Source organism: Miscanthus floridulus, chromosome 1, assembly GCF_019320115.1.
Source record: "Miscanthus floridulus cultivar M001 chromosome 1, ASM1932011v1, whole genome shotgun sequence".
NCBI lineage: Eukaryota > Viridiplantae > Streptophyta > Magnoliopsida > Poales > Poaceae > Miscanthus > Miscanthus floridulus.
Window position 1 is genome coordinate 62147596 of NC_089580.1, and position 71448 is coordinate 62219043.

Genomic DNA, 71448 nt, shown 5'->3' on the forward strand with positions numbered 1-71448 from the left:
GTTAATAGTTAGCAAAAGGTTCACCCCTTTGAAAACTAAATTGCTAAATGTAAGTAAAACTTGTTTTGTAGAGATATCCACCTACTCAGTAAAAAGGAAATAAAAGATAACAATACTTTACCACCATGTTTTGCGTGATTTGTGTAGCAGTGTTGTTGTAGGTGACTACTTGTTAGGTGTGATCTTTGTGCTTAGTAATAGTCGCTTAAGCTAATTAGATTGAGTATTTCGAAATGCTTGCTTAAGACCATGATGTAGGTGTGGATGCTCGTAATCTAGGTAGTGCTGTAGCTGTCACTCCTTTGGTCCTCGGAAAGCATATGAGTGTTGAAGAGCGCTATCCTGGAACAACGTCCAAGTTTTGGTAGTCTCATGGTTGTCGTCTCCAATTAAGTTCTCTTTTAGGAGCCTGAGCCGGTACACGTGATTGCTAGCCATTGAACGTTGCGCTACGAAGATCTTTATCCATGCCTTTGCTTGACCTTAGGCCCAAGTTTAGTTCCCTTGAACGCTTGCATGTGTCGTGGTTGTCCCGCTCCTGTGTGGGAGGACTTTGCTCTAAAATCCTTGTCGAACCTCATTGCTCCTTCTTCTACAGATGATCTGGTGCAATGCTAATCGCTATCTATCCTAGCTTTGGAACCTTTTCCTCGTAGGTCATGTCGTTGCTTTATCAACTGAATCCCTAGTCAGTGCATTGGCTTTGTCCCTTGCATCCCATTGTTTTGTCTCCAACTTTTTCAAGTATATGTATGTTCATCAGTCTTGATCTCATGTTGCTGCTCGGCAAGACCAAATCTCATGTTCATCATTTTATGGTAATCACTTTGGTGGACACAAGGCGTATTTGGAAATTTTGCAAGAGTCCCCGGCTCAGTTGTCTTCGGCAATTAGACTATGTTTTCTTGCGCTGTGTTTTGATCTTCAGATCGCCTCCTTGTTGACTCCTAACCTTGTGACTACCTTTGTTGCTATCCCTGCTTCTCATTGTGCTTGCTCTTATGCAACCAAATTTGTGCTACGTGAGAATGCTTGTGGGTTGTATGTTCAGTAATGGTGCCACGATTTGCGATCTACGGTGCCGCGACGAAACCGAGGGCATCCTGTGGACTGCAGCCACAAGGTTGTGCTGCTCGGCACGTGCAGGTATCGAAGTTTCTAGTCATGATCCATTATAGAACTGCTCCGATGTGTTATTTTCACGTGAGCTCCTCCTTGGTTATCTCTCCTTATCGTATCAAAAGATCTGTATGTCGAACCAGATACAATAGGACTTCCTTCTGGAGTCATCCAAAGGATAACCTTTGAAGAACAGGTCACTGATAAGAACATTAATAGACTACAAGAGATGGTAGACAAGTGACTCTACTGGACTATCCCTATAATGACGTCGATCATCTAGTGAGCAACTTATGTCATTCTCGTTGGATTAGAAAGGAAGCTTCAATGTCCAATGTAGTTCAACAAAGCTAGTTTTGCTATAGTGTTAGTCAAATCAACTTACTACGCCACTGCACCATGAAGTACGTAGGACCGTGCTATCTTGGATTCCTCCCAAAGTAACAATGCTTTATGGATGCCAACGAAAGAAATTCTTCAGACAACAACTTACGACGAAGAGCAAGTATCAGAAAGTGTTGTGACCAAATTAGTCTCTCTGATACTCCAAAGTTAAGTAGCCTAATGCTATCACTGATGTTGGAAACTAGATGACATGTTTCTCTTCCCTTAAAAGTTTTTCGCATCGAATCTCGGGACGCGATTCCTTTAAGGGGGGAGGGCTGTAACACCCTAGGTGTTTGTCACCAGTTAAACAATGAGTTTGAGCTCAACATGGCAAGTTAGGTGGCAATGAATATGTGAAAGCCGAATCTATTAACAGGAGCCCAACCTAAGCTTGGATTGCACCTTTGCTCACCTATAGACCCTTTTCAAGATATATGCTTGGGTGGTGTGTTTGGGATATATTCATGTGTCGCACATCAATACCCATCTATATTGGGCACTGGAAAAGTTTCATGAAGTTTGGAATTAAAAAGTCACATGAAATGATAAGTTATATCCTTGTTGGAATGGTTTTACTAAGTGCTTGAATTGCACTATTAAGCGAATGGAAATATAGGTCATCAACCAAACCTTGCAACCTTGCCATAATGACTCTAGATGAACTCTACAACAAAAGTCATGAAAGGTTCATGTTGAGCAAATGCCAAGAAAATGTCTCAATTGGACTAAAACCCTAGTTTAAAGCTTTATCATGATGCCACTCTAATCATAGTGGAACCTGGTCTTATTTACCAAATATGATGTTGCGCCTTAAATAAAAGTTGTAGACCATATCACGGGGAACAAACTTTGTTTAATGTCCCAGAGCTAATTCTGAACCTAGCTTGGTCAAATCAAGCTCACGAAATTGAATCCAGTGCTGTTTTGAAGCTTCAAAAATTGGCTAAGTCTGGAATGACTGAAATTCGTGATTTCCGTTTCCATGTACCTGCCTTTGGTGATTTTTAGTTTGCAAACCGTGTCGAACTTGGCCAAACTTATTTAAGAAAAGTTGTCGTCCTCATATAGCTCTACACCACTGTGCAATTGGTTTGGTTTTTAATCACTACGTTTATGAGTTATGAAGGGAGGAAGATCGGTGTTTTAGTGTATTTTTGTGGTGGTATTGTCAGCTCCTGAGTTGATTTCGAACTGGTACTCGTCATGGCCGACCGAGCACAGCAAGCCGCTGCCGCGTGGCCTCGCGCTCGCCCGCATGCGCGCCACGGCACCGTGCTCGCTCGCCTTGAAAGCCCGAGCCCTGCCCCCTGCTCTCTCCATTCTCCTCCTCCCTCTCGTTGTCTCCTTGCTCCGCTCCGCGCCGAGGCGCACGTCCGCCATGGACGCGAGCAGAGCAGAGCCGCTCCCTGCTCCTTCCTCCTCCACCCACTGGCCGCACCACCGCCGCCGCCGCTATGGCCTTCAACCGCAGTCGGCACACCCCTCCTCTTCCGTCGTTCGCCGCCAGGGCGACCTCGCTGTCGAGGCCACGCCGAGCACCACCATGGCCGGCGAGCCGAGCTCCGATCCGCTGCCGCCGTTCCCTGCCTCCGGTCCCTCTCCTCCCTAGCTGAAGGTACCACCGCCTCCGCCTCTTGCTCCTCTCCGACCGGCGATCCTCGGCCGAGCGGGAGACCGCTGCAGCAGCCCAGCCATCGGAGCCGCCGCTGTGTGGGCCGCCGCGCACGTGGCTGGGGCTCCACGCTCCACCTCGGGCCGAGCCGAGGCCACCGGCGAGTGCGCGCGGGCCTCCCGGTGCTCCGCCGCCGCTCCACCATCGCCGAAGAGCCCCCTACGACCGTCACCGATGAGCCACAGTGCCTCCTCTGCTTCCTAATCCCGTCAGGGACTGTTTACTAGAATTCGACGTAAGTCAGGGGCCTAGCTGCAATGTCATTGACTCAAGTGAATAGTGCTTCCGAGGACTTATTTGTTGTAAATCGGGTAAAACTTTGAAACTTCATAGTAAATCATAGGAAATTCGTAAATTAGCAAATGAGGACTTTTTGGAATCCTTGTGAAATTCTCTATGCACTAGATCTATAATATGTCAGGTTTTAGTTTAAAGTTTTAGCTGTAAAAATGGATTTGTGCAGTCAGGGTTTGAATGCTAGTCTTACTTGTTTTTTTTATAACTGCAGTTGATGTGCTCAAATAAATGTGAAATTTTTGTGGAGTGCTACTAAGGTGATTGTTGTTGTCTGGTAAAAATTTCATGAGTTTAGGATTTACAATTTAGAGATATGAAAAATAACAAATGACATATGCTGCTTTGCTTCTATTCTGGACAGTTCTGCATGTATGCGTTGTTTGGCTCAGTTAAGTTATGAATCATGCCTTGTTGATAATAAATGAGTTGTAGTAATTTTCATAAGCTTTTCAAAAAGCTAAAGAGCACAATTTTTGGTTAAGTATGTGTTTAGCTATAGTTGTTTAAAGTACTGTGGCAGTTTCTGCCCAAACCCAGATAGGGTTGCTTTGTGTGCCATGTGTGACCTTGTTAGTAGCAGAATTAGTTCTAGATGTTTGTAGCAAAGTTGTTCACAATTTGTTAAGCTTTCCAAAAATTCTAGAACCATATTTATTGGACATGTGGAACTCAACTTATAGCTGTTTAAAGTAGCATATCAGTTTCTGTTCATGTTTTGGATAGAGACGTCTTCCTTGGTTTAATTGACCTTGTTAACTATGAAATCATCTTAAGATGATAATAAGAAAGTTGTAGGTAACTTTATAAGCTTTCCATAAAGTTAAGAATCCTGTTTGTCAGAGGTCTAGAACTCCATTTATGCTTCTCTAAAGTTCCTATAAGTTTTCTGTCCATAGCTGTGCCTCTGCCGTTTAGGCTGCTGGTGCAAGTGTTACTTGTGCAACTAGTTTCATGGTGTAAATGATGTTTACTATAGTTTTGGTAAATACAAAAGTCGTAGATGATTATCTTATCTTGCTTGTGTTAAATTTTCATGATCCTAGGTCTGATAGTTTAGGAGTTGCGTGCTTAACAAGTCTACTGTCAGATTTTGATTACATTCTGCGCAGACTTAAAAGATTAGCATGTTTGGTCATGATAACTTGGGAATCATGCTGAGATGATTGAAGATGAAATGTAGATAATTTCCTAAGCTTTCCAGAATGTCTTGTCTCATATCTTTGGATTTATAAAACTCCAGATATGATTGATTTATGAAGCTGTTGTTTGCAAGTCCAGAAATTGGCATATTCCGGTTATAGTTGTTGCTTCACCTTGACTTGCTTTGCATGTTGCTAGGTGTGGTTCACGTCCTTGGTAATTAAGTTAGATACACCTGAGCTCTTGTGAGACTTATGTGCCATGTATAATATTCTTTGTTATCTTAGCATGATAGATTGTGTGATGTTAAGTTAAGCATCGCAAAGTACTTAAGTGTGTTTAGTGTAAATGATGCTTGTCTTGCTTGCTATTTGTGATGCGTCTCATGGTACTATTCTTCATATTCATGCACTTGCATCTTGCATCTCATCTAGGTACACTAGATGCACCACGTGAAGGATGAGATGTTGGAGCCAAACCCAAAGATGGCGTTGGTGGATCCATCCCGAGGATGGAAGGACCCTGGAGTGCATGCCTAGAGTGGAGACGTCATCAAGACGGAGCAAGCTAACTTGACTGATTCATGTCGGATCCCAGGCAAGCCCCGGAGCATTATAAGTCTCCTAGTAATTTACAAATGTTTACTTACGTACTTATGATTGATGCATTAGGTTATAAGAGTTGAATGAAACCACTTGATGCATGTAAATTCCTTGTCCAGATATTAACCCTTTAACCGGTATAGGTCCAGGATCGAATATATGCTTAGCCATGCTTAGACCGGTAGAAGTCGGGTGATGTCCTGTCACCTGCGAGATGTAGGTGGATACCGGAGCACGGTTGGCTATATCTGCTATCGTGGAATAGAACCATGAAGTAAAAGTAAATCGAGACCGGACGGGAAGTCAATAGAGAAGCAACAAGACATGGAGGTCTTGGGTGTGGATTTATCCCCGTCTGTGTCGATTAAGGACCGTACCGTTGTTGGCGCTTCTGACAAGATTGAACGCATGCCTCTCACTTAGCTGGCCGGATAACTCGTTCCGACCGCGAAGCCGAGTAATTCAACTCAGGCCGGGAACCGTTCTGTTGTGCGCTCCTTCCGGGGAACGATCAGACTGAGCCCAAGGGCAGGCTTGGCCTGAGCATCCTGGCATCTGGTGTTCCAGATTGTGCGGCACGGTACGGACCCGCGAAATGTGTACCTGAGTTGTACTAAAGGTGACCTAAGGTGACCGTTGATCGGGTCTACCTAGGTTTGTGTTAGGAATAAATTCCCAGCTGGTTGAAATCGATTCGAATCGCCGTCTCTCCCGGATAGTGAGAAACTTGGCTAGTCCCAACATCGTAGTAATTGTATTATGGAAGATGATGGTTCGGATAAATATGGAATTACTACACCTGCTATGGTTACTATTGTATGCTCTTATAATGATATACCACATGTTTGGCATAGGATAGTTGCTAATCTAGAGATGGATAGTTATAATTAACTTGATGATAGAATTATAATTGTATAATTGAGTTAATCGCTTTTTATGCCAAATGTTGTCAAGCTACCTCCACTTAAAAAGCCTTGCATACTCCTTGGAGTCAATTTATTTCTAGTTTATAACGGGTAAGTCTAGCTGAGTATATTCGAGTACTCAGGGTTTATCCCACCATGTTGCAGGTGCAGGTTTTGACCTACTGAGGATGGTGGCTAACCACCGGTGGGCTCGGTGACTCTATATTCACTTCTCATCTACATGCTTTTGTCTAAGGATGTCACTTATGCTAGCAATGTATTTGGAACTCATATTAATGAAATCCTTCGAAAGAAATGTTGTTTTCACTAATCGGTTTTGAAATCCAAACTTGTATTATTATTTATGAATCTATATGTAATATTATTTCCGCTGCAACTCTGCGTATGTGATGTGTATTTGCTTAATCACACGATCTTGGTTGTGATGTTGATTTACCGAGGTCCTGCGTGACACTCGGCGGACTACCGGGTTTATATAAGTGAGAGTTTGCGCGTGTCAACGTGTTAAGCGAGGACAGCCGTATTTGATCTTGTATAAATTGGGCGGTTCTGTCACATATGTGTAAGCTACAATCTAAACTCTTAGCACATATGTAGGGGGAGCAATTTCTACCCTTTGGAGTTCATGAAACTTGTCCATATCCTTTACACATGGTAAATATGCTTGGATAAGCAACATGGATTCAATTGAATTTCAATTCATATCTTTGTGAAAGGGTTGTCATCAATTACCAAAAAGGGGGAGATTGAAAGCTCTAGTTTGGTTTTGGTGACTTGATGAAACCCTAAGTGCTAACCTAGTTTATCAAGTGATCATGACATAGGTAGCACATTCCAAGTGGCGAAGCAAATGAAGATCATGACATGATGATGGTGATGCCATGGTGATGATCAAGCGCTTGGACTTGAAAAGAAGAAAGAGAAAAATAAAAGGCTCCAGGCAAAGGTATAAATGGTAGGAGCTATTTTGTTTTGGTGACCGAGACACTTAGTGAGTGTGATCACATTTAGGATCGATAGCCATACTATTAAGAGGGGTGAAACTCGTATCAAAATGCGGTTATCAAAGTGCCACTGGATGCTCTAACTCATTGCATATGCATTTAGGATCTAGTGGAGTGCTAACACCCTTGAAAATGTTTGTAAAAATATGCTAACACACATGTGCACAAGGTGATACACTTGGTGGTTGGCACATTTGAGCAAGGGTTAGGAACTTCACCAGTGGAGTGTCCGCCCGTAGAGTGCGGACAGTCCGATAGTGCCACCGACGCTCTATACAGAAAAGACAGACGCTGAAGGGGTGCGTTCGGTCCTGCTAACGTGGCAGCACATAGAGGAGATGTCGAGTAATCGAACGCTGGGTGAGTCCGATCGAGCATGATAGGACACGTCCGGTCGTGATTTCTCACTTCTAGATGCTTACTGGAAATGACCGGACGCTGAGGTCCAATGTCTAGTCACTTCACAGCAGCTCGTCCGGTCATCACCTGATCATTGGGATTGGGTGCTCAGTATTTAAAGAAAGGGGACACGTGACGTGCATCGCACGACCGGACGCTGGGGTTCTACGTTTGGTCAATATGACCATAGTGTCCGATCACCTCGTGTTGTGCCTAGTGAAGAGGTACAATGGCTCTATTTCGTGGGAGCTTCTATTTAAGCCCCATGGCTAGCTCAAGCTCACTCTCTTGGCCATTTGCATTGACATAACAACCTTGTGAGTTTAGCCAAAGCCCTCCCACTCATCTCCATCATTGATTCATCATCTTTGTGAGATTGGGAAAGAACCCAAGTGCATTGCTTGAGTGTTTGCATCTAGAGGCACTTGGTGTTCCTGTTTCGCTGTGGGATTTGCTTGTTACTCTTGGTGGTTGCCGCCACCTAGATTGCTTGGAGCAGTGAGGATCATCAAGCGGATGTTTGTGATTGTCTCCGGCTCTGATCATGGTGATTGTGAGGGGTTCTTGACCTTTCCCCGGCAGAGAGCCAAAATGCACTCTAGTGGATTGCTCGTGGCTTGTGTGATCCTCATCTTATGTTGGTTGTGTGGTACCCTATTGAGGGTTTGGTGTGTGATGCCAATTAGCACGTGAACCTCCAAGTGAGTGAATCTCCACAACAAGGACTAGCTTGCCAGCAAGCAAGTGAACCTTGGTAAAAAATCATTGTATCATCATTTGATTCTGAGGTGATTGATCTTCATTGTTATTCATTCTTGTGATTGATTGGCTCCTTCCTCGACACAGCGGTATAACCTTCTTCCTCACTCTCTTTACATTACCGCAAACTAGTTGTCAAGCTCTTTAGTGTAGCTAGTTGTGAGAGCTTGTTAGTTTGGTTAGTGTGGCTCTTTAGTTAGCTTTTGAGAGCACACTAACTTAGTGTAGTGTCATAGCTATTGTGTGGATAGAAACTATATAAACTAGAATTGTGGTAGGTGGCTTGCAATTTTAGTAGGCTAGTGCAACACTTGATTCACCTCATTATTGTCTAACTGGTTTGTTAAGTATTGTTGTAGAAATTTTTAATAGGCTATTCACCCCCCTCTAGCCATTAGGGCCTTTCAAATGCTCGCAACATCATCAACAATCGACGTCAAGCCCAGCATGATGATGACATCCATCAAGGGGCGGTGAGAGCAGGCGGCACGGGCCCTGGTCAGACCATTTAGGGGAGCAGGGACATGCACCCAAGGCATGGTCACCGACTAGACAACCGAAGTCCCAGCCCAGATGGCCTGAGACCATGGGCCTTTGGCCATCGCATCCAAAAAGTGCCATTCCCACAGCGCTTCCGACCACCCACCAACATCGCAAAATACACCAGGGAAATGAATCCCGGTATATGGCTCGAAGACTTTTGTCTCACCTACCAAGCCAAAGGAGTGGATGATGACCACTTCATCATTCAATACCTCCCCATCTGTGTGGGGGAGCATGTTCGAGCATGGCTCGAATTCCTCCTACCTAACAGCATCTGTGACTGGGCGGATCTCAAAAGGATCTTCATTGGGAATTTCTAGGGGGATGTATGTCTGCCATAGGAATTTATTGGACCTCAAGAGCTACCTACAGGAGCCCAATGAGTCCCTATGGGATTATATCCATAGGTTCTCAAAACGAGTCCCTACGTCATCAGCGCGTTTCTCTCCGAGACAACTTGTGAGTCCTTGATCCACAAGCTTGGCTATCTAAAGCCCCATACCACCCGCGACCTGCTCGACATTGCCATGAACCACGCCTCTGGCGAGGAGGTAGTTGGAGTGGTCTTTAGCGAAGGCCAGGACAAGGGCAAGGCCAAGCGTGAGGACCAAGACAAGGGCCCCTCCACGCAAAGGGGCAAAAAGAACAAGAACGATCGGCGCCGATCAACCAACTCTGATTTGGTCGCCGTGGCCGATCATGCCTGCAAGCGGCCCTAGTAGGGTCAGCCCGATGACTTTGACAAGCTCATGGAGAGCCCATGCACCAACCATGCCTACCCCATCAAGCACCTCTACAAGGACTACGAACTCCTTAAGCACTTTCTATGATAGGCCGGCGAGCCAAAGGAAGGAAATGGCAAGGAGGCAACGCCCAAGAAAGGAGGCGAGACAGGCAAGGATGATGACGGCTTTCCCGACCCAAGGAATGCCCCGTGATCAGAGGGACCATCCTTCCCATGTTGCTAGACCGGGTCGCTACCCACTCATCGTCGACCCCATTGTTCGCAAGAAGCGCCTAAGAAAGGTGCTGATGGACGGAGGCAGGGGCCTCAACATTCTCTACATCGACACCCTCGATGCCGTGCACATCCCTGGTCGGAGCTCTGTCCAATGAGCTCTCCCTTCCATGACGTGATCCCAAGGACACAGGCACACCCGCTCGGGTAGATCGACCTACCTATCACGTTTGGTGACCGAGCCAACTTCCACTCGGAGGTCCTCACCTTCGAGGTGGTGGACTTCCTAGGGTCCTACCATGCCATATTGGGGCAGCCATGCTACGCCAAGTTCATGGCGATCCCCAACTACACCTACCTCAAGTTGAAGATGCTAGGACCAAATAGCGTCATCACTGTGGGTACCACCTTTTCACACACCTACACATGAGACCGCAAGCATTTTGAGCTCGCCACTTCTGTCATCAACTCAGCTGAGCTCCCTCAACTCAGAAATTCAGTCGACTCCAGCAGTCCCAGACTGCAACAAGCCAACCTCCTTGACTGCCTTCCACCCAATCGAGGAAACTAAGGTGGTGGGGATCAACCCCACTGACCCAACCAAGATGGTGTGGATCGGGGCCAAGCTCTCGGTCAAATAGAAATGCGAGCTCGCTGACTTTTTATGTGCTAATCACGATGTCTTCGTATGGAAACCTTCTGACATACCGGGCATACCACGGGAGGTCGCCGAGCACTCATTACGCCTCATCATAGGCTCACAACCCACCAAGCAACACCTGTGTCGCTTTGACGACGAGAGGCGTAGGGCCATAGGCAAGGAGATCGCCAAACTCCTGGCAGCTGGATTCATCAAGGAGGTATACCACTCTGACTGGCTAGCTAATCATATTCTTATTAAAAATAAAACCAAGGAAATGGAGAATGTGCGTTGATTATACTAGCCTCAACAAAGCGTGTCCAAAGGACCATTTTCCTTTGCCACGAATAGACCAGATAGTCGACTCCACCTCAGGATGTGAACTCCTCTCCTTTCTAGATGCCTATTCAGGCTACCACCAGATTGCGATGAAAGAGTCTAACCAGCTCGTGACTTCATTTATCACCCCGTATGGTTCATACTACTACGTAACCATGCCTTTTGGTCTGAAGAACATTGGCACCACCTATCAATGGTGCATGCAGCAATGCTTCACCGACCAAATCAACCCACTCAACCAACCTAACCAAGTGGCTAAAACCAACAATCGTCATTTATGTAGATGACATAGTGGTCAAAACGGCTCAAGCTTGTGACCTGATCGCAAACTTGGCTGCAACGCTCGCAAACCTCTGAAGGTTCAGCATCAAATTGAATCCCGAAAAATATGTTTTCAGGTTTCCAAAGGAAAAGCCGCTTGGATACATCATGTCCGAACACGGCATCGAGGCCAATCCTAAAAAATTATAGCCATCTCCAACATGGGCCCTATACGCAATGTCAAGGGAGTACAAAGACTCACCGGTTGTTTGGCTGCCTTGAGCCAGTTCATCTCTTGGCTTGGCAAGTGGGGGATGCCCCTCTATAAACTTCTCAAAAAGACAGACGCATTCATCTGGACTGAGGAAGCACAGTAGGCTTTGGAAAGCCTCAAAGCATCACTGACGTCGGCTCCAATCCTTGTCGCTCCCAAACAGGGACAACCCTCCTCCTCTATGTATAGTTGGCCATGCAGCCCAAGCCCGTCGGCCTAGCCCAAGGCCTGTTTTTTGGCCCGACCCAAGCTCGACCTAGCCCGACGGCTAGCGGGCCTAGGCTGGCATGGCCCAAAGGAGTAAGCCATGCCTAGGCCTTACCCCAGGCATGTGGGCCGACATAGCATGGCCTGCTATAGAACTGGAGGCCCGCTGGTGGCCCGGCCTACCGCCTCCCCACGCCCTCCATCATATAAACAAAAACAGAAAACCCTAAACACTCCCCTCTCCCTCTCTATGACGCGCCCTCTACGGCGCGCTCGATGCTCGGCACCATGCCTCACCCTTCTTCGCTCTGCTCTGCGCCCTCACGACCTCCCTCTCCGCTCCACTCGGCCACTGCACCACGCCCCTCCTCCCTCCTCATGACCTCCCTCTCCAACTCCCTCCTCCATCTCTCCAAATAGTGGTGGTGGCGGCACCACCCTCCCCCACCCTCTTCCTCCCCTCACCCTTAGATCTAGCGAGCAGCCAGTAATGGTGGGACCCTCTTCCTTAGATCCGGCATGCTAGCGATGGTGGCGCCCTCCCCAACCCTCTCCCTTAGATCCAGCGAGCCCAAGGCAGCCTAGGCGTGGCATCTGTTGCGGGAGCAATTAGGAGCAACGGTCATGCCCTCTCCCACCCTCTCCTAGATCTAGCCCCCTCCTCCCAGATCTGGTCTCCTCCACGTGTAGTGGTGGCTCCACGAGTGGCGGCGTGACCCCGAGCGACGGCGTCTTCGCATGGATCTGGCGGGGGCCAGATGGGCCTCTCCGATGGCACGCCATGGCCTCACTCCTTGGCGATGGATTTGGTCTAGGAGCACAGCATGGGGATAGGGCCTCCTCCCCTAGTCAGATCCGGTGGTGGCATGGTATGGGGATGTCGGATCCATGAGGGGATGTAGCGGCGGGGGTGGAGCCACGCAGAGCAGTCGAGCTCGCGCAGTGGGCTTTGGGATTTTTTTTGTTTTTTAATTTATTAACTGTGGGCTAGCACGACCCATGATTCTAGTCGTGCTTCGCGGGTCGGGCCAGCATGAAAATCAACCCATAGGGCCATGCCTGGGCCAAAGGCTAGGCCCGTGCCCTATGAGGCATGGCTTGAGAGGCACGCCCGTGCCGGGCTGGGCTAGGCCGGCTCGTTGGCCATCTATACCTCTATGTCCTGGCAAGCAACCACGTGGTGAGTGCCACCCTAGTCATCGAAAGGGAGGAGCCGGGACACCATCTAAAGGTCCAGTGACCTGTATACTTTGTCGGTGAGGTAATCACCAATGCCAAGGTTCAGTACCCCTAGGTGTAGAAACTTCTATACGCCGTGCTAATGGCGACTCAGAAGCTCCTGCAATACTTCACCAAACACAAAGTCATGGTCATCACTTCATTCCCGCTGGGAGACATCGTACGCAACCACAATGCCACAAGACGGATCTCCAAATGGGCACTCGAACTAATGGGCCACGATATCAGGTATATCCCCTACACCGCTATTAAGTCTCAAGCTCTCATGGACTTTGTTGTTGAATGGACAGAGGTCTAGCTCCTGACCCTAGACATCACCCACGAGTACTGGACGATGTACTTTGATGGGTCCATAACGGCACCCGACTCAGGGGCTAGAGTGGTTCTGATCTCCCCGGATGGGAGCAGGCTCCGCTACGGGATCCACCTCCATTTTTCGGCCTCAAACAACACCGTGGAATATGAGGCCCTCATCAATGGACCTGCGCATCACCATCGAGCTTGGCGCTACATGGTTGTACATCCACGGTGACTCAAAGTTGGTCGTCGACTAAGTCATGAAGGAGTCATCTTATAAAAGCCCCCTCATGGCACCATACTGCCAGGAGGTGCGCAAGCTCGAGAACAAATTCTAGGGGATCGAACTACATTATATCCCCCAAAAGGACAACGATGCCATCGATTTTTTTCACAAAATTGGCTATTAGGCGGGTTCCGTCTCTAGATGGGGTCTTCATCAATGACCTTCATGAGCCGTCTACCCGCATCCTGGAAGGTATGATCCAGACACACTCTAATGCTAATCTAGCACTTGGGGGCTCTGACCTTGGTGCCCCTATGATGACATCGCCCACCGACGTCACCGTGGTAGCACTCGATCAAGTTGGCTGGAGAGCACCGCTACTCACCTATATCCTCGAGGAGATTCTCCCACCAGAAAGGACTAAAGCATGATGGATCGCTCAATGCTGCCAAGACGTTTGTCACATTTAGGTAACAAACTTTACAAGCGAAGTCCATCAGGAGTACTCATGAAATGCATCCCTACTAACCAAGGGAAACAGCTCCTCCTTGAGGTCCATGTCGAAATCTATGGACACCATGTGGCCCCAAGGTCATTGGTTAGAAAAGCCTTTCACCGAGGTTTTTACTGGCCCACTGCGCTATGAGATGTAGGGGAGGTCATCCACAGGTGTGGGGGATGCTAGTTCTATGCTCGGCAAACTCATTTGCCAGCGCAAGAGCTTCAAACCATCCCCATCACCTGGCCATTCGTGGTCTGGGCCTCAACATGGCCAGACCCCTCAAAAAGGGCCCGGGTGGCTTCACTCACCTACTCGTAGCGGTGGACAAATTCACTAAGTGGATAGAAGCGAAGCCCATCATCAACATTCGCTCGAAAGAGGCAGTCAAGTTCTTTCTTGACATCATCTATCATTTTGGTGTTCCTAACTGTATCATCACTGACCATGGAACTAACTTCACCAGCGAAGAAGTTCCTAGACTTCTGTGATGGATATGGCATTAGGATCGACTGGGCCTCAGGTCAGACATCCATGTACTAACGGTCAAGTCGAACGGGCCAATAGCATGGTCCTCCAATGACTTAAGCCACGCATCTTCGACTGACTCGATAAGTATGTCGGGCGATGGGTTGCAGAGGTCTCAGCGACCCCTAGAGCCTGAGAACAACCCCGAACTGATCCACAAGGTTCACACCTTTCTTCCTGGCCTATGAAGCTGAAGCAGTGTTGCCCTCCGACCTCGACCATGGCGCCCCAAGAGTGAAGGCCTTCGACCGAGACTGAGCCGTGGAGGCTCAGCAGGATGCGATTGACCTGCTCAAGGAGGCTCGTGAGACCACCAACATCTACTCCGCTTGCTACCAGCAAACTCTCTACAGGTACCATGAAAGAAAAATAAGAGGAAAGATCCTCGAGGTCAGAGACCTTGTGCTCCAAAGAACCCAATCAACCAAGGAGAAACATAAACTCTCTCGACCATGGGAAGGACCCTATATGGTGACCGAGGTGATCCAACAGGGCACCTACCGACTGAAGGACGACAACGGCAACGTTCTCACCAAAACATGGAACATTGAATGGTTATGTCGTTTCTTCCCCTAAAACTCGGTCTTACCATTTTCTTTCATTCAACGTTTGCTCCTACAAAGCACCCCAGCCCGAGCACTCTTGGCCTAGGTCGCTCGGGGGCTCCACGAGTGTGCGATACCACCCCTCTTTTTTACTATCATATAGTAATACTTTTCACCTAAACAAAAGGGTGGTCTGTTCATTTAATTACCCTATGTAACTGATGTTTTAAACTTCCAACCGATCACACCCTGCCACGATCTACGGTTACGAGCAGCTGAGCCTTGCGGGCCATACCCGGGTTCTTAAGGTTGTAGCTTATGGGTCAAACAGGTAGGTGTGAAAAAGAAAGGATAAAAAACAAAGTTATGCTAGGGTAAAAACAAGGACGAATGGGACAAGCTTCCCCTTACGAGTGATTCCATCACAAAATGAAATTGAAGTATTCATGAATACAAAAAAAACTGTTCACATGGGGGCTCCCCCATAAACTTATCTTTTACATAAATTGACTGCTTCTACTCTAAATTCTATTGTGGCCGCCCGACGACATCAGCTGACGGCACGATCGACGAGGATAAGGGCTACTCGCTTTCCGACGAGATGATGATTGGCTTGGTTAGAGGAGGGAGGATGCTCGCTCCGACCTGGTCTCCACTCCGTCCGTAGGCTGGATGACATCTTCCTGGCGCATGCCTTTAGCCATGCTCAAACGGCAAGCCTGCATCACCCACTGCGCAGAGACTTGCTCGGCAACCATCTGTGCATATGGCACCAAGCTCTCCTCAAGCGCATGGATTGCATTCGTGCTCTAGCCATCAGCGTACCCTTTGTAGATGGCGACAAAGTCCAAATCTAGGTGGTGCATTGCCACTAAGGTCAGCACCCCAATGTCCCATAAAACATGTCGTCAGATATGAGCGCCCGAACTTCATTCGGGACCTCCGCCAGCTGGACGATGGGCATACTGGTGCTCGGTCTAGACCCGAACACCTCGAAAACGACCACCTAGGTGACGTTATGAATCTAGTCGAGCTCCCCCTCAATAGCATGTCACTCTTCAAGGAACTTGGCTAGTGCCTCCGTGCTTTGACCGATCGCCGCCTTGGCTATCTCCAACTCTCGCTCTAGAGAACCAATTTTCCACCTAGTTCTAGAAAAAGGACTACAAGTTCAGAAGCAAAGGAAATGAAAAACTAAGGCATCAACCGAAGGCGAAATAGATACATACCAAGGTGGGTGCTTTCGAAGATGGAGAGTCCTTCCTCTTGCTGGGTCACCTTTTCGAGCAGTCGAGCATTCGACTCCTCTGCCCCATGCACCTGCCCCTGAAGTGTGACCACTTCTTGTTGAGCCTTCGACCAGGCCTTCCGCTCTATCTCTAGAGCCTCCAAGGACTTCTAAAGCACCGCCTTGGTCTCTGCCAAGTGGACCTTCGCTACATCAAGTCCCCGCTCGGTAGCAGTCGCGTGTTCCACCATGAGCAGTTCTACCGCCCACGCTCCCATCGCCTCGGCCGCCCGGTCTTTGGACTTGCGGTAACCCGCCATGACATCATGGCTTCCCGCCCCATCTGACCATGCTCCTCCCGAAGGAAATAGGACTTGCAGATCGACATCACCTCTAAATCCTATAAAGCGAAAAGCAAACATACTGAAACAACCAGTAAAAGACAAAGGAGTTAAGGACAAACGCTAAAAACGTAGAAAGCTTACCTCTATGATGCATGGCTGGTCAGTTGTAACCACCTAATGGATGAGCTCAACCCGCTCCAAGGCCTTCTTGAGCCTCACCTTGGTTTGGGCAAGATCAGACTTTATCGACAGTCCTCTCTCCTCAAGCAAGTGCCAGAGCCCCACCTCCTCATTGCGAAGGATGAACCAAGCCTTCCTTGGGTCATCAAGGCAGGGCCACACCAGCTCATGGGTCGCCCCTGACCTGCTAAAAGATCTAGCCATCACAATATCGTGCGATGACCGGATCATCACCAACTCCTACCATGGCGGGATGGCTGGCGGCTCCACCCTAGTGCCTACCTCGCCAGAGCAGGGGATCTCCACTATCTAGACTCCGTGGCTCACCAATGGATGTTCAACCTCTGGCCTGGCTATGTCTCCTCCCGACCCTTCCAGCTCTGACTAGGAGGGCGAGCCGTGTGTTCCTTCGCCGGGCGAGGCAGGGAGTCGGTTTCCCTCCTCTCTTCTGCTGTAGCTATTGGGGAGGGATCGCAAGGGTCACCTCTGACCCAACCTCCATTGTCACCATGGGGATCACTACCATCACCGCCGCTACTGCTGCCACCGCCGCCTTGTGCTCACGATCGGCCAGGAGGGCGCAACCCCTAGGAGGGAAGATCGCACCGCCACCTAATCTGCTTTCCCTACCGCTCATCGCAACTCACTACAGGCTAGGTCTCCACTCCTCCCACATGGGAGGTGGGGCAATGCCTAGTTCTGCTAGTCCCTGGACGCTTGTCAGATAAGTGCTAGGTCAGTCGCGCTCAAAAAACTTAGTTGTGAGATCAAAAAAGAATATAAATACATACCTAGACAAAAGCGGTAGAGCCCTAAAGCCCCTGACCCGCTGGTGACAAGCCCACTAGATGAGGACTGCTCATGGGTCATGACTCGTGCCCCCTCATATTGACCAGAGGAGGAGCCAACCCGGCTGGTTCCTTGATTGGCCCATGAATGGCCATGACCGCTGGCTCATGGCACACCTGCTGAAGCAACTAACGGAGGCACCTCCCCGTTGTGGGTCATGCACATGTGTTGACCTAGAAGATGCAAGGGTACAGAGCCACCATGCTCGGAGCAGGAGGGTGCAGAGCCAACGACGCCTCCAAAGGGAACGACGACCGTGCCCGCTTCACCTCTCGCTCGACGGTGGTGTCTTCGCTCGTGGTGTACTTCCTTGACTCGGGAATGTCACCGCACTTCTTTGTATCCCGTCCACCACTGACGGACGTGGTCGTAGGCTCATGACGCTCCACCGAGGTCGCGATGACAACCTTGTCTCCTTCATCCTCGGAGGTACTCGTGTCGCCACCCACCTCCGTGGGCTCCTCTGACTCGAGCTCTACCTCCACGTCGCTCCTACTTTCACCCGCCCGGACCCACTGGCCAATCTGCTTCTCCTTCTCGAACCTCCTCCAGGCCTTCTCGGCTCTTCTCTTCTTTTTGGCAAGAGCTACCTCCTTTAGAGTAGCTTGTCGAGCTAGCCCTCCGGCCCCCTCGGAAGATACAGCCAGGATCTATAACATGTGAGTCCCTACGAAACGGACAACTCAAAATCAAAACAAGGGAAAGCAAGTGGGAAAAGGTCACGAGATAAGAAGAGGTCCGGGCGTTCCTTCAAGGGAGTCTTTATCCCTCAGTTGCAGCACCCAGTCGAGCCGACTCTAGACTTTGTCCTTTGGCAACTCCGACAACGACGCGCGGTCAGGATCCGTTGGGCCAGAGTACGCCCACATCGGCCACCTCCTCTCCACCAGCGGGGCGACTCGACGGTGGAAGAAGGTGTGGAAGACCCACAGCCTGTCGAGGCCATGCTGCACCAGCTTCTAAAGCTCCTCCTTGATGACCTCTAGCTTGTGCTGCCGATTGGAGGGACCCCATGACCAGCTTTCTCGCCTCTCTGGCCTCTTCCGGTGAACGGCGGGAATGGCGCCTACACTGGGTTCCTAATGTAGAACCACTCACCATGCCAACCCTGATTGGAGTCATAGGGAGAGTAAGCAGGGTAGGAGCCCGATGGTCTTGTCTTCTTCTGCAAGGTGAAGCCCCTAACCGACACGGTTCTGGGTGGCATCCCCTCAGACAAGGCTCGCCCGGTGAAGATCCGCCGGAAGAGGTCCACATGTGGCTCCATCCCGAGGAAGGCCTTGTAGATAGTGATGAAACCGGTGATGTGCAGTACCCCAGTCAGATTGAGGTGCTGCAGCTCTAGGCCCCACTCGTTGAGGAGCCCACGCAAGAACCAATGCGCGAGATATCCAAGCCTGCGCTCGTGGAAGGCGAGGAAGGAGACAACCTCGTCAGCCCATGGTCATGGAATAGCTTCCCCTGGCACAGGAGCTCTCCAACACGCCACCTCCTTCAACAGGAGCAGCCCCTTCTTGGCGAAGATGGCTAGCACCTCCTCGTCTATGTTGGATGGCCTCCAGTTCGACATCGCGCTCTAGATTCACGAACGAATTTGTGAGTTCTCCTCTCCCTCGCCTTACCCTCTCTCCTAGAAACCACCATGGCACATGAACGGACTTGGCGAAAAGGTAGAAGGAGGAGAGGCAATAGTTGGAGAAAGGCGAAGGAATTGGAAGAAAACCCTCTCCCTTCCACCTATTTAATGCGGATAGGCATGCGGTGGGACGCGTCCTAACTGATGGGATGCGCCCTGCCCAACGAAATGTTGTCTGGTTAAAATGGGACATGGCCTGGGTAGGGCCCACCACTACCATAGCCTAGGCATAGGAAACAAGGCGCAACCACATGCAAACAACCCTCCGCCTTCCTAGGCAGGGTTTGGAAGGGCCTACCAACGGGATCTCCATTAAGAAAAGACTAATGGGCTACCTGAGTCGATCAGACAACTCAGGCGATTACCGAGAGACAGTTAAGGAGCAGTGGGATGCCCCATGCAGGCTATGACCAACTCCATCATGAATGACGGACATGGGTCCCATTCGGACATATCTGATAAAGAGCTCCTCAAACCTGTCACTCGAGTCATCAAGGTAACTTTACCAAACCTTCTTACTTTATTTTATTTTCTAATGCATAATCATTCCTTTATCCTTTCTCATACACGCATTCACACATTCATCCATACAATCATTCATTCATCCCATACATTCAAAGCATTGCATATGCAATTGATGCATCACAACGCTTCATGTTGCGTCATAAAGTGGTAGTCGCCTAATTCGACACGAGTGACGACCGACCGGGGTTCGAAGACCAGCCCGCGAAGGGCTTGAGGCCGCCTTGCATCAAATAGGGCCAGGGGAGAAAACACAGATGAGCCCTAGCGGCCCTCGCCCGCTCTGCTCAGAAGCAGACATGGTCATCTCGACCTTCTCGTTCGATCCTAACCTCGAGCCATGCCCACAGAATCTCCATTGAAGGGAGGCCAGCGGGACACCTGAGTCGGTCTCTGGAATGACTCAGGCATCTACCAGGAGGCAGGTTAAGGAGCAATGAAATGCCACATGAGGGCTATGCCGACCCCATTACTCATGAAAATGCCACATTAGTTTGTGAGCATGAAAGAAATGGATATCGGAGATTTCTTCGTGTCAATATAAAACATTATCTTAGCCGCATCATGAAAAGATCTATAAAGTAGAGTTTATGAGCCTACGACGCCACGCACTCCGTAACTGTGTTAAATTCATAAACTTTGCTTTTTGGATCAAATATCACTTTAACGTTGGTATTTAATTTTTACAGTATTATTATTTTATCGTGCGATCCATGTGTTTTTAGTACAAAATATTAGCTATCCCGTAGCAACGCACAGGCATGCTAGCTAGTCTAGTAATAATTAAGGGCCTTTTAGATCACCGGACAGTTTGGTTCATCATTAAATAATAGACTAAACATGGACTAATTAATTTTTTAAATAAGTTGTCCTCATCGATTAGCACTATTAGTTTTTGTTAGACTATAATTAGTTTATATTTAGATCTTCTGTAATGGTATCCAAAACGTTGAAATAAAGTTTAGTTTAGTTCGTCCAAACACCCTAGGAACACGAGCAATGTCTGTGCGTCTGTGCCCAAGCGTTATGTGGCCCCGGCGTTTCCGTGGCCGCAAGCAACACACAAGAAAAAGAGAAGGGCTGTAAGACTGTCTCCAACAGAGCATGCAAACCGTGACCCAAACGTAAAATAGGTCATTCACACTGTTTTGTTTACAAAAAACAACGTTCCAATAGAAGACCCAAACACCTCACCCATTTTGCATACGAGGCTTGCCGAAATGCAAATCTGCGTCGTCGAGAGAGACCGACGCAAATCTCTGGCGTCGTAGTGGTGGGCCCGTAGGAGTGGGGCGCGGTGAGGCACGGCCAGGCGGACCGCTGCGGCGAGGTCCGCCTCGAGGCGCGGCCGACAGGTACCGCGTCGAGGCGGGGAGCGGAGCGCGGGCGTCGGGGAGCGGGGATCCGGGGTCCTCCTCGCCCGTGATCGCTGGATCCGGGAAGGAGGGGAGGGAGGGGTGCCGCTGTCGGCCGGATCTGGGAGGGAGGGGTGCCGTGCTCAACGAGGGACGGGCGGCGCCGGGGTAGAGAGGGAGAGAAGGGCAGGAACGGGCGGCGAGGAGCCGGCGCGGCGAGGTCCGCCTCAAGGCGCGGCCGGTGAGTACCGGGGCGCGGCCATCGGGGAGTGGGGATCATGGGTCCTCATCGCCCGCGACCGCCGGATCCGGGCGGGAGGGGAGGGAGGGGTGCCACCGCCGGCTAGATCCGAGAGGGAGGGGCGCCGTGCTCAATGAGGGAGGGAAGAGAGGGATGGGAGGCGTCGGAGTAGAGAGGGAGAGAGGGACGGGAACGGGTGGCGCGGGGGAGAGAGATTGCGGAGAGAGGGACGGGCTTTTGGATAGGCTGTTGGAGAATGCGAGTTTTGATTACGTAACTATTTTTTTTTCTGTACGTGACCCAAACTCAACTGTCCCCTTCCGAGGTCCACCTGTCTGTCACAGTCTCTCACGGAGGTTGTCTGCTCTCGGCGAGTCTTATCACCGCCCCTGGCCTCGTTCTAATCCACACAAGGGACGAGGTCGAGCCGTCGAGCACGACTCCAATCTCCAACCGCAACGCGCGAGCGGCGAGCCTCATCAATCGAACACACGCGAGTACGAGTATACCGACGACGAGCAGACGAGCTCCTCCGCCACCAGTGTCATCGCGTCGCCGTCGCGTCCGCCTGCCTCGCGCTCGTCCATTCCATGGCGTCCGTGTCCACGGCACCGCGCGCCCCGCTCCCGGCGGTAGCGTCGTCCTCGTCATCCGCGCGGCAGGTGGATCCGAACCCTAGCGGCAGCCGCTTCCTCGCCGGGCGGCGCCTCCGCGTCGTCCGCCGCCTCGCCGGCGCGGCCCCGTCGCGGCGCGCTCCGTTGGTCTGCTGCTCCGCGCGTAGCCCCGACGCGGACGCCGGCGATGAGCGGCGCCGGCGGGGCTGGGACGCGATGCTCCACGACGCCTTCCAGGGTGTCGTGCGACGGTGGAGCGAGTACGTCAGAAATTACTGGCCCCCACCGACCTCTGTCAAGGAGGCGGGTACGGGGAAGAGGGCTGGGAGTTCTCACGAGGAGGAGGTTATGAATGGGGATGAAGAGAGGAAGGTTGGGGACGAAGAGGGGAAATGGGGCTGGGAGAGGTGGAAGCGGCACTTTGCTCTCATCGAGGAGAGCGAGCGTCTCGTTGATGAGCTCCAGGTTAATTTTATCCCTATACTTACTACATGGTAGTAATGCTTTAAATGTGGACGGAACTTGCTTGTGACTCAACACTGGAGTTTTTACACCACTTCACTAAGGTACAATTGAACACAATGCAGGTGCACCATTGTATGAATAGGATGGACACATCATTTTCCATTTTTTTATTTAGCTTCTGCATCAGGATTTGTTACTTGAGTGGCGTGAGTCTAAAGAAAATTGCCTAACACGGATACTTTACAGACTAGATTCATGCCAATTAACTTTTATGGGAGCTTTACTCAGGAAAAAGCTATTAAACTCACTCAAATTTGAACAGGCTGCTTTGAAGTAAATGTCTTTTTTTTAATCAAATAGCACTGGTTGTTTGATATGTTATTTGAACTGACTTTGTAGGATGATGAAAGGGTTCTTTTATCAAAATCATTGACATTACTCCATTTGCTGCCATGATATTCACTTATTTGCCACCACACTGTTGACATGTTATCAACAATGCATGCCTTAACATTGCAACTCTCAGTAGCAAACATTGAAATATCCATTTCATGATAAGCCCAGTCACCTGATATAGGTTCACAAACCATGCATCATACTATTGGCTGAAGTTTGTTACTCTGTTTGTACGGAAAAAGTCTATATAACCCCCTAATGTATGGCATGTCGTCTACTTCACCCCAACCTAAAAAACCAGGTATTGTGCACCTCAAACTATGTAATATGGTTCAAATAACCCCCTGAGGTGTTTTTTCACCATGGCATTTGGGCCTGCTTGTCAGGGATGACACGTGGCGTTTTGTCCCATTTGTCTATCACCCGTTGCCCTCTCCCTCCCTCAGTCAATCTCCCTATCTCCTCCTGTTCTTCATTGGGGTGTAGAAAATCCAAGGGCTGTAGTGTCACCGACGCTCTTGTATTTGCAACCGGCTTGCTAGTGCTCTTGGTGATCCATTGGGTTGTGCGTGGGAGGGAGAGGGATAATGGGGATCTTTCAGATGTGCGCACCCTAGGCAGATGCAACAGCGATGGTGATGGCCAAGGACTGCGACCGAATGCAAAGAGGGCGGCGCATCGGTTCTTGCCGTTGACATGCATCTCTGGTGGCAGTGGTGCAAATCCAAGGGCACCAGCCCCCATTCTCCCCTTTACCCTTCTCTCTATCGACACCTCACCGAGCACCCCTTGCCTTCACTTCAAACCTCCTGTGAGCTCCGGCCATGAGGAGCCCTCGATGGGCTCCATGACGATGATAGGATGGTGGAAAGTGGGCGGCAGAGAGGAGGACAGCTGATGGAGATGTTCCTCCTTCACGACGCATCTGAGGTTGGCCAATGGCAACGTTGCTCCCTTGTTGCGCTGGCGCCACCCTCCCGTTCCTCGGTCGTCATGCCAGGCCGGGCGGAGGAGCTCCGCCTACCACTGCAACAGGTTTGACGGCCAAGAGTGGATGAGGGAGACCATGCCGCCTCGCAGCTCAGTCAGACAGAGGGGCAGAGGAGTGTGAGGGAATGGCCGAATGGGACGGTTGGAGGTTGAAGGAGATCCTGACGGGACGGCCCTGATGCCATCAGATGCCAGCAAGGATCCAGATGCCACATGTCATCTCTGGCAAGCGAGCCCAAATGTCATGGTGGCAAAGCCACCTCCGGGGTTTATTTGAATGGTATTACATAGTCTAAGACAATACCTTTTTTTTTGGGGTGGGGGGGGGGGGGGGGGGGGTTATATATAGACCTTTCCCTGTTTGTACATAGAACCCCTATGCTTGAATAGTCAAATGTAGTGCTGGAATTGCAGCTGTTTCAATGGAACACATGACTAAACGTGCCTGGCTCTATTGTGGTTGCTACCAAACTGCATAATTTAGTGTCGAATAAATGTTTTGAGACTGTCCTTGGTTCATGCCAGTGTTGCAGAGTTTCAGGAGCTTATGTGCGATTTGAGTGATGTGCGATGTGGTTTTTAAGTACATGTTGATAGAACTTCTCTTAGAGTGAATTGCTGCTTGCATGGTCGGCCTATGTGTGTGTGTGTGTGTTGTATTTTGTGCAGATCTCACTTCAAATACCATTAGCACTATAATCTATATTGAGAAATAGCAAATATCTTGATACATGTATATTGCATTTCAGCTGCAACTCCAGGCTGCTGTTTATAGAGAAGACTACAGGAGTGCTCATAAACTGAGGCTGGCTATTGCTGCTACAGCAAAAAATGACACTGTGGGCAGAGCTATCTCTGACTTAAATGTAAGAAATATCTATTTTCTTACGTAGTTAGTGGTAAATAGCATTCCTTACCTTTTTCGTTTTCTTGGAATTTTGAATTTCCCCCCTCTACATTACACCCTTCTTGCACTGTAATGTTGGTCCTACTCTACCAAAAGGATGAATGTCTGGCATGGTTAATAGTTTAGCTGTCCCTCTAGTAAAACTAGTGACATTTTAGGATGCCTGCCTCCAGATGATTTAATCTCTGGTATCCATATCTCTGAATATTTAGATTGGATGTTGTACTTTCTTATAAAAAGCACACCACTAGATATTTAGTAAATTATGGTCAAAGTGGTCTTTTGGAGGTCTTATAAGTAAAAAACACCACTTAGTTGACTGAAAGAAGTAATAAACAATAGCTAAGTTTGCAGCTATCTGAAATGACTCAATGTATGGGGATGTTGTTCTTTTTTCCACAACGGTCGAAACTAAAATTGTTATTTATAAGATAGTTGTCTGCTGTTTTGGGTTTTGCAGATGGCCATAGACGAGGAGCGCTACAAGGACGCAGCATATATCAGAGATCATGCTGGCACAGGACTGGTTAGTACCATGGAGTTCCTCTATATTGTTTGTCCCTTACTATCTAAGTTTCTTTGACGTCTTCGCATCCAAGTTAATAGATTTTTACTATTCTTTCTCAAACAATAAATCTTTGATTATGCTTTGTAAAGTCATAATTGCCTATTACATCATATTTCTTTCCATCCGAACAAAATATGCCATTACCTGATCCATTAGAGCACATGCAGCTGGGGTGGTGGTCTGGAATTTCCGGAAATTTGTCCGATCCATATGGTCTTATAATTCGTATAAGTGCTGACCATGGTCGATATGTGGCAAGAAGTTACGATACAAGGTATTAATTTTGTTGAATATTATTATGTGCAATTGTGCATAATAACATTATTGTTGATTGTTTATAGTTTAATTGTCATTTTGTGAGCGGACTTGCTCTTCATGTTTGCTGTCTTTGTTTTAAAGGATGGAATGCTCGAATACATTTCATTATTAATATTTCATTGTGGATGGGAAAAAATGCCTAGGATAATGGGGTTCTCTACTGCGGTATAGCACTTGAGCTAAACATTATTGGTGATTGTTTTTATAGTTTAATTGATCATTCTGTGAGTGGACTTGCTCTTCATGTTTGCGTCTTTGTTTTAATGGATGGAATGCTCGAATACATTTCAATATTAGTATTTCGCTGTGGATGGTAAAAAATGCCTAGGATAATTGGGTTCTCTACTGCAGTATGCTCTAGGTCCTAGAGCACTTAAGGGGCTATTGGCATTTGTCAATGCTATTTTGGTTATGGGGGTGCGTATCAGTAGTGGTTTGAGCATCAGGAGGTCACTCGTAGAGAAATTGGGGCACAGCAGGAGAGAAGTGTGTCTGTTTGTGGTTGAGTTAGCCTACTTAGTTGAATCAGTCACTGGAGCTTATCGGTGAAGAATTGTGTGGACAAAATGGGTTGCGAATTCATAAAAGTGAACATCTTGTTTTCAAAATATCTCAAAGCAAGTCTCAGCATGCCAATCATAAATCATTAAAATGTTCTATGAAGAACTGCAAGAAGAAACTTTCTTTTATCATTCCTAGTTGGTGATATGGTGCAGCGGGCTGCTTGAACAGTACATACATGTTTCATAAATTAATATAATCAACACTATAATTTGAAACTTTCTTAAATATATACGCTGGTGATCCATATGCTTGTTAATGTTATAGTAACTATTAGCTGATTTCATTTTACTGGTGTAAAATGCGTTTACTTTATTGTATGAAATATTTGTTTGCATGCTAAATGACTTTTTAGATCTCCTCATTTTCAGACAGCTGGCTTCTGACAGCCCTGGTCTCCCTATATTTGAAATATACTATGCAGAGGAAAATGGTGGATACAACCTGCAGGTACAATGTTTTACACTTAATAAAAGTAAAGTCAATGTGCAAATATTAAAATAATCTTGGCAATGAGATTCTGGGTTGGGAAACATGAAAATCATCTTCGATATCATGGAATTTTACCACTTGTTACCAGTTTCATAAACAGAATACTAAGTTATCGCATGTGCTCTAGAAATTCTGGATGTCTCCCTTTATTTCTTTTTGCTGTTGAGGACTGAGTTATAACTCAGTTGATGGAGCCTCCATTTGTGAAGACATCTCCTGGCTTTGTACCTGGCTCACATGTTATGTGGGTACCTTTCTGAGAAGTGAGAACTGGTTTCAGTGTGTTTCATGGTCAGGGTTTGGTAGAAAAGCTAGGGAGATGTCTTCTTCCCATGGTTGAGATTTTTTACATTAACATTATAGAATATGATAATGACATGGTTGAGATTTTTGACATTAACAGTATAGAATATGATAATGACAAGCGTCATATTGGACAGTGTTGCATACTCTTTTTTTTTAAAAAAAATATTAACTCTCTGTCTGGACTATATGTTGCTGGTCTGTACTTGCACATATCTGTCAGACTTGAGTATTAACACTTAACATTTCTTGTTCCCATAGTAGTTGCCCGTTAGTTCCCTCAGGGCCATAAATCCATGCACAATGAACTTGAGCGTTTGCAACTTTGCATTATATTGGGAAAATGTATTTGGCATGCACTGTGAATAAATTTCCTGTCTCAGTTTTGAGCAGCTTCCCATTTCAAGAGCTGATATTGTTAACTGCAAGATTTCAGTAGCTATGAGTAAGGTCACAATAACAGTTACTCCTATATGAAAAATGAACTGTTATCTTGTTAACTAATGTGTTATAGTTCTGTGCATCTTCTGAAAAATTGGGATGTTATTTTCAGGCAGTGCATCTGAAACCAGATGATAGCGATTCTGACCGAGTGCCAAACATGTTAAGGGAGAAACTTGGTATTGATAGTATAAACATATCTAGCAGTTCAGTAGGGTCTAAGCATGAAGAATTCGATGGAAGTGTAAACATGGATGATAAAGATAGTGATGATAGCAACATTGCTGCTGGCCCTGGTTCGAAAAATTTGTCAAGCGATCCAACTGCAGTTCCCAGGATTAAAATCTTGAAAGTGGTACCCATGCAGAATGTTGACCAAGACTACATAATCAATATCTTTGATCAGATTTCAGAGGAAGATGATGACAATGATGATCCTGAAGTTGAAAATGAATCTTCAGAAGATGTTGGTGATGAAGATAACAGTGGAGTAGCAGAAACAGTTTCTGCAGAAGAGAACGGTGATGAATCTGGTGACGAAAGTGATATTGAAGCCTTGGTTTCAATTGATTTTGTCAGTGAGAATAACGACGACTATGATTCTCGTCCATCTGCTGAAGCTTTTGAACGAATGCCGGCTAGATTAGAAAAAAGAGACCGCTTCTCGTTTTCCTTCTATACTGAAGAATACAGTAAAAAGCTAGATGCTGGAAAGGCCCAGCAGACTTCAAAGAAAACAGTTGGTTTGCATACCGATCAGCAGGATTATGATGGTTTTGTCCAGCTTGATCGTGTAAAGTTGAGTGGCAGCAACAAAAAACTATCGGTAAATACTTTATTTGTATAATGTGCTGCATTAGCCTTTGATGCCGTTCATTGTGCTTGTAAATTGGACCACTTTGACCTTGTGATAAATAGCAAGGACCTGTCAACCATTTCTCCGCAGAATGTGTACCATACCTGCTTTTCTAGTTTGCTGTTGATGGTCAGATTCTTACATCTGTATCAAATACCTTAGATTATTATGATAATGTTGCCCCATGATCCTTCATGTACCTTTGATTATCTAGTTTGCTGTTGATTGTCAGATTCCAACATTGACATGAATATATAAATGAATTCCGTGGTTTTTGAACATAAATGTGCTTGGTGCAAAAAATAGGATGAATTTCTGTATGGTGCTGTCGACTTACAATATGAAATACTTTTAAACAGCTTCTTGATATCTTGCTATAATGTTTCCGTACTGAACGCTGTAATTTTGTTACAAGCGTAATGAAATTCGGTTGCGGCCGGTGTGGAAAAGCTTCTTGATATCATTTCAACTTATCTAATGCAGATACTACAACTTGGCATCAAACAAAATAACAACAAGGTGCAGCAAACACTGCATGGTGTTACCCACTTTAGTCGTATTCAGACGTCTATATCTTCAGATCCTCTTACCGGTATGTTCCAAATTGTGTACCTACCACTTGAACTTTTCATGATATGCATCTTGTCTTCTCTTTTGTTTCTGGTATTGAGTATTGACTGAAGTATTTCTTTGGGCAGGCTTATATGTGACCGCATCAGGATTTGACTCAGAAATTCTTAGTTTGCAACGAAAATTTGGTCAATGGCGGGAGGATGGTTCATCTGAGGAGCATAATGACCTATTGTTCTATGAGTATGTTGAAGCTGTAAAATTAACAGGGGACAACCTCGTGCCAGCTGGTCAGGTGTGATAACTTTCGCTGGGTTCTTATTACCATACAGGAATAGTGTTTGTAAGTAGCTAAGTAATATGTGCCTTCTGGTTTATGCTCTTCCTGGTTAGAAGGTTTACTTCCTCCAATCACAAATATAAGTAAGTCCATCTAAGTTTAAACTAAATCAAGCTTTTCTAACTTTGACCAGCAATGTCAATAGAAGTATATTATCTTAAATGACAATAGTTATATATGATTGAAAGCGGTTGTCATAATGAATGTAGTAATGCCAATCTATATAATAATGGTCAGAGTTAAAAAGGTTTGATTTAGGACAAACCCAAGTGACTTATATTTGTGATCTGAGGAAGTAGTTAATACATAATTTTTTATATTCCCATGTTAATTTTCACTCACCAACTTCAAGCTAAGAAGTGTGTTCATGTCATACACATTTGTGGACAGCCTTCTCTATCGATTTCGTTCAGTTGTTGCATAAAATTTTCAAGGAGTGCTGACACAGCCTAACTTTATGCTATATCATCGATAAGTATAATTGTCATTGATAAGCATAGACTGACCTCCTATGGTTCCTTTGCTAAGGTTGTCTTCCGTGCAAAAGTTGGTGAACGCTATCAGCTCCCTCATAAGGGAATTATCCCTAGAGAACTTGGAGTGGTATTTTCTATAATCCAAATAGTATTTTGTCTTTTCACCAGCAAACATCAAACCTTACAGCCTATGTGATATAGATTGCTAGGTACAAGGGGCAAAGGAAAATTGCAGATCCTGGTTTCCAAAACCCTCGATGGGTTGACGGGGAGCTTTTGATACTAGATGGAAAGGTGAATTTAATAAACAAATTACATTTTTGGTCCTATACTTATTGTCTTTCTAATGTACTTTCTGTTTTGCAACTTGCAGTTCATCAGAGATGGTCCTGTGATAGCTTTCTTTTACTGGACATCTAATTTTCATCTGTTCGAATTCTTTAGACGGCTGAGGCTTACTGACTAGTTCCCTTCTAAAAGTAGTTAAAGGTAAACTGCATTTCGTCTAGTACTGGTTTACTATTTGGCATTATTATTGTACTAAAGTAGTATTATATTTTAATTTTACTGTTGTGTGTTCTTGTGCTTGCCAAATTCCATTTTTTGTCTAACTATTTATGCAGAGGTAGTGCTTGTTGGTTGTTGCAGGCCATTATTGATCAAATTTGGCCTAGTTTCTCTCTGGGAATGCTACATTCATCCTAAATGGTCATCCTCTTTGGCCTCCTAATAAGCATTAAAACGGACAAAATGGATCCAACTGGCTGAATTTTACACAGCAGTTGGTGCTCTCTCATAGGGTAAAGCCAGAAGTAAACAAAGTATGCAAAATTCTTACATTTGTTTATTTAGGATAAATATCATTGCTATTATTTTGTGGGATATGCTGTTGAAGCTTACTACTTGTATCCACTGTTTCTCCTGCAATCTGTCTGTTTTCGGCCAAAGTTGGTATTTGATTTTTGTAGTGACAACATGGTGAATTCAATTCTAACTTCGCCTAAGGTTAGGAGACATGGTTTGGACTTCGTATCAAGTTTGGCTTAATATTTATGCATGTCTTTGGTGAATTCGAGAACAGTCTCTTCGTTTGTTGCCTGAAGATGTCATTATGTTGGATCTTTCTGGGTCTGGAAGAGCATCTTAAATAGCTAGAAATGTTCTTCCAGACTGATATTTATTACTCCCTCTATTCCAAATTGTAAGGCGTTTTGGCTTCTCTAGATACATTGATTTCACTATGTATCTAGACAAACTGTATATCTAAGCAGAAACTCAATTATGCGACTGCTCGTGCATCTGCGCTATCGTGCGACGCGTGCAGTATGGTAGTCAGCCCCTCTCTTCTCCTCCATCTCCGGCGGGCTTAGAAAGGAGGTCGAGGGAGGTAGGCAGGCCAGGCGGTGGGGACGGGAGATACGACGGTGAGGCGGAGGCGGCAATGACGCCGCCGGAGTGGTCGGGCCAGGTTGAGGTGGGGGCGACCATAGCCATGGTGGCGGGGGGCAATGATTTCAAGTCGTCCGATTAATCGCGATTAATCGCGATTAATCGTCCTAATCGGTCCTGGGTGCTCGATTAGGGACCTCGACCCGATTAGCTCGATTAGGGGCCTGGTCGTCCGACTAATCGTCGCCTAATCGCGATTAGTCGTCCGATTAGGGGTGGGACGACTAGTTTTGGCTGTTTTTTTTTGCTGGAAAGGGAATGGAGTTTGGGACAGTTAAGAAATGGAGTTTGGGAATGGAGTTTGGGACAGTTGGACAGTGAAGAAAAGGCAAGAAAACAACTCCCACAAGTAAGTCACTTGCTAAACACTAATGTAGTCTTGATGCTTGCTATATTGTGTACACTATATAGTACATATAGGTATATATATAGTATGTATATGTCCTGATGCATAGGACGATTATATGGACGACCAGGGTCGACTAGGCTCGACTAATCGGCCTGGTCGACGACTAATCACGATTAGTCGCCTGGTCGGTCCTATAGCGACTAGGTTCGACTAGACGACCTGAAAACATTGGCGGGGGGTGGTGGTGGTGGTGTGTGTGTGTGGTGTGTGTGGGGGGGGGGGGGGGGGGGGGGGTCAGGAGGGGAAGAAGGGGGTCGCCGTGGGCGGTAGGGTCTCGCCGGAGCTCCGCGGCCACAGAGCTCTGGTGGGACCCTACCGCGCCGCGGTGGGCAGTGGGCGTCCAAACCTGTACGCCGGTGGTGGATACGCGAGGGAGGGGGCGACGGAGGAGGGGGTGCCAGCGGAGTGGAAGGCAGGGGCAGGGGCGGCACCAGTGAGGAGGAAGGCGAGTTGCGCGGTTCCCAATCGCGCGACCCGTCGTGTGATATCTTCCTCCATATCTAAGTGCATAGCAAAAGCTATGTATGTAGAAAACCCAAAACGTCTTATAATTTGGAACGAAGGGAGTAGGAAACAATATCGAAAGGTTCTCGAGGTTAAACATTTACGATGTATGCATCCAAAGGTGCTTGTGCCATAGCTGGAAAGATACCTTGCTTGCCCATTCTAGTAATCAAGTATTCGCCCGTTCCAAATTATAAGACGTTTTGGCTTTCTCAGATGAAGGGTGGGCCTGGTGCAAGCGGTAGAGTCTTACCGCCTGTGACCGGAAGGTCCCGGGTTCGAGTCGCGGTCTCCTCGCATTGCACAGGCGAAGGTAAGGCTTACCACTAACTCCCTTCCCTAGACCCTGCACAGCGCGGGAGCTCTCTGCACTGGGTACGCCCTTTGGCTTTCTCAGATACATTGCAGACATTAAGTACATAACAAAAGCTACGTATCTAGAAAAGTCAAAGCGTCTTATAATTTGGAATGGAGGGAGTAGCTCTAAGATCATTCAATACGATACTTGAGTAGCTTTTCTAGACCAGTCATTTATTCATGTGTTAGGCTGTACTTTTCTGCCATTCATTCAAGTGAACAAACACTAGAAGGAATTGTGCCATATGGTGAAGAGCAGTTTGTAGTTAACTAGTTATTTAGTGTTGAGACTCTTGATCAGAAACTGCTCTTACTCCCTGCATTTTGCCTGCTTTATACTCCATCCGTTTCGAATTATAAGACGTTTTGGTTTTTCTATATACATTGGTAGACAGTGTAATCTAAGTGCATCTAAAAAAGCCACAATGTCTTATAATTTGGAATGGAGGGAGTAATATTTTTGCTCATGTGTGTAGTGTTTCTAGCTAATATGGCATGACACACGAGTCCATGACCAGAGAGTTGAGGCCTGTAGGTTTTAGGTCAGTTTATGTTCAGGGGTCGTGTAGTCCTGTGCTACTGTGCTTTTCGCTGTACTCTGAAGTTACACCTGCCTACCATCTTCATAGTGCATCAAACTTAACTTAGATTTCTTGCACCTCTTAGCAGGCCATTCTTATTTCAGCATAGTTGCATTTGGAGCAAACCGGAGTTGCCTGGCATTATATTTTCTGAGGACAGATATTTTGGAGAACAGGGCACCTGGCATGAATCAAATGGCATCTCCATCCACTCTGAAAGCCCGCCATAAGGGTGGAAAAGAGCTCGCAGTCGCAGGAAGAGGAACAGAATCCTGCCAACATGGGTGAGCTGTGGGCGCATCATACTTGTTCTGCTTCTGGCCTGCTTGCCCACCAGGTCAACAACTTGAGACTGAGGCATAAAACCGCCAGTTCCTGTGTTTCTCAGAGCAAAGTAAAACTAAAGCACCTCAAAGATGTAAAGTTATGCAGTCGCAAATAATTTAGGATTTTGAGAGCATCTTGGCAGTTTTCATACATGCAGAGTCAGTATGTGAAATAAGTACGAGCAATGGTTGTGTAGCGTGATCAAACAGTGGCCATCATATTTGTACATATGTCGCAATCAGCAGCAGAGGCGTGCAACCCGACACGGTTACACTTGCACAGATTTGTTAATATGTGCTTGTTTAGTTCCCAAAAAGTTTTTCAAAAAGTGCTATAGTAGCCATCACATCGAATCTTGCGATATGTGCATGGAGCATTAAATGTAGACGAAAAAAAAACTAATTGTACAGTTTGGTTGGAAATTGCGAGACGAAACGTTTTGAGCCTAATTAATTCATGATTAAACATTAATTATTAAATAAAAACGAAAGTGATATAGTAGCTGAATTTTCAAAATTCACGAACTAAACGCAGCCTATGTTAAAGTTTGTTTGCCTTTTCTTAGCCTATGTTAAAGTTTGTTTGCCTTTTCTTACGCAAGCACTCTTTTTTTTTAAGCTCCTCTGCAACAAGCAAGGGTAGCAAAAAGGCTGTGCTGTCGCTGCAGCAAGAGGTAAGCTGTTAACCTACTCGTCGTGTGTCTCACTTCACTTGTTTCGCACTCGCACGTAAATGATAGCCGTATTTACAATGGCTGTGTTATACGAAGGACCGGTAAGATCTGTTAGGTCTGTCGGCTCTCTTTAGGTTTGGTGTGTTTATTGGGAGAAGTAAATGTTAATTGGTTGACTTATGATAGTGAAGGACTGTGAGCCAGCGTTCCTTGTGAATTTTCTTAAACCAATGTTCCTTCAGTGCGTAGTTCATCTCGTTGCAAGTGGTGTGTGGTTTTCGTGGTGTTCAAGACCTTGTATGGCAAGGGCTTAGTGTATTTTTAGTGTGATTTTTGAAGCTCGGGGAGGCTGTGGACGAAGATGGCCAAACTGTTTTTTTGATGTACTATTATTTTTAGAGGTTATTTTATGTCAAAATGTTTATCTTTTGTACTCTCCGTTTCAAATTATAAGTCGCTTTGATTTTTTTTACATCTATTTTGGTATGCATCTAGTACATCTATTTTGGTATGTATCTGTCTAAATGCATAGCAAAATGGATATATAAAAAAAGTCAAAGCGACTTATAATTTAGAACCGAGGGAGTACTAGCCATTGTTTTCTTGGATATTTACTTGTTCACTACTCCCTTTCACTCTTATAATTTAGAAGAAAGAAATTAGTTCTTTTTGATCTAGCATATTGATTTAAGATCAGACGCTCTTTCGAGCATCTTTATTAAAAAAAACATAGGGCTTGCTAGGGTCCGGATGTCCATATGGACGGAGCATCCGGACGCCTGCAGCCTTTTCGCGCGCCCATGTTGGACCTACGTCGCTTCAAACGTCACTAGCATCGAGAAGAGAGGGAGGGGGCGACAGATGTCTAGCCAGCGCCGGGAGGAGGAGACCGAGGCGAGGCAAAAGAAATCGAGGAGGAAGATGTAACATCCGATCTACTTTTAAAATATGCAGATGTAACATTTGCAACATACGTTTGAAGGTAGATGAAACACTTGAAGGATGCATCTGAAGCACTTGAAAAATGCATGAAAAACACTTGAAAACAATTGTAAAACATACGCTGTAGATAAACACTTGCAATATGTGTGAAATATATGCAACATCCAAACAGACATACTTGCAACATACGTCTGAAAAAAATAGATGAAACATTGGAAACGGAAGCTTGCAATATACGTGTACAACTATTGCAACACATGCAACATATCTCTGAAAACACTTAAAACATACGCTTGCAACATGCGCATTCAGCGCAATGTCACCTTGCTGCTTGGGCGAATGGATGTTCGTCATTGAGGAGCTCGACACCGACGCGGAGGTTGGCGGCGGCGCATGGAGCTTGCCAATGCAGTAGCAGTGCGGCCCTCCTGCAATTCTCCAATGCCTGCTCGTGGCCTAGGCTCGTGCCCGTCGGCGCGGCCCTGTTGCTGCTACTCCAGCGCCTCTGCTCGCTCGACCGTAGTCGTGTAGCGCAGTTCGCTCGTGACGATAGGGTGTGGCGCGGTAGGGGGAAGGGCACGGCACGACGCCACGGCGGGGAACGTGACGCGGTGGGGAAGGGGGTGTGGCGGGACGAACATATGAGCGGCCTGGAAATGCTCATCCACGCCGCGGCGGGCGGATGAGCGGAGTGGATTTTTTTCCTGAGAGGTCGGTCTGCTGCACAGGAGCCGTGCCCGGACGGGACGTTTCCGAAAAAAACTTCCATTTGATCATAGAACCACCCAAGATTCAAAACTCAAGGACCAACCTTGTTGATTTTCAGCCTGTTCGCTGGTTTGTTGTGAGAGGAAAATACTGTACCATGGTTGATAAGCCCTGACTGAAACCAATAAACGAACAAGCTATTTAAGCCAATTAACACAAACATTGTATAATGAATTATATAATATATATAATTGCAAAATTTATGAAGGGGGCTAGACGCATTTTGATAAAAGAGTTAAATACACCAAAGATGCATAAACTTGTATGAGTGTTTCAATTAGGTCATCAACTTTAAAAGTGGATTTCTAGATCCATAAAATTTTAAAGTTATTCACCATAGGCCCATAACCCTCCACATATGCATCATATGCTGACGTGTCGTGCCACATGTGCGTCTTCCCTCTCATGTCCCTCTTCTTTTCCCTCTCCCACTTAGTCTCTCGGACACATTTCATCGAGCAGGTCCTGGGCGACGTTGAGCTCACGCACGCCTCGATCCTCATGCCCGTTTCCACCAGCCACTTCAACTGCTTATCTGTATGTCGTTGACACCTGGGTGCAGGCTCATGAGTAAATGCAGCAGCAGCAGTGTCGTGATGGCGTTGACGCGCAACGTGCAAGTTCCTCTGAAAAGTGAAAATGCGCCAAGGTCATCCTTGCCGGCAGTCGGCATGTAGGACAACGTCGGCCACGCCATGGCCGCCAAGCTCGACCTGGACGCGGCCTACACCCCCTGCGAGGTGGTGAACTACGCCATGAACAAAGCTCGAGATGATGGAGCGAGCAATGTTGGAGTGCGCAGTGGAGGTGATCTCAGCGTTCAACAATAGCTATCGACTGAACAACAAGGTGTTCCTAGCTCAACCAGAGCTCCAGTTCACTGGCTTCTCCTCCATCAACAATGCACGTGTCCCAGGCATGCAGTACATACCGACCAAGGCCAATGAAAACGTGAAGATATTTTGTGGAACACGTAATTAATTATATTAGTCCAAATCTGCTACGGAGTAGTATGAGTAATAACATATGGCATGCGTGTGGTGGCCTCCCTGAAGCACGCCGTGCATCGGCGCATGTCTTGGTACCTAGATGCCAACTCCATTCTCTACGTGAGCGCTTCCAGTATAGGTATATCCAAAGTCATGGTCCTCGACGTGCACGCATAGTACGGGCGGTGGCTGAGGAGCTAGCTGCTAGCGTGCTCGGGCGTGCGCATCAACATAGCATGTTCGCTTGTTGGTTTCAGCTATGGCTTATCAGCCAGCCAACAATGTTTTTTTTTCTCACAACAAACCAACATCAGCCGACCTTATCAGCCCAAAAACCAACCAGCGAACAGGCTGACCATCAGGCCAAACGCCATCGTGATGCCACCACTACTGGCTACTCCGCTCGCTCGCGGGGCTGCACCCAGGTGCCCATAATGAGCAGCTGAAGCATGTGTCTAGTGGAAACGGGCATACTGAGAAAAGAGAGGCGTACTGCAAGCTCGACGTCGCTCAAGACATGCTCGATGAAATGTTTAAAGAGAGCTGAGGGAGAGAAAAAAGGGAGAAACATGAGAGAGAAGACGCACACAGCAGTACAACACACGTGGCACACCATGTCAGCATAAGATGCATATGTGAAAGGGTATGGACCTATGATCAGGGGCGGATCCAGAACGGGGCTGCGCCCCGGACTGAGCTGTTGATTCACGTTCAAAATAGTCTGATCTTGCTTCCTAGGCCTCCTTTTGTCTAATTAAGATCATAGTTTTTTAGGCTAAACACCACATATGTTAAAGGGGCTACATGGACTCGCCCCAGGCTGCAGCCCGGGCAGCCTGGGCCCTGGATCCGCCCCTACCTATGATGTATAACTTTAAAAGTTTATGAACCTCAAAATCTACTTTTGAAGTTGATGAATCTAATTGAAATACCCATATAAGTTTATGGTCCTCTAATGCATTTAACTCTCCATAAAACCTATGGGGGCGTCGAAGTGTCACGTGGTTGGCTTGCTCCAGGTCTTCAGAGCACGTTTGTTGCAACTTGAGTGCGTTGATTTTATTTTACTTTGCCCGGTAGCTGGAATGGTGGTTTGTTTCATTGTTTGGTCGAACCATGCTAACAAAAAAAAACACATGTTACAACCACACGAGTATTACTTTAGTAAAGAGGAAAACATATCTATCTCTGTGTTTCTTATTAGATGAACTTTTCTTCATTTCATCCATCTTTATCGACCACCTATTTTCACAAGGCGACATTATGTCGGATCGGTGCAAGTTGTCGACAAAGATGGACAATCCGATTAACCTTGGGGTAGTTGACTAGTGGAGTCAACCACGTCAGCATCCCAATTTCTGGTTGGGTTTGTTAGAATTCTCATTCTTTTTTGGATTTGTTCTTGCTTATATTTTTGCTTATTATAAGCTATACGATGTGGATTATCTAACACGGCTTGATGGCAAATTAGAGATTTATCAGAAAGATGGGAAGAGAACACTAAGAGAGAAATTTGACCGGTGGAGCTGTGCAAAATATTTTATAGTAACCACAATGACTAGAGCACACGGTAGCGCACAAATGTTAGGCACTTAGTTTTGATGGTCTAGTAGAGGAAGTAGTTGCCTATTCAGAACGTTGTCGAGGCCTCTAACTAAACACATGACAAGTTTCTCAAAAAAAAAAAACTAAATACATGACAAATAATTTTGGTTCTGTCCATGCAAAATTTTAGGCTGCAACCAAACACATCCTAATTACGTTGTTGCTTTGAAGACAAAGGGACTATTGCTTGCTTGGATCGAGATAAGATTGTGTGGGCTTGGTAGACCTTTGCTTGTTTTCTGTGCGTCATTTGGTCAACGGTGGATCCATGGAAGCCATTCAAATAAAATAATATGGATGATTGTACAGTCAAGTGACCTAGAACTACGCACAATGTTGCATCCCTAGCCATACATGAGCCTGTGACAACACAACTGGTAAACAACGACACAGATGAATGATTTTCTCCTTCGCCAAACAATCAAACATGGAAGTTGGGCGGGCCTAGTCATGGCGAGGATAGAGAACACCGCTGAAGGAGGAAGAATAAAAAGACGAAGGCTATGTGAGCTTCGTTCAATGGTTCTCTAACTTCCTACTGCTACAGTTGGTACAATGGTTTTCTTTAAGATGAAGGGACCATTTCAAACACCAAGGGATCATCAATTTTAGGTGGAAGCCTCCATTTTTCAAATAGATAGAAATGGATGTTCCAAAAAAAAAGATAGAAATGGAGATTCATTTTCAATATTTTATTTATGATGATGACGCGATTAAAAACGTCTGAAGCACATATGGGGGTACTTCCCATGCGCCACGTTTGTAGCGCGGCGCCCCCTTCTTCCTTCTTCGGGGCCGTTTGGTATGGCTCCTGGACCAGCTCCAGGAGCAGTTTCGCTGCTCCACCAGCCAAACGCTAGAGAATGGCTCCGCTCCGCGTTCGGAGCCGCGGGAAATCTGCTAAGAGAGACGAGGAGAGAGAGAGTAGGAGCCAAAAAATATAGTTTCCTCCGGCTCCGCGATAGAGAGTGGGCCCAGAACCGGCCAGTGGCCTGATTTGCCCCCGAGGCGCATCGGCGTGGGCGACGACAGCGTAGGGGCATCACGGGGTGCACGATGGCGGCGCGGAGCTCGTACGACGTCGAGGCAGATGCGGCGCGCCTGTGCTGGGGCGCAGCTCATGCGGAGGCGTCGGGTCTGCCCCGGACGGCGCAAGGATGGCTGGCGGAGGCGCACGAGGATGCGGCCGCAACGGTAGTGCTAGGAGGCGTATGCGAGGAGGGAGGGAGGGCGGGCGCATGGCCGTGTAGCTCGCGTAGTGGCCGGAGCTCCGGACGCCGAAGCGCAGGGGCGCCAGGTGTGGAGGAGAGAGCTGGCGTGGAGGGCAGAGCTGGCACGGGCGCAGAAGCGCGGCCCATGGCGCGCTGCGAGGCGCCGGAGGTTGAAGGAGATGCGTTGGATAGATTGATAGGCCGCGTGTGGTTCGACCGAACAGACAAGGTTGGAAAAAAAAAAGAAAAGAAAAAGAAAAAATATATTATGAATAATTTATCCTTTGTGATTATCAAAAGAAGCTGTTTTGCCGAATAGTCAAAAACTGCTTCAGGAGAATCTGTTCCGCCATTGAAGCCAAAGGTATTTTGACCGGAGCTGGAGCTCTAACAAAGTGGCCCGAATCCTCTCCCCTCTCCCCTCCCTCCCACCCTTCTCCTCGCCGATTCATCGCACCATCTCCTACACCGTATCCTCCGCCGCCGCCACCGACGGCGAATCGGCGGGACGCCGCCCCGAATCTGCGCCCTCCGCGCTCAGATCTCCCCCCTCCGCGCTTCCGGATGTCATGAGCCGCCCCCATTTGCCCAAGGACCCGGCCTTCCCGCGCACCAATGGGTCCTTGGACGGCGGGGCCCGCGGCCTCGGCGGCGAGATCGAGGAGGTGGGCGCTGCGGCCACCGTAGCCGTCGAGCAGTCGTCGCCCTCGCAGTCCTGGTCCCCGTCGGCGTCGTCGCCGCCGCCGGCGATGTCGTCGTGCGGGCAGTACATGCTACACCGGGTGCGCAAGCTGGACACCCTAGCGGGCGTCGCTATCAAGTACGGCGTCGAGGTAAAATGCGATGGGAGTGATGTGCTGCTGTGTATTGTTTAGGGCCTCTGGTTTTAATATTATATTGGAGTATCAGATGGGATATTAAACAGCAGCATTCTTTAACTTGGTAGCTGTTCTTCTGGGGTGGAACCACTCTCTATTTTGTATTTCTGGTGAACTGATTTTGGAATGGTTGGTGTATTCGGATTGTGTAGGTAGCCGACATTAAGAGGCTGAACGGCCTCTCAACTGACCTCCAGATGTTTGCACACAAGACACTGCGGATTCCACTCCCGGGGAGGCACCCTCCGTCGTCTTACCAGCAGAATGGTTCATATGAGAGTGACGACAGGTAGCTAGACTGAAATTGTACCGAGCATCAGCATGGCATGCTACATAAACCATGTTACCAGTGTGTTTCATGTTGTGTGTTTCTGACAAAGCATTTGATTATTTTTTGTGTGTTAAGCGATAATCGCTAGTTATTTAAAGAGTCAATACAAGTTCACTCAGGAAATGCATGTCAAGATCAGGGTCAGACTAGGGCACTAGTGCAATGTGGTTGAATACATGCCTTCAACTATTGCCATGTGAAATCATTGTGTGTAATACAACTTGAAATAGCAACTGAAAAGGAAGCTTAGCCTTGTAGTCTAATGCAAGATGTTTCTTATCATTTCAAGTTTCAACTGCATGGTTGTTGCAAAAAAAAAAAAAACTTTCTACAACCAGGGGAAACGTTCTCCCATCACATCAATTATTGAGGTTGCTTTGAGATCCGTTATTGGAGAGAGAAGCTAAACTGAAAATAAATTATGAAGTCATCTCACACCTGCTAGTCCCAAAGAGGTTTTGAATTACGTATGTGGTAGTAATACGTTACCCTAGATGTATAAAATATTAAAAACGACTTGCCACGTTTGCTGCAATCTAAACATGCAGCTAGAGTTATTAAGCTTTTTGTCATGTCCTGTTTCCACGTTCAATGCAAGCAGTGGTTTTTCTTTAGCTATTCCCTTTTATACATTTAATATTTAGTTATTTGAGTTGTTTTGGTCTTCTGTACTATCCAGATGATTTGGCCTGTTAGGTACCTGCCACCCCACGCACTGGAGTTCGATTCGGTTTGTTATGGAAAAACTGATTTGAACTAAATATGCATGCGCAATAACCTTGTGTTGGAGCTGTCAGCAATTTGTACACCCTTTAACCAAAGGAGTCTCGAGTCCTTGAATCTTTCTGTAGCCATTTTTTTCTTTAGTGACATGCAGCTAATCAATTTAGTGGGCATATAACTTGATATTTTGGGTCTGACTGTATGAACATTCATGTGGCATATCTAAGACGGTTTAGCATATTTATGTTGGCAATTTTAAGCTGTCTTCATGTGACTGCAGTATTAGCTATGGACATAAAGTAGTCAACATGTGAAGAGCACTATATGAGCTTATGGTTCATGTGAACCACTATGCAAATACATCTTAGTTGTCTTCTGCTTATGTGGCTGTGGTAATCTCCTTCAAGCATTGAAGCATTTATGATCTGTACATGTCTAAAATAATGTCACAAAGTAGATGTACTTCAGACATTTGACATTTGTGCGACGTTTTGGGTGAATACAGTGGCAGTGTTTTCAGAGTTATGCACCCAAAATCTTAGCCTTTCTCTCTAGTTGCTATTACAGCAAATGCTTCTTGTTTCTAGCTTGTCGAGTCTAAGGCTTTCCACAATAATTATAGTTAATTACATCGTATAAAGTCTTCTCCAGGCCATTTTTGCTATTTCTATGATACGCCTTACATGACATAATAATATTGTCGTTTCAGGGAATGCACTCCACGCCGCATTCACGAAGATATCTTGGATTCAATATTGAAAACACCAAAGCCCAAAGTTTCGCCAGCTATGAGTCTTCTGCAGGGATACTATGGCCTTGCACCACCTCCAAAGAGAGATCAAACAAGTGAAGGCACTGAGATGGCAGTTTACAGTAAAGGCAAATTTGCTTTTTTGGATGTTGAGCCGTGGCTGGAGCCACCAAATTCCGACCCATTCCCTCTTCAGAATAGGAAAACCAGAAGCTTGATGATAGGTTCTTCACTTGATGGTGATACCGATGAGAATGGTGATGGTGAAAAGTTTATAAGGCGGCGCCAGAAAGCTGATGGTGAGCTGTTACCGAGGGAGGAAAATGGTGGTGACTTTCTGGCAAGCGCTGGAAAAGGCTTGGCACTGAGGCCAAAGTCTAGCAATCGACCAGACATGAACAAGAGTCAGCAGAATCTTTTTGCAATGGCAGAGCCTTTGTTTGGCAATGGTGTGCAAACTGTAAGGAAATCATCCAGCACTCCAGAGTTCCAGGAGCCAGAAACCAACACAAGTTCATCCATATGGTCAGCAAGCAAGTGGAGCATAAATACAGATGCTTTTGCTCTTCCTCTCCCCATTCCTCGTTTCGACAACATTCCAAAGCCCATTGCTGCTTGGAGAAACAAGGCGGCTCGCGACTAATAAACTGCGATATCTTGGCTATGTGCATGATTTTTTCCTGAACTCCAGGAGACCCAGAAAGTGTCCATGAAGGAGCTTACATTAGTTTGGCACCAGTCTTCACAGCTTTGGAAGCATAGCAGGACCGTAATTGGCTCCTGCTAGTTAGAACATTCTGAAGATCAGACGCATGTCGTCTATGTTTCCAGACGGTATCTAGATTAGGTTTACATGATTCTCATGTTATATTGGGCATATGTTGCGCCAAGAGTAGCAACGTTAATATTTGGTCATATAAATTATAGATGCTAGATGACATAGAGGAGACTTGATATTTGAGGAGGATATTCTTTTGTACACAATGAGATAATGTAGAGCATCAAAGGGCGGTTATATATGTGTTGTATGTGTAATCCCATACCCTAATATAGAGGAGGTTGGCTTCGTTTAACTCCAGACTATCTTTTAACCCTTTGTGTGTGTCTTTAATCTCTCAATTCAGTTGTAGTCGTTTACCTTTGTTGCTTGTCAGTCCATGTGATCAGTTTTGCTGCTTTGCTATTATCTAAAGAAGGTTTGCTGCTTTGCTTTAGGTACACTGTCTGGATCACGTGGACAATAGTTTCGTGGGCGGCCAAACATGGTCATGATCGGTCCCAGGCCAGCTCATCCCTCCCTAACCTAATCTCTCTTTTGCCCGCATCCTTCACGGCAATACTCCACGTCTCCACCCAGCTACCAGCCTACCACCCGCATCGCAGGCTCGCAGCAGCGACAGCTGGCACTGGGAGCGCGTCCAGGTCCAGCCGTCAGCTCGTCCACCACCCGCTGGAGGTGAACAGCAAGGACCCGCATCGCAGGCTCGTCCACCGACAAGCGAACAGGCTGTCAACAAGTGACCACAACTCCAGTCGCCAAACCTCCGGACAGCCACGTATTTCCCCACCCTCCAGACAAACCTTCGCGATGGCGATGCCGACCTCCCCTGCAGCTGCCCCCGCCTCCACCGCAACCTCCTCCTCGCGCCTCCGGCCACTGCGCCCTTCCCTTCCCCGCCTCCGCTTCTGGCCAGCACCAGTGTCGGCCGCCGCCGCTGCGCCTTCCCCGATTGCTCTGGGCCCAGGCTGTCGTCCCTTGCCCGGCATCATACGCTGTCGAGCCGCCGCCGGGCCCTCGCCGCCCTCCTCAGAGCCCCCTCCGTCTCCGCACGGTTAGCTTGCCCTGGTTCTCTCAGACACAGTCCCAAGATAGATTCATAACTGAAGGGTGCACTTCCTTTTTGAAATTTTGCAAAAAGAAAAAAAAAAGGAAAAAGAAAAAAGAAGTGGTTTCTTTGAACGATTACACATTATCTGGAGTGAGTAACCAGAAGAGTTGTACTAGCTTTGGGAATCTGGGATCTCTATTTCTATATATCTTTTCATGTGTAGATCAAGTTAAGATAACACTGTAAGTTGTCATAACTGGAAGCACATCGAATGAGGAATTTTGGCCTCAAATTTAGTTTTGAGCAATTTCTTGGCTCTGGGTGTTCCAGATCCAGAGTTCAATCATTTGAATACTTAATGCCACTCGCTATCTACATTTTTTGATAGGTTCAATCCGGATACAACTCACACAAAAATTATTTTAGACACAAAATTGCTAATCGTATACCTGGTGTTCATCTGTGCATGTGTGATCTTGTTTGGATGGTAGTGTGGCTGCTGTTGATCCTCTCATGATTGTATGATGGTTATTTGCTTGCTGATGCTTGATGCCAAATGCTTGTGTGATTGTTGGAGGATTATGATATACTGAACTGCATCCTGTGAAGAGCTCATGTCCCATGTGTGATAAATGAGTAGGGATGCAAGTGGGTTGGCCTGCGAACCCGCATATAGGGTCAATTTTGTTTGTTTCGTGCGGCAACCCACAACATATAACCATGTCAATGAGTAAATTGAACTATGGAGAGGTGAAGCAAGTACAGCCTGTATACACCAAGACCAAGTTCTTATCGATGCTGAGAATATAAGCTGTTAGAAACTTAGAATGACTATAAACTGGAATTCTGTTTCTTAATTATGTGACTTTAAAGTATCAGGTGATGACATTAATTTGTTGGATGTGAAAACCTCACAGTAGCTGTCAGATAAATCTGGAAAGATATGGTTAATTCTTTCACTAAGTGAAGCGGTACAATTGAAGATTATCATTAGATGGTAAGGTAAACCATAGTTGGCAATAGAATAGACCTTGTCCTGACAATGTCAATAGTACAACTGAAGATACTGACAATGTCAATAGTACAACTGAAGATACATGGCCAGGTTAAACATTCCGTGTTCCAGCTTACTTTCAGTTTACTCAAGTAAACTAGAATGCTTAGTCATACAATAACAGAGTACAGGTTGTACATGCAGCTGTAGACCATAAGTGTGTTTTTTCAATATAATCAACAGCTCTATATCCTATAGGCTTAAACTGATACATATGTAGCAGAATTACAAGATCTTGCAGCACCAAACTGGAAGGTGCTAGTTGCAAATATAGCTATCAATTGACTTTTACTAGCAATGATAGATGGTGTATAGATAGCACATAGCAGTTACCCAGCATGATAGTAGGAGAATAGAGGAAGGATCACTATACTTGGCTAGGAGTGTAAACCACAGCTACCGGTCTACCATATTCAAGTGAAACTCTTGATTGTACAACTGGAAGGATAGTGTTTATCTGCCATCATCGTACTCCCTCTGCTCCAAATGTAGGTCGTTTTAGCATTGTTCTAAGTCAAACTTCTCTAACTTTGACCAAGTTTATCGAAAAATGCACCAACATCTAAAACATCAAATTATTTCATTACATCCACCATGAAATGTGTCTTTATAGTGCATTTATTTAGTATTGTATATGCTAATATATTTTTGTATAAACTTGATCAATGTTAGAGAAGTTTGACTTAGGACAAAACTAACATTTTGGAATGGAGGGAGTATATATATAATAACTAGCCCAGAAGATAGGAGGAAGATGCTCCAGTAATCAGCATACGGAGACTAGATTAGAAATTGTTGTCCCAGAATAACTGATGCTATATATTTTGCATGTTTCCCACATATAGCATCACAAATTCGGATGCAGACTTGCAGGAAGCAGTTATTGTTGTTCGTGCTCAAGTGTCTGTGAATTCCTCTCACCACTGTAAATGATGAGACTTCCTACAGACTAGCTCCTCACCCCTCCTAGTTGCTCCCTGTCTCACAGTGAATTTTGAATCTTCTGTATACAAAGAATGGATTTTAGCTAATTTCTTGTGGTTATGAAAAAGGAGTAGGGCCTTATGAGAAAGCAGTGCGTCATTTGATAAAAAGTTTGGTAGGCATGGCAAGTCATGCCGATAGGACATGTGACATCTATTAAAAGAGAATATTGTATTTCCTGATAGAAAAAAAGCAGGCCTTGCTGGATTTATTTTCCTTGGTTTTGCTTCTTTATAGGATAAAATATTCAGCATCAAGAAACACTGTAATTTCCAAAATACTGACTTGCTTGGTGTTATTTATAAACCTAGTTCATGAGCGGCGACCTCAGTCATGACTTCCTAGTTTTACATACTGTTTCCGAAACTAGTGATTGAAACAGAAAATCTAGATAGAAATAGGTTGCTTCAGTTTTTTTGTGATGGTCAGCAAAATATTTTTTAGGATGTTAGATCTATTGAGGAACAGTCAATCTAGACAGTTTGTTCAGTTTCATGAACGAAGTATTTCTGTAGTGTCAACTGTCAACTTCTTGTAAGTTTTATCATATGGTATCCTATCACTAGGCCTATTTTGACCCTCAAGATTCTTGCTTAGTTAATAAGTGCATGCACACTACACTGTAATTAATTTTGTTTTTCTTTTGACAGGTTGGCAAGAGAAGCTGTCAAGTTTGCAGGATAGAGCACGGATCTTCTTTGCTGTTCTATTCTGGATGTCATTGTTTTTCTGGGGAAGTGCTTGGGATGGAAGTAACAACTCTGGCGGCAAGAAGCGCCAACGATTTCGAAAGAAGTCAAAGTGAAGATGCTCTAGGATTGACATTTTTTAATAGGGATATAGCTTTCTATGTTCAAGGACTTGTGAGCATACAATGGTGCATAGTGAAGGTTTAGGCATAGAAAGTTGTCGTGTTACATAGTTGTATTTCAGCAGTCGGTACCCTAAAGTAAATTGCCTGGTCCTGCTGTATATATTGCCAATCATGGATACGAAGACATGGGCGACATCATAATGGACTAAAGGAGACATGTATGTCTGTTCCTTGATATTAGTAGTGTTGTTCTGGAAACAGACAGCCTGTTCGCTTGTTGGTTTCAGCCAGCCCAAACCAGCCAGCCAACAGTGTTTTTCTCTCACAATAAACCAGTACCAGCCAGCCCAAACCAGCCCAGAAACCACCCAGCGAACAGGCCGAGAATTGCATGTCATACAAATCTTGAAGCTTGTGGTAACTTTTGGTAGGCAAGCGGGCAAGTCAGATTTCCAGCTCCCAATTCTATTTCAAACATGTATACAGTCCTGACCATCAACAAATATGGACTCAGAGGGCTCGTTTTGCAGAGCTTAAGTGGGGGGCTCTGGCTTCACCTACACTAGCACCGTTTTTTTGTTTAAAGGAAAACCTCTGCTTTTAAGAAAGCAACATTCAGGTACACCTACACTAGCATCGTAGCTTGGAGCTCTTGCTCTTTATCTTCTCCTGGCTTCACCTTTCTTAGTTCACAGGCTCCAGCTTCTCTGTAATGCCAGAGAAGCAGGGAGACGGCATTGGTAAGAGCCCTTCCAGATAGGGCTTGATTCAACCTATCTGAACGTTTTCCTGCAAAAGTGTTGATTCAGAAGCTTCAGATCTTACTACATGTTTGATTACGTTGGAACCGTCACACGTCATTGGAAGGTGATCACACAAAACAATACTTAACTTATCTTGGCCTATTTGATTAAGTGTGAAAGGATCAAGATGCCCAAGAGGGGGGTGAATTGGGCTAATTCTAAATTTTCTTGCAATAATCAAATCCTACGGATAGCCCAATTAATCCCTTGTGCCTAGAAAAGTGTTTCTATCAAATCAACGCATAAATGACTTGCACCCTATGTTCCAAACTTACTCTAGTATAGCAATTCTATGAATATAAAACAAGTATTGAATTGCTCAAAGTAAATACTCAAAGTAAGTGCTCAAAGTAAATAGGGAGAGAAAGGAACGCGGCGATGTTTTGCCGAGGTATCGGAGAGTCGCCACTCCCCACTAGTCCTCGTTGGAGCACCCGCGCAAGGGTGTAGCTCCCCCTTGATCCGCGCAAGGATCAAGTGCTCTCTACGGGTTGATTCTTCGACACTCCATCACGGCGAATCACCCAAAGCCGCTCACAACTTGAGTTGGGTCACCCACAAGCTCCGCCGGGTGATCACCAAGCTCCCAATCACCACCAAGCCGTCTAGGTGATGGCGATCACCAAGAGTAACAAACACGAACTCTCACTTGACCACGCGAAGCCTAATGAGAAGATGGATGCACACTTTGCTACTCTTGATTTGCTAGTGAGGCTACTCTCTTGGATTCTCAAATCACAAACACCTCACTAGGACCTTGCTCTTCTTGGCACTCACAAACGTGTTTCTCAGCTGTTGGAATGAGCAAAAGTTGCTCCACTCACGAGTGGAGCTTCTATTTATAAGGCAGCCTGAAAAACGAACCGTTATGAGCTTCTGCGGGATGACCGGATGCTCCGATCGCTTTGACCGGACGCTCTGGTCAGTTCAACCCGCGAACAGTTTTCAAGTGATGACCGGACGCTGACAGGGTCCGGTCAGTACCGACCGGACGCGTCCGGTCGCTCTTGGATGCTTACTGTAAACGACCGGACGCTGGATACTCAGGGTCCGGTCACCACTGACCGGACGTGTCCGGTCGCACTTTCTCAAGTCTGGACCCTTACTGGAGTCGACCGGACGCTGGCCCTCAGCGTCCGGTCACACGACCTTCCAGCGTCCGGTCACACCAGACTTGATCTCCACGGTCAAATGAACTGACCGGACCCTGCGGCCAGCGTCCGGTCGCACCGGAGCCAGCGTCCGGTCAGTATTTGACCCTCCATTCACTTCCAACTTTCGATCATATGTGAATGAAGTTTGGTCCAAAGGATCTTAGGCATTCATAGGAGCTACCTAGAGCTAGTTTTAACAAGTGTGCACCACACCTAACTCACTAGACTCAACTAGGTCAAGCTACCCGTTCATACCCCTCTTCATAGTACGGCCAAAGGAAAAACAAAGTCCTAAACTACTCTAAGTGTCTCTCCAACTTCAATCGACACTTAGAACTAGTCATCCTTAACCTTGTCGTCCATCCTTTGAAAACCGAAACGATTTCCATCGTAGGGGCATGACAACCTCGATTGCCCAATCGATCTCCATTACCATGACCTAACTTAATTGCCTCTGCAAAACACACGTTAGTCATAGTAATATTGTATTGACATTAATCACCGAAATCCACTTAGGGGCCTAGATGCTTTCAATCTCCCCCTTTTTGGTGATTGATGACAATACCACCTCGAGTATGTTATGGAGTGAGGTTTTTGAAGGGCTTGGTTCATATAAGCTTTTATCGATAAGAACAAAAGAGTTAGGCAAGCTTATATGACCCAAACCAACACAATGTACTCAAAGGATATGAATTAAGCATGAGTACAAGTAACAAAGCTCATTTGCTTCGAAGTATAAACGCAGAAGCAAAACGCAAATGAGCATAACACAAGAGATATGACATATAGATAATGCAAAGTAGAAATCACACATGTCATATATCACAATCACGTAGATAGCACTATCACATATATATAATAGTATGCATGAAAGTAAACACACGAATGCATAGGTAATAGTGTATCACACAAATAAAACTCCAAATGTATATAATAAGCTAATACTAGATAACTAGCTCCCCCTAAGTGTAGCTCCCCCTGAGACTACATACTCGAACACCCTCTCCCCCTTTGGCGTCAAACACCAAAACCTAAGGGTCGGTCGGCGGGGCTGCAGCGGACGAGTCAGGCGCTGAAGTACGTGGAGCAAGATGGAACTGGGCACCATCATCATCTGACCCTGAGCTCTGAACTGACTGACCCTCTGAAGCAGGAAGTGTCGCTGAAGCGGTCTGGGTCTGAGCTGGGGCTGGTGCTGCCTAGGAAGCTGCTAGTATGTCTGTCGTAGGATCTGACGAGGCGACAGACGAGGGGAGCCTCTGAGTAGTCACTACGACTGGAGCTGCTGTAGACGGACCGGCGGTATGCATATGAGGCAGAGTAGGCATGCTGGTCAACTCGCTGAAGGATGCTCCAAGACTCCTGGAGACTGACGTCTCAGGCACGAATAGCGAGGAAGACTGCTCTGGTGTGAAGCCCGTTTGAAATGGAGTGAACTGCGGGGCTACCACGGGTGAGGCTAACCACTGGGACACCTGTATAGGAGGTGAAGCAAACTGAGCTGGAGGCTGTCCCTGACTCTGGAGCCCACTGGGCTGTACTGCTGGAGTCGTCGAAGTGGTAGGAGGCTGTGCAAGCTGGGGCGAAGGCTGTGGCAGTGGGATCCCAATGGCTGTCGCTACATGCTGCATGAAACCCATGAGCTGCTGCTGCATAAGTAACTGCTGGTGCTGAAGGAGCTGCTGCTGCCGCTGGAACTCGTCCTGACGAGCCTGAAACTGTGCGAAGTTGGCAGCTGTCTCCTATGCCTATCGTGTCTGATCCTGCTGCATCCGCTCAAGAATAACAATGAGAGCGGGGTCTGTCTGCGGAGCAGGTGGAGCAGAACTGGAGCTACTGGCCTCTACATCATGTCTGCGTGGAGGCATCTAAGGTATAGGCTGGTAGTCGTCGTCAGAGCTGTCACTGTACTCGCTCACCTCCTGCTGTGCCTCTAGCTCCTCCTCCTCAGTGGCTGCAATCCCTCTGATGATCTCATCCTGCTAAGCTGCGGACTCTGGCACGTCGGGACGATGGCTAGGCTGTCTGGGTGCCTGAGGAGTGGTGTGCCTGATCCTCTGTGATAGGTTGTAAGCTGGGAACTCTGTGGTGGCACCTGTATACTCATCCATCATGCCAGGGGGCTTATCAAGCACTACTCTGCGGATGAGGAACGTGATCCAGTGAGCATAGGGAAGCTGCCTGTGACCCTTGAATCCCTCAGCTATAGTATCCTCCATCTCTGAAAGCAGGAGATCCCAGATATCAAATACTGTCTGCTGCATGATGGCATTAAGAAGCCAGAGCTATAAGCGAGTCAGGCCCTCCCTGTATCCCAACCTAGGAAGCAGTGTCCTCCTGATGATGGCCTCTAGTACTCTAGCTGTAGGAGTCAAGTCACTGGGGTTCCTGCTCGACCCCTCTCCAAACGGCTCCTTGAAGCAATGTCGCACTAAATCTGTAGGGGGCACCAACCCTCCATGAGGACGCCTGGGAGGCTCCTGCTGTCTATAACAGACTTCATGCATCTTGACAGGCTGCTCCTGTAGCCTCAGTATCTCTCTGGCTCTACCACTCATCACTCTATAGTCTTTGCCTTTGAAGGCAAAGTGAATGAATCTGTGATGTGGATCGATGTAGAGCGAAGCATAAAACTGATGGACCCAAGATGGTACATATATCCCCGTCCATCCAATCAGATCTGACAGTCCTGGCAAATATGACAAGTATGGCCGAATGCTCTCTCCGGCTGCTGCCATAATAGACTCTATCTGATAGACTCTCTGAGATCTGAACACTGCCCCACTGTTGAGATAAGCATTGTAGAAATCCTCCTACAGTGGCGTGTAGAACCCCTCAGCTGCTCTCTCATCCCTCCTCGGAGGAAACCAAACCTCAAACTCAACAAATCGCAGCTGCTGAACCTGTCTGGCGGTGGCGGCCCTCAAGTCGAGGTGAACCACTGGAGGCGGACCCTGAGGTCTGGGCGGAGGACGTGAACCTCTGCGCTGTGTAACTGGCCTCGGTGGAACTGTAGCACTGGTACGACTCGGGCGGCGTAGCTGAGGTGCCGGCTCGGTCTCCTGACCCTCCTGAGTCTCCTGGGCTGGCTGAGGCTCTGCTGGTGGGGGCTACTGCTGAGCTGACTGGACCCTCCTCAATTGCAACCCGTCATCCTGCAAACGTGGCAGTCCTAGTTGGACTCCCGTGATGACGCTCAACATCCTCAATCGCAGCTCTCAGTGCTGGTGAAACCGGCTGATCTGCAATGACAACTCCGCTGTGGGCACCACCTCTCTCGGCACGCTCTGCGGCCTCTGCAACAGCTGCTGCTCTCGCTGTCTCTGCATCGGGGTACTTCCGCTTCTTGGATGTCACCTGCTTGGTTGACTTGCCCTTAGATCTGGCTGGCTGGCGAGGCGGGGGCCTCCGATCATCATCACCTGGGCCACCACCAACGTTCTTGGTGCGAGCCATCTGAGCTGACAAGATGGTGAACTGCCGCTGATGAGGATCAACTGTCAAACTGCCGCTTTCGAGGCTTGGCCTCGATCCTTACTCGTGAGCTTGGCTCCGAGTTGACTGCCGACTGCCACAAGAACCACAATGGAACCGACTCGCTGCACAATAGAATAGATGGATATACAAATAAATACCATATGTCTAATAGATGCGAAACCCTAATAGAGAAAGCAATGTAGATGCGAATTTGAATCGAATGGCTTTCTACCTGACGACCAGCGATCCGAGAAAAGGTAAGATGTCGCGCGGGGAATCTCGGAACCGGCTAGGGTTAGGTCAAAGGCCCTGAATTGCAATGGGGAATTAGTGCATTGAAAATATGATCTAGGTCACAAAGTAGAGATCAAGAGAGAAAAAAAACATGAATCTTGCCTTACCAATCAAGGAGGTGGTAGGGCAAGGGCACACGGCTTGAGATGATGTAGTGAGACTTGGCAGTGGGCTCTCGGGTGACGCGGCGGCGAGATGACTGGGCGAGCAGCGGTGGTACGCGAGCTAGCGGCGGCAGGTGCATGCTGTGCTGGCACGGTGGCGCAGGGGCGCGGCGGTGCGTGGCTGGCGTGGGATTGCGCTAGGAAAGCTTGGGTGAAGCTAGCCGGACGGCGGTGTGGCGAGCTTGGGCGCGAGGAGGCGGCGGCGCTGGCTAGGGCAAAGGCAAGATGCAGACAGAGGACGCGGTGGTACGGTTAAGTAATCCCCCAAAACACGACAGAAGAGGAAACGGGGAAAAGAGTCCTGAAGCCGCGCGAGATCCACTGATCGGACGCTCCGGTGGTAGCGACCGGACGCTACCACCCAGCGTCCGGTTGATTCCAGAGAGGTCCAAATCCTCTAGAATCAGGGACCGAACACGTCCGGTGGTCCATGACCGGACGCAGGCAGGGTCCGGTCAGTACAACTTGTGCACCCTTCGATCGACCGGACGCTGAACCCTTCCTGACCGGACGCACAGACGCAGCGTCCGGTCACTCCTTCATCAGCAGTTCACCTCCTGTGAACTGACCGGACGCTGGACAACAGCATCCGGTGTAGCGTCCGGTGCACCTTTTCAGCAAATCTTCAAACTTCCTTCGCGCTGCCTGTTCCCAATCAAGTCCCAACTTGAATAAGATCCAAATAAACACCAATTGGGACTGATGTGAGTGACCTCTCTCAAACCCTCATATTTTTCAAAATATTTTGCCTTAGGCTATAATTCTTTTTAAGAAAATAGGCAACAAGAGGGCAAATGGAACAAAACGACAAAACAACATTCATGCATATGCAATACTTGTAAGTAAATCTAGTTGCTTGTCAAGTTTGATCCAAGGTTAAGCTTCTTCACACGCTTTTCGGCGGTTATCTTAACCATGTTAGACAAGCCCTATGTGCATTGCCACAAATTAACCATGTTGTATATTACAATGAATGCAAGGGACAACACAAGCTCAATTTTTAGTGAAGTTACTAAAATCAAGTACATTGAGCTCATTCCGCAATCTACAAAATGTAGCCTCATCTAGCGGTTTAGTGAAGATATCCGCTAATTGATCTTCGGATCTTACACCTTCTAGTGATATATCATTTTTAGCCACATGATCTCTTAGAAAGTGATGGCGGATATCTATATGCTTGGTGCAAGAGTGTTGAACCTGGATTATTTGCAAGTTTTACCGCACTTTCATTGTCGCACAAAAGAGGTACTTTCTCTAGAACTACTCCATAGTCTAGCAAAGTTTGTTTCATGTATAATATTTGTGCACAACAAGCACCCGCGGCAATGTATTCCGCTTCGGCGGTGGACAAAGCCACACTATTTTGTTTCTTGGAGGACCAAGACATAAGTGATCTACCAAGCAAATGGCACCCTCCGGATGTGCTCTTTCTATCAACTTTGCATCCGGCGTAATCCGAATCGGAATAGCCAATTAATTCAAATAAAGCTCCTTTGGGATACCAAAGACCAATGCTTGGTGTGTGCTTAAGATACCTAAGGATTCTTTTTACGGCAATTAAATGTGTTTCCTTAGGACTAGCTTGAAATCTAGCACACATACACACACTAAACATGATGTCGGGCCTAGATGCGGTTAAATATAACAAGCTACCAATCATAGAACGGTAGAGAGTTTGATCAACCGGGTTACCTCCCTCATCTAGGTCGAGATGTCCATTTGTAGGCATTGGTGTCTTGATTGGCTTACATTCATCCATCTTAAATCTCTTGAGAAGATCTTTTGTGTATTTCTCTTGAGAGATGAAGATGCCTTCTTTCATTTGCTTGACTTGAAAACCAAGAAAGAATGTAAGCTCACCAATCATTGACATCTCGAACTCCTTCGACATCAATTCACCAAATTCTTTGCATGAGTCTTCATTTGATGATCCAAAGATGATATCATCAACATATACTTGACAAATGAAGATATGCCCATCAAGCTTTTTGGTGAATAGAGTGGTGTCGACCTTCCCAATGGTGAAGCCCTTCTCAATGAGGAAGTCCCGAAGGCGCTCATACCAAGCTCTTGGGGCTTGCTTAAGCCCATATAGTGCCTTGGACAACCTATAAACATGATTAGGATATCTAGGGTCTTCAAACCTGGGAGGTTGATCAACATAGACTAGTTCATTATAAAGCCATTTAAAAATGCACTTTTCACATCCATTTGATATAGTTTCATTTCATGATGTGATGCATATGCAAGAAGGATACGGATGGCTTCTAATCTTGCAACCGGTGCAAAGGTCTCTCCAAAATCCAAACCTTCAACTTGAGAGAACCCCTTTGCAACTAGTCTTGCCTTGTTCCTCACAACAACACCTTGATCATCTTGCTTGTTACGGAACACCCACTTCAGTTCCAATGACTCTTGCACCTTTTGGTCGCTCTTCAAGAGTCCAAACTTCATTGCGAGTGAAGTTGTTCAACTCTTCATGCATGGCATTGATCCAATCCGGATCTTTAAGAGCTTCTTCTACCTTGGTAGGCTCATAGCAAGAGACAAAAGAGTGATGAGCAATAAATGAAGTAAGTTTTTGAGATCGAGTCATCACACCCTTTGTTGGACTCCCTATGATGAGATCTTGTGGATGATCTTGTAGGAGAGGTGAATTTCTTCTATTGACCACTTGAGGAGGAGGTTGTGGAGCATCAACATCTTGTGATTGTACCACCATTTGCTCATGGGAGATATGAGTATCTTCATTTTCTACTCTCCCATCTTTTTCACCATCTTGTGGTACATTTGATGAAGAAGGTCGGTTAATGACTTGTACATCATCTTCATCATCTTTTGGCTTGATGTCTCCCACCGGAATATTCTTCATAGCCTCCCTCAATGGTTCATCACCTACATCATCAAGATTCTCATGTGCTCCTTGGGAGCCGTTAGATTCATCAAATTCCACATCATATGTTTCTTCAACCAAGCCAGGTGGCATGATTAAATACTCTATATGCTTTGGACTTCAATGAGTAACCAACAAGAAAACCTATATCACAACGTCTTTGAAACTTCCCTAGGTGTTGCCACTTCTTGTAGATATAGCACTTGCAACCAAACACCCTAAAGAAGGAGACATCCGGCTTCTTCCATTGAGCAACTCATACGGTGTCTTGACAAGGAACTTTTGAAGAAATAGGCGGTTGGATGCATAACATGCGGTGTTGATTGCTTCCGCCCATAGAGCTTCGGGGGTGTTGTACTCATCTAGCATTGTCCTTGCAAGAGTGATCAAAGTCCGGTTCTTCCTCTCAACTACACCATTTTGTTGAGGAGTATAGGTTGCGGAGACTTCATGTTTGATTCCAACTTCATCACAATAAGCTTCTATGTTTGTGTTGTCAAACTCTTTGCCATTGTCACTTCTTATCTTCTTGAGCTTCACTTCAAATTCATTTTGAGCTCTCTTGGCAAACTTCTTGAAACAAGATGCAACTTCGGATTTGTCATGAAGGAAGAACACCCATGTATACCTTGAATAGTCATCCACAATCACAAGACAATAGAGATTTCCTCCCAAACTCTTGTATGTTGTTGGTCCAAATAAATCCATGTGTAGGAGTTCTAGCACTCTTGTGGTTGACATGAAAGCTTTGGTTGGATGAGTGTTTGCAACTTGCTTGCCGGCTTGACATGCACTACAAAGCTTGTCCTTCTCAAACTTCACATCCTTCAACCCTCTCACCAAATCATTCTTCATAAGCTTCTTGAGTGAGCTCATTCCAACATGAGCAAGTCTTCTATGCCATAGCCACCCAAGTGTTGTTTTGGTGAATAGGCAAGTCTTCAAGTTTGCATCTTCGGAGGTGAAGTCAACTAGATATAAGTTGTTGTATCTAAATCTATTGAATATCACTTGTTTGTCATCTACTTTGGATACAACAACCTCCTTCTCGGTGAATAAGCATTGGAAGCCAAGATCACACAATTGCCCAACGGATAGCAAGTTGAAACTCAATGAGGCAACATAGAGCACATTGGAGATGGAATGATCATTTGATATTGCCACTTTGCCCAATCCTTTAACCTTGCCCTTTGAAGTTATCTCCAAATGTTATTTTCTCTTGTCCATCTACCTCTTCATCTAGTGAGGTGAACATACGAGGATCACCGATCATATGTTGAGTGAAACCACTATCAATAACCCAATGACTTCCACCGATCTTGTAGTTACCTACACACAAGAGATTCAAGCTTTAGGAATCCAAACTTGTTGAGGGCCCTTCACCTTCTCAATAAGTGACTTAGCCACCCAAATCTTCTTAGGCCTACTCTTGTTAGGGGGTACCTAAGAACATGACTTTCATCTTTCCACTAGAATCCTTTCTAAGCATGTAGTGAGCATTGAAAGGCAAAGGGTCTAGCATGCTTGGGCAAGGGTTGTGGCGGTGGAGTTTGGACACTCATGAGCAAAGTGGCCTTCTTGTCCACACTCAAAACATCTCTTTGGCTTTAGCTTTGGCTTTGATTGTTGGTGTTGAGCTTGAGCCTTCTTCTTCTCTACACTTGCCATATATCCAATGCCACTTCTATCCATCTTCATGATGGTATTCATGAGTAGCTCACTTTAGAGATGCTTGCCTCTAGCAAACTTGCTCAATCCCACCTTGAGATGCTCTTTCTCCATCTTGAGCTTCTTGTTCTCTTCCTTGAGAATATCATTGTTCTTCTCTTCCTTGAGTTTCTTGTTTTCTTCTTTGAGCTTCTCATTCTCAAGGATCAACTCTTTGTCATGATCAAGAGTTTCTAGCACAATGGTGTTGTGACTTTTCATCTCTTCAAGATCTTTCATGAGCTTCTCATGGTCACTCTTGAGCTTGACATACTCATCATAGTCATTGCACTCAATCACTTGCTTGCCTTTGCTACTAGATCCATGCTCAATGCTCTCATCAATTAAATCATCACATGAGGTAGCTATATCAATCTTAACAACGTGGATAGTAGCATCATGTGGCTCATTTGGTAAGAATTCTTGTGCAATAACAAGGGTATCATAATTGATCTTTAGAGTTGTATATTCATCCTTTAGTTGTTGTGACTAGTGATAAGCTCATTGTGCACCCACTCAAGTTTATCATGTTTATCTTTAAGCTCTTTCTTAGAAGATTTGAGCTCCTTGAGTTTGGATGATATAGAGTCATTTGTTTCTTTGAGCTCATCATTAGCCTTCTCTAATGTATCACACTTAGCTAAGAGTAAGTCATTTTTAGCATCAAGTTTTTCATTTGTAGCTCTACTCTTTCTAATGATCTTAGTGTATTTTCTTAATATTTTGAACAAGATCATCATATGTAGGTGAGTCATCATCGCTATCGCTATCATCATCACTAGCTTGCTCATCATCCGCTACTATCATCACTCTTAGTTACCTTGCGTTCACCCTTGGCCATAAGGCATAGGTGTGTAGAGGATGATGGTGATGGTGGTAGGTGAGGATGCACGATCAATAGCAATGGCTGGCCACCTTCTCATTGTCACTCTCATCATCGGATGATCCACTTGATGAATCAATGTCCGTGAGCCAATCACCGACAATATAGGCCTTGCCACTCTTCTTCTTGTAGAAATCTCTCTTTTTGCCATCTCTCTTCTTGTATGGCTTGTTCTTTTTCTTTTCATCTTCATCACTTGAATCATCTTTCTTGCCCTTGTTCTTGAACTTGTCTTTCTTGGGCTTTGTGCATTGATGAGCTAGGTGACCAAGTTCATCACAATTGTAGCAATCCATCTCGGAGATTGGCTTTCTTCTTGAGCTAGTGAAGAACTTCTTCTTCTTGCCGTCAAACTTGATGCCACTCTTGTTTAGCTTCTTTAGCATCTTGGCGGTCTTCTTCACCATGAGAGCAAGACTTTCTTCATCATCTTCATCACTTGAGCTCTCATACTCAAGTCTTGTCTTGCCCTTATCTTGGCTAGCTTTGAATGCTAAGTCCTTCTCTTTCTTCTTTGTAGAGGATGAGCCATCTTGTGGCGTGATGTGCATGTACATCTCATGAGCATTGATCTTTCCCAAGATTTGTGTCGGTGTAGCGGCGAAAAGATCACGTTGATGTAGCACGGTCACAATGTGCCCATATTTGTCAATGGGGAGGACACTCAAGATCTTTCTCACAACATCGGATGGTGACATTTGAGTAAGTCCAAGCCCATTGACTTCCTCTACAAGAACATTTAAACGAGAATACATTTCATTAGCACTTTCTTTGGGAAGCATCTCAAAAGAATTTAGCTTTTTAATCACAAGATGATAGCGTTCCTCATGCTCACTCTTGGTTCCCTCATGGAGTGCACAAACGTCCGACCATAGTGCATGGACGTCTTTGTGGTTCCTTACACGATTAAACACATCTTTGCAAAGGCCTCTAAAGATGGTGTTGCGAGCCTTTGCATTCCATTTTTCATAGTTTACTTCATCGCCTTGAAGTTGTGCGGCATTCTTAGGTGTTGGGAACCCTTGAGAGGCGGCTCTAAGAATTCCAACATCTAGAGCTTCTAGGTAAGCCTCCATGCGAATTTTCCAATATGGAAAATCATCCCCCTCGAAGATAGGAGGAGGACCATCCCCGTGAGACATCTTGCTCTAAGCGGTTAGGCTTAAAAACGTGAGCACGAGGCTCTGATACCAATTGAAAGGATCAAGATGCCCAAGAGGGGGGGTGAATTGGGCTAATTCTAAATTTTCTTGCAATAATCAAATCCTACGGATAGCCCAATTAACCCCTTGTGCCTAGAAAAGTGTTTCTATCAAATCAACGCACAAATGACTTGCACCATATGTTCCAAACTTACTCTAGCATAGCAATTCTATGAATGTAAAACAAGTATTGAATTGCTCAAAGTAAATACTCAAAGTAAGTGCTCAAAGTAAATAGGGAGAGAAAGGAACGCGGCGATGTTTTGCCGAGGTATCGGAGAGTCGCCACTCCCCACTAGTCCTCGTTGGAGCACCCGCACAAGGGTGTAGCTCCCCCTTGATCTGCGCAAGGATCAAGTGCTCTCTACGGGTTGATTCTTCAACACTCCGTCACGACGAATCACCCAAAGCCGCTCACAACTTGAGTTGGGTCACCCACAAGCTCCGCCGGGTGATCACCAAGCTCCCAATCACCACCAAGCCGTCTAGGTGATGGCGATCACCAAGAGTAACAAGCACGAACTCTCACTTGACCACGCGAAGCCTAATGAGAAGATGGATGCACACTTTGCTACTCTTGATTTGCTAGTGAGGCTACTCTCTTGGATTCTCAAATCACAAACACCTCACTAGGACCTTGCTCTTCTTGGCACTCACAAACGTGTTTCTCAGCTATTGGAATGAGCAAAAGTTGCTCCACTCACGAGTGGAGCTTCTATTTATAAGGCAGCCTGAAAAACGAACCGTTATGAGCTTCTACGGGATGACCGGACGCTCCGATCGCTTTGACCGGACGCTCCGGTCAGTTCAACCCGCGAACAGTTTCAAGTGATGACCGGACGCTGACAGGGTCCGGTCAGTATCGACCGGACGTGTCTGGTCGCTCTTGGATGCTTACTGTAAACGACCGGACGCTGGATACTCAGGGTCTGGTCACCACTGACCAGACACGTCCGGTCGCACTTTCTCAAGTCTGGACCCTTACTGGAGTCGACCGGACGCTGGCCCTCAGCGTCCGGTCACACGACCGTCCAGCGTCCGGTCACACCAGACTTGATCTCCACGGTCAAATGAACTGACCGGACCCTACGGCCAGCGTCCGGTCGCACCGGAGCCAGCGTCCGGTCAGTATTTGACCCTCCATTCACTTCCAACTTTCGATCATATGTGAATGAAGTTTGGTCCAAAGGATCTTAGGCATTCATAGGAGCTACCTAGAGCTAGTTTTAACAAGTGTGCACCACACCTAACTCACTAGACTCAACTAGGTCAAGCTACCCGTTCATACCCCTCTTCATAGTACGGCCAAAGGAAAAACAAAGTCCTAAACTACTCTAAGTGTCTCTCCAACTTCAATCGACACTTAGAACTAGTCATCCTTAACCTTGTCGTCCATCCTTTGAAAACCGAAACGATTTCCATCGTAGGGGCATGACAACCTCGATTGCCCAATCGATCTCCATTACCATGACCTAACTTAATTGCCTCTGCAAAACACACGTTAGTCATAGTAATATTGTATTGACATTAATCACCGAAATCCACTTAGGGGCCTAGATGCTTTCAAAGTGGATTAACGTGGTATTTGGTTTGTGGAAGCACCTTATTCTAGGTGAGATGGTGCATCACGATGTTATTCTATGTTTTTTTAAAAAATAATCCTATTACTCATATTTCTATTAATTAGTAGCTTGTGAGGGATAAGCTAATGATAGATTAATCTATCTCATTTCACAAATCAAACAACTAAATTGACGAGTGTGATGCAACACTACAACAACGACCTTTTTTTATCGGTCACAACATTTATTGTGACATTTTTTCATACCCAGGGTTTTATTTACACATTCAATACAGATGTTTCTTGGACAGCTTTTTCAGGAAAGCATACAAAACGTTTCCTACTTCTTTGCTCTAATTGAGCTGATCCCTGAGTTGTTATGGGTCAATGTTAAAACTGTCCTTAATAACACGATCCCTAGCAATCATTTCTACTTCCGATAAAAAATGCCAAGCGAAATCTTGATTACCACGGCTTTATGTATCCAATATTCTAGCTACACTTTGTAGTGGTAAGTAAGCCTCTTTGGTTTGCACAGGCAGCGCCCTGGCCTCAGATCTGGTCCATCTGGAGCCAGAGCTGCCTTGCAGCCTCTCAATCAAATATTTGTTTAATTTTTTATATTTTAAAATTTAGAATTTTCAAATGACTTTGGACATTAACCAGATTTATATCAAAGTTGTTCGAAAATTCTAAAAATTGAATTTTGAGAAAATAAACAAATATTTAGGACTCTAAATGATTCCAGATAAAAAAAATTTCAATCACAAAGTTACAAATCGCACTGTGTCGGGGACCAGTACTAGGGTATCCGAAGAGGAGGAGCTAATGACCATCAATATTGATTCATAGGGCTTGATTCAACCTATCTGAACGTTTTCCTGCAAAAGTGTTGATTCAGAAGCTTCAGATCTTACTACATGTTTGATTACGTTGGAACCGTCACACGTCATTGGAAGGTGATCACACAAAACAATACTTAACTTATCTTGGCCTATTTGATTAGGTGGATTAACGTGGTATTTGGTTTGTGGAAGCACCTTATTCTAGGTGAGATGGTGCATCACCATGTTATTCTATGTTTTTTTTAAAATAATCCTATTACTCATATTTCTATTAATTAGTAGCTTGTGAGGGATAAGCTAACGATAGATTAATCTATCTCATTTCACAAATCAAACAACTAAATTGACGAGTGTGATGCAACACTACAACAACGACCTTTTTTTATCGGTCACAACATTTATTGTGACATTTTTTCATACCCAGGGTTTTATTTACACATTCAATACAGATGTTTCTTGGACAGCTTTTTCAGGAAAGCATACAAAACGTTTCCTACTTCTTTGCTCTAATTGAGCTGATCCCTGAGTTGTTATGGGTCAATGTTAAAACTGTCCTTAATAACACGATCCCTAGCAATCATTTCTACTTCCGATAAAAAATGCCAAGCGAAATCTTGATTACCACGGCTTTATGTATCCAATATTCTAGCTACACTTTGTAGTGGTAAGTAAGCCTCTTTGGTTTGCACAGGCAGCGCCCTGGCCTCAGATCTGGTCCATCTGGAGCCAGAGCTGCCTTGCAGCCTCTCAATCAAATATTTGTTTAATTTTTTATATTTTAAAATTTAGAATTTTCAAATGACTTTGGACGTTAACCAGATTTATATCAAAGTTGTTCGAAAATTCTAAATTTTGAATTTTGAGAAAATAAACAAATATTTAGGACTCTAAATGATTCCAGATAAAAAAAATTTCAATCACAAAGTTACAGATCGCACTGTGTCGGGGACCAGTACTAGGGTATCCGAAGAGGAGGAGCTAATGACCATCAACATTGATTCATCCGAGTAGTAAAGAGCGTGACTACACCTCCAACCGACCCCCAGGCGCGCAAGTTCCGACCCGCCCGACCTCTGGGGGCGGGCTCCACCTTGCCCGACCCTTGGGTTTGTGCTCCGCCTCGTCCGACCCTTGGGTTTGTGCTCTGCCTCTCCCGACCTCTGGGGGCGGGCTCCGCTTCGCCCGATGGGGACCCATGCAACCGCCAACCACTCCAGGTCCAAGCATATGGGCCTGGGTCAAAACTCTGACACTCAGGAAGAGACCGGCACGCCCCGATGTAACCTGTGGCCATGACGGGCCATATCCGAGGATTCACATCAAGAACAGCGTCGGGCATACCGGTGCTGTTCTGCCTAACCCCTGTACGAACGCTGACAGGCGCGTCAGCTCACCACGACGTCCGCTGTGACAAAATGGAACGCCATGACCGGCGGACGATGCCTGCGCATGGCGCCAGTGGCGGACAGGGTTGCGACGTGGAGCTGTCCCTGTTGACATCTATAGGATCGATGGGACCCACATGAAGGATAAGAAGGACCCAGCGACCTTGGAGGACTACCTCTCTCTCTCTCGTTCCTCTCTTTTCCTCCGCTGTAAGCCGTGCTCTCCCTTGGCCTATAAAAGGGAAAGCAGGGCGTCCCATGAGGTGCATCGGATTAACTCATCGAGAACCGATCAAGTTGAACCACAAGATAACAAACCCACAAGCACACGACTGAGCAGCGACCGAGCTCTCGGCACCCGTTCATTCCTTCCATCAGAGACTTAGGATCATTTCTCTCTCTCGCCCGTTTGTAACCCCTACTATAAACTTTCAGTGCTAGTAACACGAGCAGCATCGACGAACTGGACATAGAGATATTCTGCCTGAACTAGTATAAATCTTGTGTCCTCTAAGCGCACCATCCGAGCCAGACGTGTAATATTAGAAATTTACTCGTCGGTGGTGACTCAAAACACCGACAGTTGGCGCGCCAGGTAGGGGCCTTTTGCGCGTCTCGACGTCCACACCAGGTCTCGGATGGCTAGTCACGACGTCAGCTGGGTCCTGGGCGCGCACGTGCGCTTCAGGAACCTGGACTTCATGTAACAACCCAGAAATTTCCTGAAAACAAAAAGAATAAAAATCACAACTACAATTTTTTTTAGAAATAGCCAATGGTTGGTGACTGTCTTGTAGGAAAACTACCCTAGTTGTATAAGTAGCACCTATTGTAGATGTTTATATCCTTGTAATTAATTAAATTTGCATGAGTTGCTTCTTATGTTATTTGGTATTGATTAATAAAAGCAACAACCTTTATTTAAATATCTAAATAAATGTGTGGGTGATGCTACCAACCCTTGGTGGAAACCTAAATGACCTCTAGAGGACCCCACTAGGGCATACATGAGTAGGCAACACATGTGTATGCAAGTAGGAACTATGGAGTAGCTAGAAAAATGAAGAGATAACAAGGAAGAGCTAATTCAACTAGACTAAAATGGAGAAACCCTTTTTGGCCCAGAAATACAAGCCAGCCTCATTCAGCCATCCAGCAGCCAGCCTCATTCCATCAGGCCACGCACCAGCAACCACAGGCCGGCCCAACCCCCGTCCCAAACGGCCCAGCCATCCAGCAGCCTCATTCCCACCGTGATGGGCCACGGATCCGGCGTGGCCCGACAACGCCAAGCGGCCCAGCTGGGAGCTGCTCTCCCCTCTCTCTCGGTCACCGCCAGCTGGGACCCCGTCGTCATCATCTTCCTCGCGCCTCTCCTCCTTTTCGTGCCCAAGTCAGGACAGAGGAGAAGGAATCTCCATCGCTAGCCGTCTCTTCGCGTCGGGTGGCAGCGAACGCGTGGATGCGACGCCACCTCGCCCACCCGCACTGCTACCGCCCCCAGCTAGAGCCATCTGCGCCATGACGCCAGCGCTGTGGCCCGCGTTCTTGCAACCACCTCCAACACCATCGTACGAAGCCTGAGCGGGTGGTTGCACCGAAACAGAGGCGCCAGGGTAACCCGCGACCGCGCCATGACCACAACCCAAGCCTAAACACGTCGATCACCTCCACGTGGCCCTAGGCCCCCTTCCCACCGTTCACCTCGCCATGATCACCCCCCCTATAAGAGAACACCCCGAGGTGCCCTAGCCGATTCCCAACACCTCGCCGCCACCCTGGTGGCCACCATTTTTCATCGCGACCAAGAGAGGAAAGGGAAGGGGGAAGAAAGGGGGAAGATAGAGAAGAGAAGGCCACCAAAGAGGAGCCACTGGATCGGAGGATGACGTACCGTCCGACCACAGCGGAGAAGCTGCTCGGCACGGCATGGCCACGCCTCGACACTGCCTCGACTCGCCCGGCATCGACATCCTTTCGCCATCGCCACCTATGGTGAGCCCCATCACCCTCCTGGCTCTCCACAGTAGCGTTCACGGGCATCACTCGCCGTCACCGTACCGGGAACGAGCGAGAGGAGGCCCAGACCCCTGTACCCTGCTTGCACACACGCACACACATCTGCCGCCCTGACCACGGACCGCACCACGCACCGAGGGCCCAAGAACACTGAAGGGTGACGCGCCGCGGAGCATGCCCACCATGGCTAGAGCTCACCATGGCGAGGTCCCGTTCTTGCCACGTCAGGCCAGTAGAAGCGAGGAGAGAAGGTTTACCTGTTTCGCCGCGGCAAGGGATGCGCCGTGCGCAGCAAGGTGGAGGGAGAGATCCCCGGGAGGGAGCTGCTTGCATTCACCTCGCCGGTGGAGCCGCGCTTCTGAGTGCCATTATGTCGAGGGCGTACCTAGTCACGCCGGTCACATCGCTGGGCAAGAATGGTCCGAGAAGTTTTGGCCAGGCCCAAAGAAATGCTGCCGAGGTGCAGCCGTGGCCAGGAACGGCCGCTCGTCGCCGATGAGCGCACCACCTCGCGGTGAAGCAAGAGGAGGGGCCAGAACCATAGTTCGTGCACCTGGTGCACCATGAACCAGGAGGAGGGAAGGGAAGGTGAACACGGTCCACCGTAGACCCCACATACACCCGTGAACCGCTGGTTCACGCTCACCGTGAGCCATTCCCACAGGACTGGAGCACTTTTGTTTAAATCCACAGGGCAACATGGCATCACGTGAAGCTGCCACGTGTTCGGGCTAGCCCGGCCCAGACCGGCCCAACCTGACCCATATCCAGCCCTAGCCGGCCCACCAGAGCCCGGCCTCGCCCTGGTCAAAGTTGACCGTTGACCGCTGACCAGTCAACGGACCCACCTGTCAGTGACTGACTCCGTCCCAGCCAATCGGGTGCTGCCACGTGTCACTGCCTGGATTTTCCAGCTCTTTTTCTTTTTTAGAAATTCATTTAATCTTTGAAAATCCATAACTAATTCATTTTAGCTCAGAAAAATACCAAACCAGTGTCTAAATTTTTCTAAAAAAGAACCCTACGTCATAAGCTTGTGCTTGAGTACCTTTGGATCTTTCAAATTTCTGTTGCTCCTTTGTGCATTTTTATAAGAGTCGCTCACGCGACCATATGTTACGATTAACAGAGCCGGAGGACCTACCGACTAAGGAGTACGACCCCAACTACAGCGAGGACTTGGGAGACGGACCTGCCAGGTGCCACGCCCCACCCAATCTCGTAGATCCTATTACGCATGCTATACTAGAATTGCTAGCGCTTTATCTGTTATACAATAATATGATGTTAGGATTGCATGGTAGTTTTACTTGAGCCATATACCTTGTTGCAACCTTACTCCTGCACACCCGCTGATAGGCTAGTTGCTCGCTTGTTACATACTTACTGCTTTACTCTTACTCGCATTATGTCTGTGATGTGATGCTGGTGAGGGAGAGACGTATGTGCGTGAAGCACGAGGTGCCGTAAAAATTAGTAAAACTGGATAATGAACATGGTGAAATCTTGGCGTGTGTTTTGGGTGTGTGGTGAGGGTTGAGTCAATCAGATAGGATCTTACGACGAGTCTTTAGGGCAAGTCTTGCCGAAGGGGTGTGACCTGGGCATCCCTTGCGAGAGTTTACCTGTGGCGGGTATATGTGAGAGGTGGACCGGGGTGTTGGATTATCCTTAGTGAGGTGCTATCGTGGCACGGGGAGTTGGTGAACCCCCTTTTGAGAAGATATCCTGTCCGGTCCCCCTAAGGACTGGTATGTCTTGAGAACTAGAACCATGGGACCTTCGTGCACACCACTCGCTCCCGATGGGCGGGGGACGATTACCCGACTGACTAGGGCGATACCACTACTACTAGGTTGGAAGGTGATAGTGTAGGGAGGTACGGGCATGGGGACCCACACCCTCCTAAGATAGCTGTAGTGACCTTGGGGGCCCAGGTACTATGTCTCACTAGTCTCAGCATTTCGGTGGACTCCGGGGTGGCCCAGGGCTGAGTGGTAGGGTGGTACTGTACCGGTTGGGAGGCAGTCGAAATCAGCCTAGACGAGCCGGATCGTCGAGGATGGCGATCTTGTGGATTACCAGGTGTACCCGCTCTGTAGAGTTGATCGATCTATACATATAGCCACGTTCCGCGGATATGGACATTCCCATGACCTACGCTTCACTTGATTAGAGAGATGAGTCCTTCTCTACCTTTCCCCCGGGTTACGTGTTGGATTCCAGGCTTGGGCCATTGAGGCGAGATCTGAGCGGGAGTCGATCTCATCGCCTAGAGAGTGAGATGAGATGAGGTGTGTGTGATCGGTGGGGAGAACGTGTGAATAAGATGGGTTAAGAAGAGAAAAACCTGATGGACATATTATTATTAAAACATTAACTACTTGCATAGGAAACCCACAGCCTAAATAGGTCTCTTTCTACTTCCCCAATGCATTCTACTCTCCACAAAGCAATGCAAGCATAGGGTGGGCGATGCGTGGCCAGTACCAAGTGTACTGATAGATTTTTGGCAGGTTCCGAGCCCGAGTACGACTACGAGGGTGATGACTGGGAGGACTAGAGGGTCTGTTCCGCGCTCGAGCTGGTTCCAGGAGATCAGTTTTCTGCTGCTATCCTCATCTGAGGCTGTTCAGGATGCTATGTGTGAGTGTGTTCCGTCCTGCGTGGCGAAGAGAATAATTCATGTAAAACTCTATATTGTACTCTGATAATCGTGCATGACTTGTTGTATCACTGAGATTTGGGTAAAATGATGGATTGTTTCATCATTTTACACTTCGTTTCTATGGATTTCCCTTCGTGGAAATCGAGGACGTTTCAGCTGGTACCAGAGCCATGCTTGACCCTAGGACGGACCCGTAGGTTTGGACAATAGGATTATGAAAGATCTTGACACTTTCGGTTATATTACCGACCGTGCTGCATTTTCATGCATGGCTTACCTCAATTTCACTCTCTTACCTAAATTTTGTCTACCTTACCCATCACATCGCTCCGTTCCACTCTGATTCACCCTGTATCACTCAGGATTCACCAAGTATCACCCTGATTTACCTTGTTTTGCCTTGTTTTACCAAGTTTCACTCTGTATTACTCAAGATACTTCATAAATAACAAGTACTAACTCTGTCTTACGGTTAAAATTGCAAATGGCTCCTGTTGTCGAGCTCCCTGTGGACGGACTAGCCTACCGTGGGTTCGCCACGATCCTGTATGATGTACTGGACTCGCTAGGTGTCCCCACAGAGAAGATCGAGTACATGTGCCGGGGTGAGCCGGGACCCGATGGGTTCAAGGGCCACATCGTGGTCCACCTCAAGGTCCCCGCCAGTGAGTTCGTACCTATGCTGCGTGCCTTCGAGACATTGGAGGTGGAGAACTCCATCGCTTCGTGCATGTAGTCTGTCTCGCGCACTGCTCTCCGTGGTGTGATGCGTGACGCACACGACTATCTCAAGACGGGACCGTATCGCCTGCTGCCTACCGCTCTGGACCTCAATAGGTTCTCAGAGCCGTAGATCACTGCTGCAGAATGTGCTGCGCGTGATGAGGTCGACCCCTGCCTGAGGGCCTCCGCGCAGTACATCATCGCCTAGGATCGCTACATCATGGATGTGGAGATGCAGAACCACCGCTACCGAGACTTCCTGTTCCGTTGCAACACGGAGTTCCTCAAGGTGGAGCGCAAGGAGGAGGAGATGGTTGGCAAGCTCGAGGAGGAGCGCATGGGCTATGACAGAATGAAGACCTTCTACGAGACCCGTGAGAAGTCACTTCAGGAGGAGATCGCCAACCTCAAGGACAAAGTTGGGGAGGCTGAGCTTCGCCACGACTATCTTGAGTCCAAGGTGCTTGAGTGTGAGGATCGGATTGAGCGTCAGAGGTTTACCCTAAGGGAGTTCCATGAGAAGGAGAAGCACCGTGGCATCAGGAAGCTTGCCCTGGAGGCTCGTTGCAACACGATGGAGAAGCTAGCTGTGGAGGCTACCATCACCACCACCTACAACATGCAACATCTGGTTCACTACATCAAGTGCACCGAGTACCTATAGGACAAGGTGAACCACATCAGCCAGGCTTGGATCGACGCTGATCGCAAGCGCGTCCAGGAGATCAGGAAGGTCCAGGGCATCCTCTTACCTGGGATGCGCAAGAAGCCATGCAGACAGCCTTTCCACGTTAAGGCCACCAAGCTCAACTTCAAGGCTTGCCCGACGGAGGATTACTCAGAGGTTTCGAGGACAGAGATGCTAGACTACGCTCTCACCTACGTCACGAGGATCCACCGCTCTAACGACGAGCTCTGTGCCATGGAGGGCACTCCCAAGGCTTCCACTTCTGGTCCTTCTACACCACTCGTCACTCCCGGCCAGGAGTAGTTAAGGTAGTAGTAGACATGTTGTGCCCTGCATGGCCAAAGACATGACACACTTATGAAGTAAAGTAGGATGTCCCACTTTTGGAGCTGCCTGCGAGTAGCACGATTCCCACGAATCTATTAGTGTAGCTACTGGAGATGTCGCTATGTAATAAATTAATGTAATGGATGTTTTGGATCTTATTGCATCTTATGGTTCTTATTTGCTTCTTTGTATGAATGTTGGATAGAAATCTCATTCTTAATTTGATAGACCACTTAACAATGAATCTAATGAAAAATGTTAAATAATGACTTAACCCTACAGAGAGATGTCTTGCCACCGTTCTGCTCGTCTGAACAACCGCTCGCTTTCCCCCATGCCCATGGCCCATGGATGTGTCCATGGCCATGGAGGAGGCAGGGGAGCACCCTTCGGTGCCGGGGAGGAGCCCGCACTGGGGGCGGGTGCCGCCTAGCAGCTTGGAGGAGGAGCACCACCGCCGCCACCACCACAGTTGGCGGGGGTGATGGACCGCCAAACCCTCCTCTTGGAGGTGCTGGCTTAGGGGATGCTTCACCACCGTGGGGGTCCTCCAAATGACTTCCAGTGGAAGTTGGAGGGTTTCCTCAAGCTGAGGCCTCCTACTTTCGACACCGCCGACGACGACCCCATCGCCGCCGAGGACTAGCTCCGTGAGATGGAAAAGAAGCTGGACCTCACCACCTGCACTGATGAGGAGTGCGTGGGGGTTGCTGCCCACTAGCTCACTGGCACTGCACATGCATGGTGGGACAGTTACTGTGACACCCACGAGGACCCAGGGAGAATCTCTTGGGAAGAGTTTGCCGAGGCCTTCCGTGAGCATCACGTGCCCGAAGGTGTCATGGACGCCAAGGTGGAGGAGTTCCGCAACATCTCCCAGGGCACCCAGAGGGTTCAGGAGTACACCACTCGCTTCACCTGCATGATGAGGTATGCTCCAGGTGAGACTGATACCGAGAAGAAAAAGATGTACTGCTTCAAGAAGGGGCTGAACCCTCGTCTCAAGGTGGCCCTCTCGGGTCATGCCTGCTGCACCCTTCGTGAGATGGTCAACAAGGTACTGGAGATGGAGAGGGATCATCTAGAGGCGGACGCCCTCCACAAGGAGAAGAAGCGCCGGTTTGAGAGTTCCTCTCGTGGCCTGGCCCCGTAGAGGCCACGTGCTCATGTGCTTCCCCCGCCCCGCTCATGCTACACTCAGGGGGCTGTGACCGCTCTGAGCCGTGGAGGTGGTACCTACACCGCCAACTACCACCGCCCCGCTCAGAGCTGTCCTGCTCCGAGTCGCCCCACTCAGGGAGCTGGCACATGGAGGACCGCTACGCCCACCCCCACAGGTAGCGCGCCCTTCACTTGCTTTGGTTGTGGCCAGCCTAGTCACAAGATCGCCGAGTGCCCCATCAAGAACGGCACACCGCCTGCTCCGGCCTAGGCGAGACAGGCTACTACACTTGCTGCTCCACGCAAGAACGTTGCAGGGGCTGTCCGTAGTCGTCTCAACCACCTGACCGCGGAGGATGCCTAGGACGCTCCCAACATGGTGTACGGTATGTTTTTGGTACAGGGTGTTATAGCTTTGGTTTTATTCAACTCTGGAGCTACTTGTTCATACATTTCCACCAAATTTGCACGGGAGCATAGCATACCTGTGACCCCCCGCAAGGAGCCCATCGACACCAGTTCACCTTTGGGTTGTATTATATGCACCAAGAGATGTCAGGGAGTGAGTATCATCATCGAGGGTTACCCTTTTCTAGCTGATCTCACCTTACTTCCATATGAGGGACTAGATGTCATACTGGGAATGGATTGGTTGACACATCACAAAGGAGTGATACCTTGTTCACCAAGGTACGTGGAGATCACACACCCGAGTGGTCACATAATCCGCTGTAAGCCTAATCAGGGAAAGACAGTCACTTTGTTGTGTGCCTTAGAGGCCAAGACAGTCGAGGAGGTAACC

At 47.1% G+C, this 71448-nt stretch overlaps 3 protein-coding genes across 7 annotated transcripts; all 3 read left to right on the forward strand.

Annotated features, from left to right (window-relative positions):
• The first annotated feature begins 21617 nt into the window (after positions 1-21617).
• LOC136530808 (protein EXECUTER 1, chloroplastic-like) lies at positions 21618-33421 on the forward strand. 5 transcript variants are annotated; one of them, XR_010777917.1, is made up of 13 exons: positions 21618-22295; positions 24431-24547; positions 25049-25114; positions 25324-25430; positions 26407-26485; positions 27384-28097; positions 28611-28719; positions 28826-28992; positions 29566-29640; positions 29715-29807; positions 29887-30002; positions 30162-30334; positions 32899-33421. XR_010777917.1 is itself a non-coding variant. In XM_066523555.1 (12 exons), the coding sequence occupies exons 1-11, from the start codon at positions 21807-21809 to the stop codon at positions 29977-29979; spliced, it is 2109 nt and encodes a 702-aa protein (XP_066379652.1). In that variant the 5' UTR covers positions 21618-21806; the 3' UTR covers positions 29980-30002; positions 32899-33421. The 5 variants fall into 5 exon arrangements, 3 of the variants coding, with proteins under 3 accessions (XP_066379652.1, XP_066379694.1, XP_066379806.1); XR_010777935.1 differs by having other exon boundaries at positions 32902-33421; XM_066523555.1 differs by lacking the exon at positions 30162-30334.
• Positions 33422-39734: 6313 nt separating this feature from the next.
• On the forward strand, positions 39735-43030 carry LOC136531057 (uncharacterized). The gene is made up of 3 exons (XM_066523810.1): positions 39735-40161; positions 40359-40495; positions 41970-43030. Exons 1-3 carry the CDS (start codon positions 39898-39900, stop codon positions 42652-42654), a joined length of 1086 nt encoding a protein of 361 aa, XP_066379907.1. The 5' UTR covers positions 39735-39897; the 3' UTR covers positions 42655-43030.
• A 469-nt stretch (positions 43031-43499) lies between these two features.
• LOC136531153 (uncharacterized) lies at positions 43500-46927 on the forward strand. The gene is made up of 2 exons (XM_066523883.1): positions 43500-43843; positions 46529-46927. The coding sequence occupies exons 1-2, from the start codon at positions 43600-43602 to the stop codon at positions 46681-46683; spliced, it is 399 nt and encodes a 132-aa protein (XP_066379980.1). The 5' UTR covers positions 43500-43599; the 3' UTR covers positions 46684-46927.
• Positions 46928-71448: the final 24521 nt, after the last annotated feature.

Excerpts from the sequence above, each read along its gene's own strand:
- LOC136531153 (XM_066523883.1), top strand. The coding sequence starts at position 43,600 with ATGGCGATGCCGACCTCCCCTGCAGCTGCCCCCGCCTCCACCGCAACC. Across the intron at positions 43,844-46,528 it reads GCCCCCTCCGTCTCCGCACG|GTTGGCAAGAGAAGCTGTCA; the intron begins GTTAGCTTGCCC and ends TTCTTTTGACAG.
- LOC136530808 (XM_066523555.1), top strand. The coding sequence starts at position 21,807 with ATGGCGTCCGTGTCCACGGCACCGCGCGCCCCGCTCCCGGCGGTAGCG. Across the intron at positions 26,486-27,383 it reads ATGGTGGATACAACCTGCAG|GCAGTGCATCTGAAACCAGA; the intron begins GTACAATGTTTT and ends TGTTATTTTCAG. Across the intron at positions 28,098-28,610 it reads GCAGCAACAAAAAACTATCG|ATACTACAACTTGGCATCAA; the intron begins GTAAATACTTTA and ends TATCTAATGCAG.
- LOC136531057 (XM_066523810.1), top strand. The coding sequence starts at position 39,898 with ATGAGCCGCCCCCATTTGCCCAAGGACCCGGCCTTCCCGCGCACCAAT. Across the intron at positions 40,162-40,358 it reads CTATCAAGTACGGCGTCGAG|GTAGCCGACATTAAGAGGCT; the intron begins GTAAAATGCGAT and ends CGGATTGTGTAG. Across the intron at positions 40,496-41,969 it reads TCATATGAGAGTGACGACAG|GGAATGCACTCCACGCCGCA; the intron begins GTAGCTAGACTG and ends TTGTCGTTTCAG.